The sequence below is a fragment of the Anoplopoma fimbria genome, chromosome 14 (genome assembly GCF_027596085.1).
Source record: "Anoplopoma fimbria isolate UVic2021 breed Golden Eagle Sablefish chromosome 14, Afim_UVic_2022, whole genome shotgun sequence".
In the NCBI taxonomy this organism is placed as follows: Eukaryota; Metazoa; Chordata; class Actinopteri; order Perciformes; family Anoplopomatidae; genus Anoplopoma; species Anoplopoma fimbria.
The window spans coordinates 12056511-12127361 of NC_072462.1; the positions used below are offsets into that span (position 1 = coordinate 12056511).

Below are 70851 nucleotides of genomic sequence, written 5' to 3' on the forward strand. Positions count from 1 at the left end.
TGTGCATGTTGGGATTTGCTCCAGCCCATGAAAATATCGAAACTGGATGGCTGAATGAAAAGTAATAATATAAGATGGTTAGCAGACTTTTAACAGAATTGGCTCGATTGGTGCTATTCGATCTTTCAAGACCAGCTGAGGGATAATTAGATGCAATGTCAAACACATTCGCTCAGCCCTGACTCATCACAGTAAATAGTCCTGAGGCAGATGGTGTACTGCCTGTGATTTAGTCTTGTTCTTGCACTGGCACTGAGAATCCTCATGATTGCATGGTGTTAGAAGGAAAAGACAGCCCGTGCAGTGATGTACAGAAGATGCACACAGGAAAAAGCTATTTTAATAAAAACACCTGCGTAGTGAATGTGATGGGTTAGGGGAATCATAATAAGTCATGTGGATCTTTGGGAAAAGGACAAATAGGCTGCACACTGAGACATAAGTAGCAAACTATTATAGGCTGTAATTGTGTGGAAATGAAAAACATTGTTCATCCAGTGTATCACATGATTCTACACGACACAACATGTGGATATAAAAAGTATGGGAACTGTATGTGTATGAGATGAAGATTAAGGTAAAGATCCAAGTCATAACTTGATAAATGTCACAACATCTGCAAATTGGGTAAAGAGAAAATTGGCATAAAATTGCACTGCCTTGCATGAGGTGCTGAAATTAAAATTAGAAGTTAAAATGAAAGAAATAATGGCCATGAAAGTACCACACAGCATCCCCTCAGCTCTGCAGTGTAGCATTCAAACATTTCACTTCCATTAGCTAAAACATTTTTATATAAAATAAAATACCAATCAAATACATTTTAGTGTGTTATACACATCTAGTTGTATATTTTAGACTTTTCATGAGGATTTATGGAGTTGCAATACTCTAAAACTTTAACACATCCACTTCCTTAAGGTGTTCATTAGAGCTTGGTAACCTTCCTGCTTCATTACAGCCAGTGGAAGTCAGGCTCAGCCAGATTCAGACACTTTGATGTGCTTTTCACACACATTCACACCTATGGGCAATTTCAGAGTCATCAATTAACCTAACCTGCATGTCTTTGGACTGTGGGAGGAAGCCGGAGAACCCGGAGAGAACCCACGCTGACACGGGGAGAACATGCAAACTCCACACAGAAGGTTGTCCAGCCCGGGAACTGAACCCGGGCCCCTCTTGCTGTGAGGCGACAGTGCTAACCACTACACCACCGTGCAGCCGGTTCATTATCCTCTGGAAGTCTACTGCATGGTAATGAAGAATGTATTGAATAAGTTGTATTGAATGAGTTGTAAAGTCTTGCCTCCGATAAGCATAAACTGCTCTCCGGTGTTTGACTTCAACCTTTGTAGGAGCTATTTATAGGATATTAGTATTTAGTTATTTTATGCATAAGTAATATTGTTGAATTATTCTAGATGTTTGCTTATTTAGGTTAGATTGTTTGATATATAAAGATAGCTTTTCTATTGATGGTCATTCGTTTAGTTTAATAATATTTTTGTTGTTTAGTATACTTCGTTTTTAGGGTTTGGTAATTCCTTTTGAATTGGGTAACACTGTGGGCACCTGCGGTTATATATAGGAGTAGGCAGGTATAGGACCAGCATGCACCGGTGGGCCTATGTTTTTTTTTACCAGCGACAGGATTTTTGTTCTTTTGTTTGTTTGCCTTCTTTGTTTGACCAAATAAATCATCAGAAACACAACATTCTGTATGGACAATAACCTCTTTTACCTGCGTAAACCACAAACCCATGCTGCGTCATGAACTGGAGTCTGACTACATGCTTACCATGCTGGCATCAATGATCTGTCCTTTCCCCGACTTTGTCCTCTCCAGCAGAGCGAGGACTATTCCCAGAGCACAGCTTAGACCGCCTCCTGCAAAGTCTGCTATCAGATTTAACGGAGCGTAGGGCTTCTCTCCACTCCGACCCAGCCGGGATAAGAGACCTGTGACAGTAATGAGGAGACGAAAGCTTACAAAGCTCTGTCTGCCATCCCAGTAGACCACAAAACACTAAAAAGTCTGTGCAATATAAATACACTGTGCAATAGTATAATTATTCTGTCTGCATATATAATATTTTTAGTTATTGTGGCTTTTTTAACTTTTTTAATATTCTTTCCTGTTTTATTACTTTTATTACTTATTTATAATACTTGTTTTCATCTGGTTGGAAAATGTGTTGGAAAATGAAATCAAGGGAAAGAATAACATGTGAATAATGTCTGTTGACTTAGTCATGTGTCTAACGTGATGTTGATGTCTCCCTGAGATATAAGGCTCGCAGAATCAGCAATCTATTTTAAATCACTTCTTAAAACCCATTTTTACAGAAAGGTTGTATGAGATATTGTCACTTTACTGCTTTGATTTAATTATTGATATATATTTGTTTTAATCACATTTTTATTTTATTTGATATATTTATTTATAAAAATAATGTATGTTATTTTTTTGTTCATTTTCTTAGTTTCATTTATTGCACCATTTTTTCAGGGTTAAACTCTTACCTTTGGTTGTCTTGCTTTGTTGGGCCTCACTGTTCTTCTTCACTTTGTTATTTTATTGCTTTGCTTTTGCTGCTTTGTCTGTCAAAGCATCTGTCTCAAGGTGCATCTGTCTCAAGGTGCATCTGTCTCAAGGTGCTATGTAAATAAAGTTTTTATTGTTATGTTTCGCTGTTGCCGACACTGTTGTATTGAGCCTTCCCACCATGCTGTACTGAAAGCAAATTGCACTGACCTGACATGGCTATGTAGTTGATGTCATGCCCTGCTGCGGTGGCGTGAGATCCACTCTGTCCGTACCCGGTCAAGCGAGCGTAGATCAGACGAGGATTCTCCTTTAAGAGCTCCTGTGGACCGAGGCCCAGCTTCTCCATCACACCTGTCCAGAAACAAAGAAAAAAAAAAAGAAGCATTATCTGTGTCTGCTCATGCTGCTTCTCATTCAGTGTGAACATTGTGTTGGTGGCGTCCTGGCGATAACACACTTGAGGCCCCCTTATGAGGGCTGAATATCAATAGCTGGTGTCTGACCTTTACGGTAGGGCTCAAGGACGACATCAGACTGGACACAGAGCTTCCTGAGCAAGGTCACCCCCTCTGACGTCTTCAGGTTGATGGCCATAGATCGTTTCCCCCGCCCTTGGGTGTCTAGAGACATGCCGGCCTTGGTCCGGTCCACCCGGATCACCTTGGCCCCGAAGTCTGCCAGGATCATGCCGCAGAACGGTGCTGGAGCTAGGCCCGCCAGCTCAATAACCCTCACTCCAGCCAGTGCCATGATGAAAGGACTACAAGGAAGATTATTAGCGAAGAAAATCAATGCAACACCAACAGATGTTGGATTATTTGTTTTGGATTATTTGTTTTGTCTGAACAACAGTCCAAATCCTAAAAGAAATTCAATTTACTATCAGCGGAGACTAAGAAAAACAGCTAATATTTACATTTCAGAGGCTCGACCAGTGAATTTGGGCAATTTTGCTTAAACAAATGTGTTTGTGTAATGTTTTTATGGTGCTTTTAAATTCTGAATATGGGGAAAGTACATTTTCATAATTGTTAAAACAGAAACTGGTGGCCTGCACAGAGTTACAACACCTCACCTGTCTGTATTAAACAGACCATTTGTCTTTTCTTTTTTTTTCATGGATGACCCATAAAGAACTTCTTTATGTGACAGCAAATTAGACCTGAACCAGTAAGTCGATCGACGGATCAATAATCTGCAACTATATCGATAATCGTTCAGGCCTTTTTATTCTAAACTATGCTTACAGCTTCTCAAACAAGGATTTAGTGATTTTCTTTGTAACTCATTGTAAACTGAATGTGGAACATGACATTTGAAGATTATATAAAGCAAAGCTGTGAATGCTATTTCCTAGAAGACATGATTAATCAATAATGAAATGAACGGATAACTGCAGCCCTACAGCAAACTGGTTTATAAGAAACGTAAATCAATTAGGCTTCTTTTTCTTTTTCTTTGGGAGGTTTAGACCAGTCTGCTCTAATACAGAAAACAAATGGTAACATATATATTACAGAGACCCCTGAGAGGTGTATTGGATTCACAGTACATGCATACCTGAATATCCTTCATGCTGTCAATGACATTTAGACTTTAGACTCATTTTTCAAGGTTCAAAGAGACATTCTTTGGACTTTGTGCAGCCCAGAACACCTGCAGTGTTCACTCAAGTGAGTCTATAATAAAAACATTTATAGAAAAAAGTGCCAGTCAAGTTTTTTTTACCATATACTTACAGTAAAGTACTTTGTACAAACCCTTATAACAATAACAACGGGTTACAATCACTTTGCAAATGTAACTTGAGAGCACAATCACAACTTCTGCAGATCAGCCTACCTTTGCTTCCAAGTCGGTTAAAGGTACCCGATCACATGCAACACAACAGTGGGCAGAATACGTTAATAAACCATATGTGGTATGTGGATAATACTGATAAAGCAGCAGCAGCTTCAGATTTCTACTTTTGCTGGGTTACAGGTCAAACGGGCATTTGGTTCAGCTGTCGGCGCACTCTGGTTTAATATCTAAGCGAACCCTGTTTACACATTGTTTCCTTTTCCTGGTGACGTCAGCGCGTACCTCTGCCCCCAGCGCGACGATGGCAGGAATTCTGGGAAATGAAGTTGAAGACAAGAAATGAAGAAAGACAAGATAAAAATAAAAAATGAAAATAAAAAAAACAAGTATTATAAATAAGCAATAAAAAACAGTAGAAAATCAACAATAACTGAAATATTATATTTACAGTGTATTGTATTGCACAGGTTTTTATTGTCATGTTTTTATTGTCATGTGTCATGTGGTCTGCTGGGAGCAGAGTTGGTTGTGTAGTCTGACAGCAGCAGGAAGGAAGGACCTGCGGTACCTCTCCTTCACACACCGGGGGTGAAGCAGCCGGTGGCTGAAGGAGCTGCACAGAGCTGCCAGGGTGTCCTGCATGGGGTGAGAGGTGTTGTTCATCAGGGATGACAGCTTGGCCATCATCCTCCTGTCTCCCACCACCTCCACCGTATCCAGTGGACACCCCAGCACACTGCTGGCCTTCCTGACAAGCTTGTTGAGTCTCTTCTTGTCGGCTGCTGAGATCAGGAGTGCTCCCTGCACTCCAAAGGACCTCAGTCTCCTCAGCAGATACAGTCTGCTCTGACCCTTTTTATACAGTGAATTTGTATGATTAGTCCAGTCCAGTTTATTGTTCAAGTGAACACCCAGGTACTTATAAGATTATACAATCTCAATGTCCTGTCCCTGGATGTTCACTGGTTCCGGAGGACAGTGTTTACCCCGGCGGAAGTCCACCACCAGCTCTTTGGTTTTACCAGAGTTGATCTGGAGGCGGTTCCGCCGGCACCATCCTATGAAGTCCTGGTTCAGTTCTCTGTATTCCCTCTCATCACCGGCGGAGATGAGGCCGACGATTGCAGAGTCGTCAGAGAACTTTTGCAGGTGGCAGGTAGCAGAGTTGTATGTGAAGTCTGATGTGTAGATGGAGAAGAGGAATAAATTATAATAACTTTAAGCAAGAAATACAACTTTTAAAAAGATAACCTGTATGAACAGGCAGCTCTAGCAGCTCTCGTTGTAAAGTAAACCACATACAAAGTACAAATATACAACAGCATGCGCCCCCGTACCCCACCCCCCACAGCCACCTCCATATTAAAACTGCAAATCTAGATCAGAGAGAAACAAAAACATTATGCATATTAGCCAAGAAGCTTGTGGGGTGCAGAGTCATTCCTCCATCAGAGGCATCTTCCAGCTATGAGTTATTCAGATGGCCCACGCACGCACACACAATTTTACGGGATCAGAAATTATCTTTGCTTAAACTCCAAATGGCATGAAACCAAAACCCTGCGATTCACTCTCTCACCCAATATTTTTCTAACCGACAAAGAACAACATTTAAATTCCATCCATGTTTTCCATGCACCAAAACCAACATCATTAACAAGAAATAGGAAGTGTCAAATCATTGATTTTTAAATGAAAGAAACGCTGTCTTCATAGATTTTGAGTTACTTTGTTCTGAAAATGAAAGGACCTTTATTTCACTGATAAGTGCAACAAAACATATTTTTTCAGGCAAATTTGCCTTTCTAAATGTGAAGTTTATCTGCCAGTAATATGGAATAAATCCAGAAGAAGGGTTTCTATTTGAACGTGTACATTCTCAGTACACTGTGAATAAAATAAGCAATCAAACAAAAATATTTTGAAGGAATATTTAAAAAACATTTATCCCAGGATTGGATTTATTGCTTTGAGCTCACAATGTCTGATATTTCCTATTATGTGGGGAAAGTCTTTCCTCCCAAGTATTCTGACCATGGCTCCATCAGGAAGCAATAGATGGAATTATTTTCAATGTATTTCCTTTTGGTGCTTCAGCAGATCAGAGATAAATGAGCTTGACACTCTGAGGGCAATTGCCTCTTAAAATGCTGTAACTGCTGCAGAAAATTACCATTACCTCTAAGAAGCCTGTGGGTGTTACAGAAAATGAAATGCTGTTCTCAATTAAATGCCTGCTCTCCAGTGTTGTTCCAAATCACTTTTTTCAAGCATAAAGATTCGGTTTTTTATGCAGTTTGATTCTTTCATTGTTCTGTGAGAGAAGGCTGCGTTTATGATTCATCTTTTTAATTGTTGTTTTCTCTTTTGCATTAATCAAGCCACTATTGTGCACTTCCTACATCAGACACATGACTTTTAACTCTTATCTTGGCTATATAAGGGAAGTTTGATTGATTGATTGATTGATCCTTTCACTGGCTGCTGCAATCTCATGGTGTCAGTGTTGTTCTGAAATATAGAAACTGCTGATGTCTTTGCTCATTAAACGCATGGCATGTTCATGTGTCTTTTTCCTGCACTGTTGAACTGATGATGAAAATAACTGATAAGTGTAATGTTGAACCTCACATCATCTCAGATAAAACTATAATTTATTTATAAAAGTGGCCTGGAGAAAAATCTTCTCACAATGAATCAATATCATAACTGGTCTGCAAAGACGTGTACAAAGAAGAGGCTTCTGTGTTGTTAAATTAAATAACACATTCAGCAACTATATCCTGCAGATATATTATCTCTCAGGAGTCATCAAACTGTGCAAAACCTGTCACTCAAGTAATGCCATCTGTAACATAACTAAAGTTTAACATGAACTAAGTTTCATATGGACAAAACAAGACCAGATTTGATTCCCATGCAGATGCCATCTTATACTGTAAATGTATACCTATTTATCCTTTTTAATGTTGCAAATATAGGAAGCTGATTATAAGGATACAACTTTTTATTTGGAGGTGCAGCCCTGATGCAGACAGAGCAAAATGATCCGCACAGTTCCTGATAAGTCAAGGTGTTGTTTTTGCTCTCGAATCAGCTTAAATCAAGGGAAACAACTAAAATTGGAATACTTGAAATTGCAATGCAATTATGCTGCTACAAAACCATTCCTCCTATGATTGTATGTTGTCGATGCTATTTGAAGCCCTAATATGCACAGCTTCAAACAAACACTATACAGTATATAGTGAGATTATTTATAACTGTTTCCATAGTCACAGAAGAACTTTTAAATGTTTGGAAGAGAAGTCCCTTAAGGTGCTCATCCGTCCAAACTGACGGTGTTATCAACAGTAACCGCACTAACACTAAAAGGCACATACGGCCAGCCCGTCTATGTCAACAAAACAAGGTGAAGTTCGGATTGCAACACACAAAGAGGGAAAGCAACTCTCTGCTCAGGTAGACATTACTCCATTATATTACACATTAAAAATAGTTATTTGCTGCTATATTAATGCTCTGAATTTAACATATATAGAAAATGTTATTGTACAGGTAGCATTATTCTAACTTTATCCATATTCACCTCACTTAATTATTGTATCTCAGCTTTAGATAGACATGATACATTTTTACTTTATTCTGGCCTAATTGCATTTAGGATTCAGTCACATTCTCATGTAACATTCAACACCTTTTTCTTGAGGATCAGGTTATTTATTAATAATGAGAGGATATCAGGGGGTTTCAACTGGAAAACCTGATTAACAATTTACACTCTTTCATTGTTTCTGTTATTATAAACCTGTGGGGTTAGGCTTCACTCAAAGGTATAATATGAGTCAATGTCTTTGAAAGGTCTTGTATCTTACAATGCTTCAACCTTAAACTTTATACAATAGTGAACCTAAAGGGCTGAAAAGAATAACTTGCATCCACCTTCCACAAAACAGTAGAAATGATTGACTATAGATGAGGAAGCAAAAGTAATTTATCCAATGCTGGGGGCCAGAAGTGTCCCTGAATCACAGGGGAGAACTTCCCCCTCAGGATCAAGGCTGGATTGTCAACGAGGCAAAGCGTGCAATTGTCCCGGGGTCGCAAAACCCATGGGATCCTGAAAGCTCTGGATATATTGCATGTTGTCTGTTTTGTGCTTATTAGATTGAAAATGTGTTGGTTATATACACGAAAACACAGCATAAACCACAATAAGCTCATGTTTTATTACCTGACCTGGAAACCCTGTCTCAAAGAGGGTCAAAATCTTTATTATTTCCGGTTCTTTTTTATTAAATGTTGCATATTTCAAATTGACCAAACAGCACATCAGGACCCAAGGAGTATTCCATATTAACTGTATACATTGCTTTCGAGCAGGTGAGTGTGAGGCAGCAGAGAAAGGACCAAAATGCAGTCAGAGTTTAATCCAGCCGTGTTAAAAAATTTACAGTTCTTGGAAATGTATGAAGGGTGGCGAGACTGTGTCCAAATATATTCTGTAAATGGCCAAAAGCAACAGTCCGCCATACATACCCACTTCAGTAATTGGCCAGATTTGCAGAAATGAAAGAGTAAGCAGGGTCCCTCAAGCTTCCTTTTTTACATTGGTTACACAACTACTTCCGTCACTTGAAGTGAGTACCTTCCATTGTCTGAAAATGTGCGCCTTCATCCCTGAATTTAAACAATCATCTCATCTCGCCACTATTGTAGTCTGCTTTTTATCCCTTCTTCAAATTTGGCTGGTCATAACAGCGATAATCACTTTTGACTTTCGACAATGAAGAGTTGATGAGCACATCAAAAACAAATCTTGTAGGCAAGTGCTGGACCAAAAGAAGACAGGGATATAAAAAAAAAGTCGCTCCCTGAGGTGAAACTTATTAGGACCGACAAGTGACGATTCAAGCTATTTCTTCAGACTCAAAGACATGCTTGTAAATTAAAGTGTAAAAGTAAATTTTACAGCACATTTACAGAATTCCTGAAATACGTGAAAGTGGTTGTATTTTCATTTTTACTACACCTTTAATTGAATCATTTGCTGCTATGTTTAATGTAAAATAAATGTCCAGCATTAATTAGAATGAACTCTTAATTGATTGATTGATTGATTGATTGAGTTTAACATGTAAAATATTTCCATCGCCTTTCAGAATTTCTTTTTTTTTTGTTGCATGGTTGAAAAAACTCATGATTGATTCATGATAACTTAATTGGTGTTGAAGTCAAATTACCATGATGTGTAGCTCAGTGTGTTGAGTCACATGAGAGAATAATTAACTAATCTGACGTCTTTATCATTTTGTTAAATGGAAAAAAAACTGTTAAATTGAGAAAAAGAACCAAAATCAATGCAGGAAAGCCACATTTTTTGAAAAAGAATATTGTCATATTGAGTGAGTTCAAAGTCCATTTGCCACAATTGGGTGCACGTAACAAGATCGTGTTAGAGCATTCATGGTGAAAGCAGCCTTGGATATGAAAAACTAACTGGCAGACAGTCTGGCTGGCTGAAAGTAATATCCCAAAGAAACCAATCGCAAACACACACACACAAACACACATACGGAGAGAGTGAGAAGCAAAGACTAATAGCTACAGTAGTTTGTTTCTCCTGCTGGGATGGAGTTTGGGCCCCTTCTAACAACAGCTCAAAAACAGCTCTGACACAATCGATTTTTCTCTGGCAGGTCCGGTGACAGCAGCAGGAGCAGCACAGGCTCACATGTTTAAAAGCTTGCTAGAATTGCACCAAAATCAGAGTGAATGTGTCTAAAAAAACGGCCTTGTCAACCACCATCCAGTCAGAGGCTGGAGGTTAGGTTCAGCTAATTGGATGGTTGGTGGACGAGAAGATACAGAGCGTTGCTGCCCTCTTTTGGCTGTATATACATAACAAACTGTTTACAATGAGTTGGAACAATCTTAAAATACTGCACAGATCAGTGTTTCTGGGAAAGATGTCGGAGCGACCACTAAAGCCTTACTGTGCTATAGTGACGTCTGTGTGCTTTTCCTGAAGAAAATTATCTCTACAATACCTTCAAACTTCAAATACCTACAAACTTCAAAGCTCACTGTGAAATGTGTCTGTGGTGTGACATTGAAAGAATTTTAGTGCTCAGAGAAGACTTTGATGAAATGTTCCCTGGAGTAAAAGAGGAACGAGGGGTGACTTCGGCAGAATTTATCAGGTAGCTAACCTTGAAAATAAGTAACAAGTCTCACATTCAAATCTATTCATTATGCATATCAGACTACGTGATTCAGTGTTTTTTGACTTACAAATCGACAGCTACACTTCCAAATAAATTTGAAATGCTTAAATGCAAGCTGCTGCTATCTGGTTATAATGCCGTTATTCTCCAAAGAAAGGGCCAGAGTCAGACCAACGTGTTGCATAGTATCTCCACTTTTTGACCATTAGTGGGCGTCACTTCATCAGTTTATGAGTCACCCCTGAGTGAATCTGTTACCGCAAATGAAAAGTTGTGTTTTAGTTAATTCTAGCCTGGTGTTTCTATGTTAAGAAAATATGTTAGTTCTATATTGAGGGGCCAATCTGTCTGTCTACCACCGTGTCAACGTTCCTAAAAATGGCCTGTTTAACCAACAATGTCTTTCTTTGAGCAAGTATATTTTGTTGCCACAGTGGACATATATTGCTTAAAAGTTAAAAGTGAGGATTGACAGATTGTAACGTTCAAAGGTTACTTAAGGGTGGATCTCATTTCTTTTTTTTTTTTTTTACTGTGTGCTATTTTTCAAAACCACCACAGTCCATTCTTCCTGAAGAAAAAGAAAAGAGCAAGCACTGATAGAGCAATGTAGACATGACTATAGCTTTCCAACACAAGACACAAGAGAGAGAAGGCTCCCGCTTAGTAAATAATAAATTAGTATTCTTTGATTTTGAAACAGTATCCTTTTGTTTTTGTTATTAAACCTTTCTGAGGCTATCGCCAAGATCTGCTCCCATGGTCCTGCAAATTTGGATAATGCATGCTTAGGCCACATGGTGATTTATTCATGCACACAAAGGAGATTGATGGAAAGCACATGACATTATGTAGTCTGCATGTCTGGTGTCTGGTGTGGTTCAGGTGTGTTTTTGAAACGTAGCATTGTGCGTCATTCAGTATTGTATTGATGATGTCTTAAAAGAGCGGGTCGATTGCTTGTCCTCCAGTGTTGCTGCCTACAGCTCTCTCAAAGAACCACTCATCCAAACAACTTCAAAGCTTGTAAAACTTGAAAAAAAACGTTCTTAGTTGATTCTAAAATGCAGCTTAATTAGTAAACATCACAGTGGCTGAAAATATATAAAGTATTTATAATTTCTATTTAATATAATTTATCAAAGTTAAACAAGAAAACATTAATCCAAACCAATTCACACTACCCTCAAAAAATGCTTACAATGTGGAAGAAAAACATTTCAAATATTTACATATTTTATATAATTAGCATCTAATATGGCTGAATTGAAATGCGTGCAAAGGTTGAGAGATCAGGTGATGAACAGGAGAATGGCTGCTATTTGGCCCCTTAAAGAGGTACTGCAGACTTACACGTGTTTTTTGAGCTTTAAACTAAATGTGATGAAGCACAGTAATGCTGGTGTTAATATTGGGTCTATATTTCTATATCTACTGTTTTAAATTAGCCCTGAACCTTGCAGGCCAATAATGGAATGGAAGAGTCCACGGGTTAAACTATGTCATGAAATGTATCTAAAATTAGACTGTTAATGCCCACTGAGCAACTCCCCCTCCCCTCTATCATTGGGAAGCATGGCTGCAAACAAGGGAGAATAAAATCACCTCAGGCCTGACTTTAATCTCTCTCAAAATTCAAACTTGCGAATTAAATTTAAAAAATTGTAAAACTTGGTACTGCTTTATTGTGCTACCTGCATTCAGATACCTATTCTTAAATACAATTTCAATAAAAAGAAAGGGAAAAGAGAAAAAGCATCTTCTCATTGGTATTTCCTGTCCAAAATATTTCTCCGTCAGCCAATGCAGCAGTTGAGTCGAGTGCATGCAACTATCAATTGATCAAGCTGATTGGGTCAGACTTTTTAAAGGACATATGAAGTGACATTAAAAACTTAATAAAAATGATAAATCTAATCTAATCTTAATGTCATTATTATAGGGTCTGGATTGTAAATGTTTCTATATTTTATACATTACAGGGCTGTGCAGACGGTGAAAAAATGTGCAAAGGTTTTATTCCATGTTGAACTTTACTCAGTGCAAAGAAAAACCCACTTCAAATATAGCTCATGATACATGTTATTAAAATATGTAGAACGGCAATATATGAGGAAATGAATGCCATTTGTAATACATTTGTAAGCGGTGGTCAGAGTTTCCAAATGTCCTGACTGTCGTGGCAGAATTTTTTTTGTCACACTGCCAAATATAATACTTTCTGCCACGCAGTCGACATATATCTTTATCTTTAGAAGTCACCTGCTTGGATACGTTAACCCCAAGTTGCTCCCGAAGGCTTGCCATCGGTGTTGCATGAATGTTAGTTAGAGTCTGATGGTGGCACCTTGCATGGTAGCCTGTCATCAGTGTGTGAATGGGTGAATGATATGTAATATACTACTGATTGTAAGTCGCTTTGGATAAAAGCGTCTGCTAAATGACTGTAATGTAATGTAATGTAAGAATAAATTAGAAATTTTGCAGATATATTCAGAGAATTTGATTAAAATTTTTGCTGCAGAATCACATTTCTAGAAAGACAACATTAAATTAAACAGAAGATGCGTAAACACACAATCCAACTTCATTTTTTGTTTCTGCTTAATTATGTTTTAAATTACACGAAATTGCGCTTGTTGCATTATGATGCAGGCAGTGAGACCTCAGGAAATTGTCTTTACCTTGAACAATTATATTTTAAAAACTGTCCATTATAAATAATATCAGCATGGTTAAGTAATATTATCATCAAGTCACGTCACAATATATCTAAAATACAATCACCAAACAAGCCGTACTTTACACAAAGCACTGTTCTTAATCTTGTTTTTGCTCTGAATGTTATCTTAAGTAGTTCTATTACATCAGCAGATGACAATACCTAAGTTATTGTTTGGAGCAAATAGAAAACAATTGGTCATACATAAGCAAAGAACATGACCGGGAAAATAGTTGATTGGAAATACAGACAGTGTGTAAAAATGTTGCCGGCTGTTTCCAATATCCTCTCAGGCCAAGTAGAGACAAAGGTCATCTAATATAATTCAGTCAATGAATATGGTGCAAAAAAAATATACTAATTCTCAGTATAAACACAGGAGAAACACATCAATAAAAAATCATTTTTAATATGTTTCCCCAATTTGTATCTTCAAGAACTGAATCTCCATCAAAGGGTCACATAGTAGGCACTGGTGTCAGTATCGACCTGATAAACAACCGTCTCCTTTGTTTGTGGTGGGTGCGGTGTTCTGTGGTCCCCTCCAATGTTTCCTCAAACTGTGTGGAAAAACAGTGGGAAGTGAGATAAACATGCCATGGCCAAGGACATGACACATCCTGTAGAGTGGATGATCAGTAGTCTTAAAGTTGAACTGAGCAGATGTCATGAACATTAACCTAATGCCATTTAGAATTTTAGGGTATGAGGCACAATTGCATGTGACGGCAAATAGCCCTGTGATGTTCATTGGGATTATTTTGCCTGTACAATCGATTGCTATTCGCTTTATGATGGTCACATTTCTTCATATATCAATCTGCTTGTCAGATTCTTGGACAGTACCTTGGAAATTCCACTTGAGAAGTTTGTTGTTTTAAAAACGAAACTGTTTGTGTTGGACCCCTGATAAAAATAAACCTGCTACTTCATGTCCTACTCCGCTCTCCCTCTCCTCTCCCCCCTTACTTCCCCCACCTACCCACATGGTTTCTACCCGTAGTCACCTCCGCTCCCTCTCTCCCGCTGATCTTTCCTCTTCCGTTACCTCTGCCCTCCCTGACCCTGAATCCTTCTCTCTCCTATCCCCCGATACTGCTACTGATCTTCTCCTCTCCACCCTTTCCTCCTCTTTGGACAACCTCTGTCCCTTCACCTCCAGGCCTGCACGCCCAACTCCTCCTGCCCCATGGCTGTCGGACTCAGTGCGTACTGATAGACGGAGCCTAAGAGCGGCTGAGCGTAAATGGAGAACAGGCAAACTCCCGGAGGACCTTCTTAACTTCCAATCTCTCCTTTCCACTTTTTCCTCCTCTCTAGCTACTGCTAAAGCGGCTTTTTTCCGCTCTAAAATCCTAACCTCTGCTTCCAATCCTAAAAAACTCTTTGAAACTTTCTCTTCACTCCTCCAACCCCCACCCCCTCCTCCTACTTCCTCCCTTCTCCCTGATGATTTCGCCAACTTCTTTGACAAGAAGGTAAACAATATCAGATCCTCCTTCTCCAGCTCTTCCCCCTCAGCTCCCCCTTCCCTCTCCACACCCCATCTTACCCTATTTTGCTCCCCTCTCCCCTAACGAGGTCCTCGACCTTGTTACATCTAACCGCCCCACCACGTGCTCCCTTGACCCGATCCCCTCCCCTCTTCTTCAGTCTATTGCGACTGAACTCCTTCCTTTCCTCACCCACCTCATCAACACATCTCTCGTCTCGGGATGCTTTCCCTCGGCTTTCAAGACTGCCAGAGTCACCCCCCTTCTGAAAAAACCATCACTTGACCCCTCTGATGTCAAGAACTTCAGACCGGTTTCTCTTCTACCCTTTCTATCCAAAACGATTGAACGCGCTGTCTCTAAACAACTGTCTTTCTACCTCCACCAGAACAACCTCTTGGACCCCCACCAGTCCGGGTTCAAGGTGGGTCACTCAACAGAGACAGCCCTCCTTGCGGTGACAGAGTCGCTTCACGCCGCAAGAGCGAACTCTCTCTCCTCTGTCCTGATTCTCCTGGACCTGTCAGCGGCGTTTGACACGGTGAACCACCAGATCCTCCTCTCCACCCTCGAGGGGATGGGCGTCTCAGGCTCTGCACTCTCCCTGTTTGCATCCTACCTGACAGGTCGATCCTACCAGGTGACATGGAGGGGGCCGTGTCGGAACCACGCATGCTGACTACGGGGGTTCCACAAGGTTCAGTTCTGGGCCCCCTTCTCTTCTCGCTCTACACAACATCTCTGGGTTCTGTTATTCGCTCGCATGACTTCTCTTATCATTGTTATGCCGATGACACCCAGCTGGTCTTGTCATTTCCTCCCGGTGACACCCAAGTGGAGGCACGCATTGCTGCGTGCTTGGCTGACATCTCGAAGTGGATGGCGACACACCACCTGAAGCTCAACCTGGACAAAACCGAGCTACTGTTCCTCCCGGGGAAGGGTTGCCCGCACCGAGACCTGTCCATCACCATTGATGATGCCGTGGTGACGCCAACTCAGACTGTGAGGAATCTGGGTGTGACCCTGGACGACCAACTGTCGTTCTCAGCAAACATTGCATCGGTCACACGCTCCTGCAGATTCCTCCTCTACAACATCAGGAGGATTCGCCCCTTCCTCACTGAGGAGACGGCGCAGGTGCTCATCCAGGCTCTGGTCATCTCCCGCCTGGACTACTGCAACTCACTACTTGCCGGAGCCCCGGCGTCGGCCATCAGACCTCTGGAGCTTGTCCAGAAAGCTGCATCACGTCTGGTGTTCAATCGCCCCAAGTTCTCCCACAAAACTTCCCTTCTCCGTTCTCTACACTGGCTCCCTGTAAGAGCTCGCATCCAGTTTAAGACTCTGGTGCTAGCCTACAGGGCAGTGAAAGGAACAGCTCCTTCCTATCTCCAGGCCTTGGTCAAGCCCTACACCCCCGCCCGACCACTTCGCTCTCCTGCCTCGGGGCGATTGGTTGCCCCGTCGCTCAGAGGTCCCTGCGGCCGATCCACCCGGTCACAGCTTTTTTCTGTCCTGGCCCCACAGTGGTGGAATGAACTCCCCACTGACGTCAGGACAGCAGAGTCGCTGCCCATCTTTCGGCGCAGGCTGAAAACTCACCTCTTCAAGAAGCACTACCCTGAGCCTTCCTCGTAGCACTTATTGCATTCGTATTAGTTTGCTGCACTTACTGTATTCGTATTAGTTTGCTGCACTTATTGTATTCGTATTAGTTTGTTGCACTTATTGCATTCGTATTAGTTTGCTGCACTTATTGTATTCGTATCAGTTCGCTGCACTTATTGTATTCGTATTCGTTTATTGCACTTATCCTATTCATATTAGTTTGTAGCACCTATTGTATTCGTATTAGTCTGTTGCAATTATTGTTTTCGTAGTAATTTGCTTCTGCACTATACTTTTGCTCTGGTTTATGCTTTTAGATGCTTGTTTAAGAAAGGAGATGCACTTATGACTTCTGGTTCTCTTGAATACCTATGTTGAATACACTTCCTGTAAGTCGCTTTGGATAAAAGCGTCTGCTAAATGACTGTAATGTAATGTAATGTAATGTAATGTAAACCAATGGCCGATATTGTCAACACAACAGTCAATTAAGGGATAAAGTAACAAGTTCCATGACGATTCAAGCTATTTCTTCAGACTCAAAGACATGCTTGTAAATTAAAGTGTAAAAGTAAATTTTACAGCACATTTACAGAATTCCTGAAATACATGAAAGTGGTTGTATTTTCATTTTTACTACACCTTTAATTGAATAATTTGCTGCTATGTTTAATGTAAAATAAATGTCCAGCATTAATTAGAATGAACTCTTAATTGATTGATTGATTGATTGATTGATTGATTGATTGATTGATTGATTGATTGATTGATTGATTGATTGATTGATTGATTGATTGATTGATTGATTGATTGATTGAGTTTAAGCCGTACTTTACACAAAGCACTGTTCTTAATCTTGTTTTTGCTCTGAATGTTATCTTAAGTAGTTCTATTACATCAGCAGATGACAACGGCGATATACCTAAGTTATTGTTTGGAGCAAATAGAAAACAATTGGTCATACATAAGAAAAGAACATGACCGGGAAAAATGTTGCCGGCTGTTTCCAATATCCTCTCAGGCCAAGTAGAGACAAAGGTCATCTAATATAATTCAGTCAATGAATATGGTGCAAAAAAATTATAATAATTCTCAGTATAAACACAGGAGAAACACATCAATAAAAAATCCTTTTTAATATGTTTCCCCAATTTATATCTTCAAGAACTGAACCTCCATCGACCTGATAAACAACCGTCTCCTTTGTTTGTGGTGGGTGTGGTGTTCTGTGATCCCCTCCAATGTTTCCTCAAACTGTGTGGAAAAACAGTGGGAAGTGAGATAAACATTGACACATCCTGTAGAGTGGATGATCAGTAGTCTTAAAGTTGAACTGAGCAGATGTCATGAACATTAACCTAATGCCATTTAGAATTTTAGGGTATGAGGCACAATTGCATGTGACGGCAAATAGCCCTATGATGTTCATTGGGATTATTTTGCCTGTACAATCGATTGCTATTCGCTTTATGATGGTCACATTTCTTCATATATCAATCTGCTTGTCAGATTCTTGGACAGTACCTTGGAAATTCCACTTGAGAAGTTTGTTGTTGTATTCAATTAAGGGATAAAGTAACAAGTTCCATGAAACGAAAATGGTTGCGTGCATATGATCCATAACTTGATACTCGCAGATGATGGATCATAAAGTTCAGCTGCACAGAACGGAGACATGCTGCAGGGTGTACTCGTACATTCTGGGGATATCTTATCTAGGGGTGTTGTAACTAGCAGCAGCAAAGCCTATGTGATGAACATATTTTCCCTTAACAGCAGTGCCCTGATCCTCAACTGTGCCATGGGATTTAATTAACAGGTTCAGCCCCTGTGAGAATGATGCCAAGTGTCTGTGTGTACACAACTAAACATGAACTTAGACACAATAAGCCATAATAAGCCAGAGATCACACAAAAACCTATGTGCACTTTGCATTCTGGAAAACTGAAGCAAGATCCTTGTGTTTTTTTGCATTAATCAGAAAGATTTCCTGATGATTAAAAATTCTTTGGGCTCTATTTTTGCAACTCTCCTGTGATAGTGCTCTCTTAGGTCGGATGATACCACAAGGACTTTGTTTTTCCGAGCATGTTAATATGATTAAAATAGATCTACTGTCAGAGATGTTCACTCATACTGTGTGGAAGCCACATATGTGATGGTTATTATGGGGGATAATCATCTTCTGCAGTTTTTTTCAGCCTGCCGTTAGCGTGCACTGATTATCTTCCCGTTCCCAAAAAATGAGCGCAGCAATGCCAAGATATCAACAACAAAGAAGAACGATATCCTACATGAGCAACGTAAGGTATGAGCTGGTTTATGGTGTCAAATGTATGGCTATGATGAAATTAATATAAGCGGTGGGCAAGATGACAGATAACACTTTGACATGCCTTTAATAAAAATATCCTATACAAAACATTTTCTGCATTTGATACCATCAGAGGATACAACAGCAAATGTTTTAGGAAAATCATTTAAGCAACAAGAAAAACTGTTAGAAATGACACTACCAATGCAAATGCAACTTTCTTAGCGAAGTAAGGTAAGTACATTCAGAGTTGTCAGAAAAACATTGTGATCAAGTTATCAATCGCCTTTAAAAGCCAAAGACAAAATATGGTTGAAACCAAGATTTGAAGAGGTAAAAACACTTGTTGTATACAGAACAAGTCAACTTTTTCCTTTTTCCATACATCTTTGAAGAAGGTGAAGTTTTGCACTAAATCCTTACTCTGCTTCTACATTAAACCAGGATTTTCAAATGTCAATAGAGGGCAAAAGCTACCGTGCAGGGGTAGATCATATCACCGTTTGGCTGCAGCAACAGAGGCTGTGATATTTCTTCTTGCTTTGCTACTGACAAAAACAAGAACCAAAGCCATAGGAAAATAGGGCCAGAGGAGTTCAGGGACATTAAGAAAGGATAATCCTTTGTTAGTTAGACAGCGGGTGAATTTGCAGGATTACAGCAGCAGAGTGGATAGTGCAAACGAACAAAGGAGAGACGTACGTAGAAAAACAAGTTCAAAACAAGTATTGTAAATGTGTAATCACGCAGTAAAGGTATATAAATAGGTAAAAAAAAAACAGCAAAAAATAAACTACGATATAGTCGGACTGAATAGTTGCTAATATTGCACATTGGACAGATAGAGTCTGCTCTGTCTCTTTTTGTATAGTGCATTTTATGTTGTCTTTTCAGTCCAGTTTTTTGTTCAGGTGAACACCCAGGTACTTGTAAGATTTCACCATCTCAATGTCCATTCCCTGGATGTTCACTGGTACCGGAGGAGAATGTTTACCCCGGCGTTAATCCACCACCAACTCTTTGGTTTTCCCTGAGTTGATCTGGAAGGCGTTTCTGCTGGCACAACCCATAAAGTCCTGGTTCAGTTCTCTGTATTCTCTGTCGACCCCCGACATCAGAGAACTTCTGCAGGTGGCAGATGGCAGAGTTGTGTGTCTGCAGTGTATAGGGTGAAAAGGAAGGCAGCCATATCAAACCGAAGATGTCTTCTCACTCAGACTAGTGAGAGGACATCTTCATTTAGATAGATTTGGCAGACCATCTAATGGGGTGGTGTTACTTCCAGTCAGAGATTTTCATTGTTGAATTATGTTTTTATTATTTTTTCTCCATTTCAACATGCTTCAGCACATATGGCAAACAGATAACACACTATGTCTAATCAGTAATGTTGTTAATTATTTGCAGATTTTTTTGTCCCTCTTAACTTTGAGACGAGTGCTGCATTGCATTGATTTTCACAAATTCTGTCGAACTTGAGAATTATTTGGATGCACATAACAAAAAAAAAGCTGTTCCCTTGCATCATTTACAAGTGAAAGTTTATGATAATGTTTCAGCATATGTGACTGGTTAACATTATCTCACTGTAATCAGACACCTTAAATCAAACTAAACAATTTATTTAACTAACTTCCATCGTTCTTCTCAAGGTAAACTGTATATGCATTAACTCTGTCATTGTATCCTCAAACAATGGCAATCCAATGGAGCAACATCCTATTGAACTTGAGTGCACTAGTTATTGCATTTTCCTGTTATGTTTAACAAGAGCTTGATGTTTATAGATAGCTTCTACGTATTGGCTACCGTAGCCTATACAATGCAAGCTACAGAGGGACAGCTTGAGACAATGGATACATTTCTTACAGCCTATTTATAAAGAAAAATGAGGACAGCAGATGAAAAGGATGATTCAGTTCTTCAATTGGGTTGTTCTTTGAAGTTAAAGTATATTATGTATTGTGTTGCATTTGCACCTGTTTACAAGGCCTATAAAGTCAATGAGTAAACGCTTCAAGGTGCCCTCAATTGGTCTTTTCGTACAGCTCAGTGGTAAAACAAACTGGGGTTGGCAGCCCTCAGGTTACTGTATGAATGTGGCACAGGGCAGTGGAAATGTGCTCAGGAAATGTTTCTCCCGGATCAATAGAGGCCACATCAAACATTGCCTTTGTGTAGAGTCTTCAGTGCAACAGTAGTGTCTATTTTCGCTGTATGCAAAGAAATATATGCAATACATGCAAAGAAAGGCTCAATGAGTATAACAATGCTTTTGTTTTATTGTGATCACTAAGTGTAGTGATTCTTACAAGTACAGAATATCATAAAAAAGGACGTTAAATAATTAGTTAAAATTTGATCAAAACTCACTTTTGAAACGGCTTTGGTCACTGTAATCGTTCTGAATCTGCAGCTCTCTAAGCTTTATGACGTCTTATAGCAGCTTTTTCAGCAGGCAGCTGTAAAGAACCAGATAATTCACTAAGTGGTTGGTTGGGACCAGAAACTGAACTAAAAGAGAGTTTATATTCGACTTACATTCATCAGGTGGCCACAAACAAGACTCTAAATGAATGATAATGTTTTTCTGTAACTGCCGGGTGTGTAAATAAGAAACTGCTCGCTAACAAGATCATCATATCTACTTAAAAATGTATGTTATTGCAGGTTTAAGGTAAAGCTAATATTGAAACTTCAGCAGCCTTATATAACCAAATCTAGGGGATATTTTCCAAAGTGTCAGTTCTTGTAGTATAAATCTCTAGATTTGTATACTGTATTTATATTTTTACACACAATGAGGACTGTGGATTTGAAAAAATGTGAACTTATTACTTATTATCACCGATTAATATTTTATTTGGAATTGCTTTAGGGAAGGCATCTCTTCACAGCCATTAAGATTATTAAAGAAACCCTTGTTTTAAGAGAAATTTGAAAAATGTGAACATGTCCTTTGACGGTTTCTCGACAGTGGGCAGATCCCAGTGTGTCAGAGTTGATGGCACCATGTCATGTCCTCTCACCTCTTTACATTCTGTACACCAACAAATGCAGAAGTTCCAAAGCGATGAGTCATAGTGATCATTTCATACACACATGACTGTGGTCCCAGTTTCATTGTTCATCAGTTCTGTCCAGTGATGTGATAACTTCCTCTTCAAACTTAAAGCAACCAATCAAAACTAAGTCCTGAGCTTATGAAAGTGCAAACCAAACTCACATTCAGGTATTTAGGCTAATATTTGGTTGGAAAACTCTTGACACATGACAAGAACAGGACTGCTGTATTAGACTTATTTACTCTTAGAAAGGTGTATCTAATTAACTGGCAACTGCCTACATATTGTATTTGAATTTATATGATCTATTTTTTTATGTTTTATGTTTTTTTGTATCATGTGTTCATCTCTATATGTGTTTTGTTTTGCTTTGCTGCAAGAAAAAAAACATCATTGAGGACAACAAAGTTAAAGTTAAAGGTGAACGATGTCTAAGACGTGTATAACAGAATAAACAGAACACTACCATTTGAAAACACGTCAGTATTAGTGTTTTATTACCCCTTTTCTTTGCATTATGTTGACTGGTTGAGAAAGTACTTAGATCCAAGTACCAATACAACAATGTAAAAATACTGTAAAAGGCATTCAAAATCTTACTTCAGTAAACGTGAAAGGGCGTATCACCAAAATGGGATTAACGTATCAAAGTAAAGTACTCATTCTGCCCATGTGAATAAAAAAAATAAAGCCTATTTTATTTTTGTATGAATGATAGGTACATCTACTTGAGTACTGTATACTTAGCCTTCAAAGGTGAGGTACTTTTTATTGTTAATATTTCCATTGTGTGCTTCTTTTCACCTCTACTTGACTATATTTCCGAGAGAAATATTGTTTTTTCACTTCACTACATTTATTCAAGAGTAAGAGATACTTTTCAAATGAAGATTTCAATTACAGAACATATGATGAGTAATTATGTAATTGATGGCTGTAATGGTTGGATGGTGGTTTTGGCATGAAGAAGCACCCAGAGGTGTTGACTTTGTATCACTATACATACTACATAGGTATAATAACACTGTAAAACTGAAATTTGAGTATTTCCATGTCTACTTTATACTCAACTCTCAGTTACAGTTTAGTATAATTGTGGTATTTAATAACATAACGGTGTTTTGGGCTCTGTGTGTACTGTTAAGAGCGCAAAACCGCAAACACGTGACTCAAGAAGTTATAGTTGAGCACCGCTGCAGGCGGGGGCGCGTTTACGGCGCACACTCATCTCGGGCACAAACTGCAACGACCAATCAGCGTCCTCCTCGCTCGGAGGGAGTGAAATACTTTTGCAGCACGCTACAAATACGGCGTGACAGATTTTTTCTTTTTCCAATTATTATTATTGAATGGCTGGCTGTTTCAGAGCACTTCGTGGTTGTTAAAAGTGAACCTCTTTATAAATAACTGCAAGTAAACAGAATACCCCTCAGCTTTTTGTGACTTGGAGACTCGCGAGGACGCACCACACATCTCCAGACCGTTACATAGTTGCCTGTCGGCTGTACTAAGTAACCCACTTTCTGCAAAGCAAAAGAGGGGGGGTGGGGAAGCAGCGGGGAGAGGCACCGTTTTGATCTCTTTAAAAAAAAACAAGCCTGTGCAGTCAGGAGAACTTTCTATAGTACCAGATATTAACGACTCTATCCATTCTTTAAAGAAAAGAGTTTTACGCGCAGCCCTCTTGTGTTTGCAAGCACCTGCCATCATGACACGAAGACCCTGCGCCATCTACGCGGTCGGGATCCTCTGCGCCTCCCTGCTGGTCGTCGGGGTTGGTTTGGTTGTGAGTCAAACTTTCCGCACGTTGATGCACAACCGCCTAAAAAAGGTAAAAAAAAAAAACAGAAAAACCCAAATGATTATTTAATGATTGCATGCATTTTTCCTTCCTTTAAATGCATTGGAAGTGTATAGAAATGTACCCTCTTCTGTTTGCAAACTCTAGGAGATTAAAGTGCATGACTTTGTTTGTATTTGGCACATTTAAAGTCAATAGATTACAGATTAATGAGATCACACAGGAGAACAGGTATATCATTTCATATTCATTGTGATTTAAAAATGTGCAAACTTTGAATATAATTTAGCAGCAGACTAAACTTTGGTGTGTAATCTGCTGATGTTTTTCTTTTTTATAACATCATGCATGAATCATGCGATGTCATGATTGCTTTTATCATTGGAGTTCAGTGTTATGTAGTTATGACTTACATTCGTGGAACTGTACAGTGATGGGCTGTTGCCTTCCAAGAAGGATGGCTCTAATGAGCAACTCAAACTCCTTGGAGGAGGATGGGTTATTATGGGTTGGCTAGCCTCCACTGTGTAATCAGCACTTTCTCTTCCCCGCAGTTAGACTGTTAAGTTCCTTTTCCACTAGCAACCACTGTGTTAAAGGATTTTTCCCCCCAGAAGATGTCCCACTCCTCCGTGTTTCTGCCTTCACTACTTAATAACAATGACATGAGATGGTTCAAAGGCAAATTCCACAGCTAAGAATAAGTAAGGGCTGTGTATCGCTTGTTCCTGTAAATGGTTGGTATTTTAAACACGTCACAAGAAAAAGCTGAGGAAGCTGCTGAGAGCAAAATCAGCACGTTAGAATACAGCCAAGCTGGGTTTATGCACATAGCACACTGGAGTGGTTTTCAGTCACAAAGCCTCACTGAGGGAGACTCCTAACATTCAAGTATTATCATTAGATATGAGAAGGACAACATGAGCTGAGTTCTGCAGATTATCATGCAAAATAAATGCATGAAGAACGTGCTGCTGTTAACAACTTTAAAGCATCTACTAGATAACAGTGCTGCAACTTTTTTATGGGCCAATTTATGGGCCAAAGGTGACGTCTAAAAGACTTGTTCTGTCTGACCTACTGCTCTAAAGATATTCATTTAACAATATTAAATACTCACATTGAAGAAAGTAATACCAGCAAGTTTTTGTCATTTTTGCTTGAAAAGTGACTCAAACAATGATTTGATTATCAAAACAGTTTAATAAATTGCTGTCAATCAACATTCATTTATCGATTTATCGTTTTAGCTCTGATTGAAAATTGATCAGTCATTGGTTGTATGTATTTCTGAATAAGGTAAATAGATTTCTTTTTTTATTATTGTTTTGCAGATGTGCAATGAAGTGAATAATTTGGTCCATAAAATCACAGTAAAATAGTCAGAAATGTGCATGACTGTTTCCCTATTTTTTATTTTTATTTTTACTTAGATATTCAAGTCTTTTAGTTTGAACATTCTTGCATGTTTAATACAGTGTTAAGGTAGTTTTCCAAATCAGCTTTTATTTTTTGTGAGATGTAGCTGTAGTCCATTGAGTATAACTCTTTGGAACATCAGGGGCTGAAGATAAAAAGTGTTTGGTACTTGTGTAGTCAAAATTGTTTACAGATGCTGAGGATAATGGAGAGGAAGAGTGTGAAGACATTAAAGGGAAGTTTTCTCAGGAGTGGACTTCAACTTTGGTCTGTGGGAGGAAGGGCGTCAGATGCCTCTTCATCATGATCTTTAAAACTGTTGGGAAATGGATATTTAACCTTCAGTAAACATTGGTATTCTCTTGCCATTCACAATCTGCAGATTAAAGAGTACTTAGCTGTTTGATCCTCAATCCCAGAGGAGGAGAAGTCAATGGACCACAAATACAAACATCTGTTGTAGTTCTGTTTGGTTGCATCAGTGTGCACATATTTGCTCAGTGCCAGTTTTCATACTATGGCTTTTCAGCTTAACTACAGTTCACGTTTGCTACTGGATGGATATAGCCTGTTAACGCTACCTGTACGCTGATTAACGTCCCGACCAAACTTTTCATCCTTGGAAACAACGTACAGGAGCGGATAGCCTGCAGGAACAGTTCCACTCTGCCATCGCAAATCTAATTGTATATGTTTGCCATACTAACATCATAACTTTGTGCAACATTATAACGTTGCCGCCAGCAATATACATACATAAAATCCATGCTCTACTTATAACCATGGGTTATGTCAAAACAAACGACTAATATGCCTATTAGGAAAACAGCTTAATCGGGTATCGGTGACAATTGGCCGATCTGGTTTTGGATACCAGTATTTTGATGAATTACAATTCAGTACATTTATATCAATGTATTTAATAGTTACATTTTGTTTTACAAAGAATGATCCCAGTCACATTGACACAGTGAAGTATACAGCCTATTGATTAAGGACTGGTTTTGGATCGGTACTCGGTATCGGACGATTATTTTACTCTAATAGAAGAGATCCCAAATACTCAACAACAGGGAGTTTATCATCAGCTGCAGATACGATTTTGCAGTGATGATTTATAATTTAGTAACAGATGTGTTTACTTTTTTAAATCAACGGATTATTTAATGTAATTTCACAATTTTAACACGTTGTGTTGACACGTCAAATAGTTTCGTTTTCCTCTAGCAAGAGTACAATAAAAAAATTAATTGACCACCTTTTTTTATTGGAGTAATTGTTAAAACAGACAATCACTGGGTTATTGTACTATTAAATAACGATCTTTATATGTTCAATATTTACATTTAAGGCTTGTCAGCTTGTGATAATATATACCATCTGCTTTACAAGTGTTTACGCAGAGTCAATTGCTCTTTATGTAGTGGGTTTATGAAGAAACTTTTATGGACCAACAGGAAAGCCAAAGTGCAACAGTTTTCACGGGTTTAACTGGACACAAAATTACTCTGTCTGTTTAAAAAGAAAACTGAACTAGGTTGTTTAATTGAGAATGGTGTAAATTCTGGTGTAAATTCTGCACATATGACTCAAAATTACGCTTGTCAAGAGTAAGTTTTAAGTATGTGTGTAAGGATCTATTAACCAAGTGATAGTACATGCTGGCTTTAGGCCCAGACTGACAACAGTTGACGTCACAAAGCCTCAGTTAACCAAACCATACAGTCAGGTGTGCAATTCTTGGCCATTGCTGCAGAGGCCACATTGATGATCCTGGAATGGTATTCACATGTTAAAGGCGTTGCAAACTAGACAGTCTTGAACCTTTTAATGATGAGCGCTGCTGCTCGTGTTTGCAAAAGTTTAGGTCTTATTAGCCGTCTTATTCATTGTCAGATAGTTTTATAAATGCAGAGAGAGTAAATCAGGATAGATTACCCAAGCTTTGATTTACCAAAGCAGTTTACGCCTCTAAAGAGTATCAAATACATGAACAAACAGCCATGTGAAAGATATATGTGTGGGTGTAACACATGCGTAGCGCTCCCATGCAGACACGCATGTTATCTACTGGCTTGACAGTATGATTTATTTTAGCTGTATGAAGTTACCCCTTGCCCCAGTTGCACCAGTGTGAAAGATCTCATTCCACGGATACCCTCTCAACAGCAGACTCTCTTTGTGTGCTAAGCCTCTTTCACACTGGAAGGTTTATTGGGAAACCAGCTGGGTTGGCAGTTCTTCAGCTTCCATGTGAGGCAAGCAATGAGGTGATGGTGAAAAATGGATCAACCCGGAATAAGAATTTGGTAATTTTACATAGACTAGAATAGACATAGCGCCTAGCAGCCCCTTGCTGGTAGTCTGCAAGGTTTTTCTTGAAAGTTTTAGCTCTGACAGAATTTTTTTTTACAATACAGAGTTTTTATGTATTCAAACCACCTGTAGAAGGTGAAATGTTCCACACAACAAACATACAAATGATTTGGAGTTCCACCAGCTGTCACTGATGTGATTGTGACATTTCTGTGGTTCGTGGCAGATCACAGCATTGGTCAAGGGAAATTATGACATGACTGCAAAACAAAGGTCATCAAAAGCATTTGTCATCATGCTCGAGGGTGTTCAATGCTCAAGTGTTACTAAAATTGATGACGGTCATGGCCAGCTGTTGTTAAGATATCTGGCTCCGGACCAAGGCGCCACATATAACACTACATTTTAAAGCTATGCTAGCTGCTCTTCAACGCTGTACTTAGGCACAGCAGTGCTTTGAGCCAAATACTACTGGCAGCATGCTGATATGATGAAAATGACTTTTAATGGTTATCATTTTTTACCATCTGAGTTCATCGTGTTTGCATCTTAACATTTGCTAAATAGCACTTAACACAAAGTACAACTGAGGCTGATAGGGTAATGAAGTTTTTATTTATAAACTTAAGTATTTGACTAACTGGAATTTTGACTAAATTGTGCTAGATGATGGGATCACAAAAGTCAACATCCTCTTGGCACCATGGATACTGTGCCAGATCTCAAAACAAATCCATCCAACCGTTGTAAAGACATTCCACTTAAAGTCAAAAGTGTCAAAGGATCACCTTTTCATAAGAATGTTTGTACCAAATCTCAACCCCTATTTACATTTTTCATAGCCATCTATCGGGCATAAATAAACATTCTTATATATACATAATAAAGGAAACATATCTTTGGATAATTAACTTTAAAATGAGTGTACTCTGACATCCAGTTGGTAGACACTGGCAGTTATGGTCAGTGTAAAAACTGAATGTGCCTTGCTGTAATATGACCTTGATGGGTTCAGTCACAGCATGGCTGCACTACAGTTCAGCTGGTAGAGCTTTTGTTAGGTGTAGTGAGACAAACCCATTTTGAGTATGCAAACCTTGGACACCACAGCTGGAGGATTTAACGAATAGCTTCTGGCTGTGCCTAGTGTTATTCACGTCTATGTATTTGCCTATCTCTACATCAAAGCACCAGCAGTATGTGTATTTGTGTATTCACCTGCCACATGTGTTTTCAAATAGGGAGCGGTGTAAAAGCAGCATTGGTAAGAACTGAGATGAGAAGTTCTCTCTGTTCCTGTTTTCCATGCTGCATTTCATGTAGCATGCTGGGAGGGTTACCATATTGATTGTTTGAAGCATGAAAGGAGGACAGAGAAAGACCATGCTCCCTTTCCTCAATCTAAGGTGACAGTTTTATTGTACTTGGCTACTCAGCTAAACTTTTGTCTCTGAACAAGTAGATGGGACCCCAAAGGAGATGGGGGGGCCCGTGCTCCACTGAAATTATGGAACTTGTTTGTGTGCCTTTGGGCTTATTTCATGACGAAGTTCTGCGTTTAGCTTGAACACAAAGCTGACACAATTAGGCCAAATTGAGATTTCTTCTTGATGTGTTGTCAAAAGAAATACTAATCCTCTTGCTCCCTTCCTTCTTTCTTAATTACTGGGTGTTTTCCAGTTCCTCAAAAGATTCCTACAGTGAAGCAGGATATCCTTGTCTTCAGATATCTGCTGTGAGAAAGTATCTATCATACTGTGAAAAGAACCAGGATAGAAAAGGTTTTTCATGTCCTGCACCTCCAAGGCCACATAGGGTCCAATCCCGAATAATGTAGCTCAGATCATTAAGGTCGCAGTCCTGCTCAACAATCAGGGCATCCAGCTCTCTGCCTCACATGATATGTCGGCGGGTCTCCCCGAGTGCCCGTTGTCATGGGCAACCGCTGACAATGGAGCCGAGGCAGCGTCTCCCTTAATACCATTCATGTGTGTTGTTGCCTGACGCTCAGACAGAAGCTGCCCCCCCCCCCCCCCCCCCCCACGACCCCCTGAGGATGTTTTTGTTTTTTCGGTTGTTTTTAACTACCGATTGAAAAGTAGAGAAAAAACTATGAATTCAAAACATGTGTTCGCTACTGCAAAAACTTTTGCGCAAATTGCATTGCATGCATCATCAGTTGAAAGCCATATGGAAAGAAAAAAAAAACCCTGTCAGAACATTTGCTTTTCACAACTGCTTTCATGTGAATGAATTATGTTGTACTCAAACTGAGATGTATGATTTATGTCTCAACAGGAGATTGTTTTGGTTGAGGGCAGCCGTGTCTTTGAGTCATGGAAAACCCCTCCCCCTCCAGTCTACATGGAGTATTTTTTCTTCAACGTGACCAATGTGGATGCATTCCTTAATGGGGCCAAGCCAGAGGTCAAGCAGGTCGGACCCTACACATACAGGTAGGCTGCAAGAACACATCAGTGCACACAGAAGCGCACAGGCCGCCACAACGAAAGTCAAACCTGTCTCACATAAAAACTTCAAATTATGATATATCGACAAATATGTTGTCTTTGTTGTGTGTCTTACACCTACGATCACACCAAATTCTGTTCTCAAATTCAACACTTTAAAGTTTCTCTATAGGTTTGCTTACTTTTCAAAATCCACTTGAGGTACCCTTCACATTAGCATAAATTAGATTAAACGTACAGCAGTTATTTAAAAAGAAAAAAAAAATTATTCACTTTTAAAACTAGGTCCTCTGTTACTTGCGTTATTTCCTTCTTCCAAAACACCAGGAGCATATGCAAGGAGAGAGACATTAAAACACAATTATGACTAGCCTGTTTACTGCATGCCAAATTAATCAAATCATACAAGGATACAAGGCCAAAATGTCTCCATTCTAATGAACCCACTGAAATCCTTAAATAAATATCAAGGTTCACTGCTGAATCACAAAAAAAACGGACACAGTGCACTTCAAGATAATCTACCCCTGCCACCTACGGTTATTCAAATTATACTTTTGAGGTTGCCTAATTTCAAACGGCTGTTGTGTTGAAAGGGAGAGGTTGTGGGAATTCATGTGTAATGTTAACAGAAATTCAACGCTTTTTGAGTTCTCGACTGGTCTTAGATGCTTATTTGTGATAGGAGTAATTCTAGAGAGCTTAATCAAAATAAAAATAAAATTGATAATCTTGTTTTTTTGTTGTGTTTCCACAGGGAATACAGGTATAAGGACAATGTGAGCATGGTAGAAAATGACAAGATGGTGTCTGCATACAACTACAGGAGCTTTGTGTTCCTGAGAGAGAAGTCTGTGGGTGACCCAGCTGTGGATAACATCACCACTGTCAACATCCCAGCCTGGGTGAGTCGTGAACTTAAGGTCTTAGGCGAGAAAATGAAAGTGGGGGAAAGTTGAGTATGTGTTCTGTAGCTGACTTCTGCACTTTGTTTATTGTTTCCTCAATTCCACCCTCAATGCGGACCACCACCCTCTACCTCATCCCTGCCCCACCTCATCCCTGCCCCACACCTCATATCCTGTCCCTAGGCTGTGATGAACAAGCTCAGAGGGAGCTTCTGGAAGGCCTCCGCTGTGGCCTTTATGATGAGCTCCTTGAGTTCCGGTCCCTTCACCACTCACACTGTGGATGAATTGCTGTGGGGCTACGAAGATCCCTTGCTGGCCCGCTTATCTGCCAGCAGTCCTGACATAGAGAAGGTCTTCGGTCTCATGTACAAGGCATGTACAGCTCTACAAATAATAAAAAGCTGATGAACCTCAGCTGGATTTTTAGCATGTTCTTCTGACAAAAGTTAATCTATTAATTTGTTTTTGATTAATTACATTTTCATGAAATCCACTCACTTTGAAAACAAATTTGAGTATTTTTGAAAACATGAACACATTTTTTATGACTTAAATCTTTGGATCTATTTAGAAAAATGGAACTCACAGCGGGGAATTTGTCTACCACACTGGGCAGCAGAACTACATGGATTATGGCCACGTCAAAACATGGAATGGCGAAAGGTAACACTGTTGCAGACTCCAACAGACACACACACCCTCTTTTTCTTCATCCATGTGATGAAACCTCATTTGGCCAACTTTGCGCTGAAAACGTTTCTGAAATCTACTGCTTTCTGCCAATAATGTGGGAGCGTTGTCTGTCTGTGTTTGCCTGGGCTGTTTCCCACAATACAGAGCACAGGGCAGGACTTCATGGTACTCTGAATGCTTGAATGCCTTTCTAGTGACCTTTCTTATCCCATTTTTTTGCTTTCGCTTCTTACTCCTGGGAAACTTCACTTTCCAACAGGGACTTTCAGATAAAAACCTGTTTGTTCATCAAAACATTTTGTAATGTGCTGTTATTAAGATGGAGATTACAATGGTGTTGATATTGAAAGTAGGCTTTTTTTTATGTGTTTGTATACATAAAATGAAATCAGGAGGAGGCACGCTGCCTAAAAACACATTTTTGGTCACTTTGCAGGCAGCACAAATTGCTATGTTCACTCAGTGCTTAAAATGATACCCCCCTGTATAAACTAAAATGGTGTGCTCATTTTTATGACATTATGTTGTTTTGCAGCGAGCTGACCTTCTGGAAGTCGAACCAAAGCAACAGCATCAATGGGTCAGATGGAAGTGCTTTCCATCCCCTGCTAGACAAGAATGAACGCATTTACATATTTACTTCAGACCTCTGCAGGTACAGTGCTTTCAGACCATCCAACAAGCTTAACTTAACTTAACAAAGCTGTATTCTCGCGATGTCATTCATTGAAACGAGCAAAGATTGCCACTGAAGACTATATGGATGGAAAATATGTTTTCGCTTGAGTTTGATGACAGATGGTTGATCCAAACACCTTCAAAGTATTTTTTTAAAGGGCCTTCCCTTTTCCAAACAGTTTCCAAAGACGGCTTCTCGGATGTTTCTGGTGTAACAAACCATTTGGCGCTTCTCGGTCATGTTACCGAGAAGCGGTTCTGAACAAACATAGTTGCATCTAAAAGAAGCAGCATGTAGGATTTAGTGGCATCTAGTGGTGATGTTGCAGAAAGCAACCAACTGAATACCCCTCAGCTCACCCCCCAATTTCCAAGCGTGTGGGAAAACTACAGTGACCTTCAGGTTACGTTGAAACATGAACCACCCTCTCAAGAGCCAGTGTTTGGTTTGTCCCTTCTAAGGCCATGTCCACATTAACCCGTTTTCACTCGTTTTCAAATGAAAACGGGGTTTTAAGATCTCCGTCCACACGTGCGTTTCAGCATCGTTTTCGAAATGATGTGCATCCAGACTTGCTCCCCTGAAAACGAATATCACGTGACTATTCACGTACAGTGGGCATGCGCATCCCGGTGTAAACAGGAAGTACATTGGTTGCTTGGTTACAGATAATACATTACACTACTCTTGATACTTGTCGTGCTTGATACTTAAGAACTTCCTCTAAAATCTTCCTCCTTAAACTCAAACAGACACATTTCGTGGAAGTTTTTAGAAGTTTTATTTTTCAAGCTTAGTTACAACACTGCAGGTCTAACTCTATCTCTCCCACACAGACATCACTTTAAATGAAGTCATTAAACGAAGTTTACTAGATTATGGGTCCATACATCTGGTCAACACTAGTGCGTCATTAGTCCGTTCTGTAGGGCTGATAAGACACGCCCCTCTAATCTCTCCATATCAGGTGATTCCAGCTGAAGCCGAAAGAGCTAACCCCCTCCGGGTTGCCATGGGTCACCTGTGCTCCCCTGGGTCCCAAGTCCCTACAAGTTTGAACGTCTATGTACAAACATTTGTAACAAATACCACATTATCCATGTTGAATTAACCTGGTAGGCGATCGGTATCAAGGCTGTTGTTGTTGTTGTTCTCTTACGGAAAGGGGTCACGTGGTAAGGCGGTGACGAATCAGGGAATGACACGTCATAACTGCTAAGAACCAATCAAATAGCGAACGCCGGTGCCTACGTCATCATTTTTGGACTTCTTCGTTTTCAGTCATCCACACTATCATGAACACGCGGCGTTTTCAAACTTATCCGTCCTCGGGAGCGTTTTCAAACTTATCCGTTTTCGGTGCCCTAAAACGCTGTGTAGTGTGGACGCTCGGTGCAAACGGAGAAAAAGATATGCGGATTCATTTGAAAATGGGTTAGTGTGGACGTGGCCTAAGCTACTGTATAAACATGAAGGTGCAACATGGGAAATGCCACGAGAAGTCAATTAAAATGCCTAACTTTAAAGCATAAATAGATGTGTTTACAGCTTGGACCAAAAAAAAACGATTTTGGTATCTGTAGCTAAATACCCCTTTCATCACAACTGTAGAGGGGTTGAATTTGAATTGGCTGACGTCCATATGTGATACGGTCCAGGAGCAAGGGTTTCATAACTGTCATTGAACAAAATGTCTCAGACCTTGGATCCCAACTCGTGCATTTTTATCATAACATCCTAATCACTTTCAAACAGCACTAAAACATGGCAGTTTTCAGGAAACACTTGTGGAAAGGCTTACATGGAGAAGAACATTGGTCTCGAGTGTAATGGGTTTGGAAGCTTGGTGAATGAGGAATGGGAAGGAAAATCGTGAGTGAGAATGAAACATCCTTAAAGCATTTTATGGTTGCTGACAAGTATTTAATTAGTGCTGTCTCAGCATTGGGAAATAACATTTTTCTTTCTGTTCTTGACCAGCTAGAACAAAGATAAGATAAGATAAGATAATCCTTTATTAGTCCTGCAGCGGGATTACAGCAGCATAGGGTAAAGTGCACACAAGAGACATAGTAAAAGAAAAACAAGATAAAATAAAAATGAAAATGAAATAAAAAAAACAAGTATTATCAGTAAGCAATAAAAAACAGTAGAAATCAACAATAACTGAAATATTATATTTACAGACAGAGAAAAAAACCAAAAAACTATTATAACTATAATTGCACAGTGTATTGTATTGCACAGGTTTTTATTATCATGTTTTTATTGTCATGTGTCATGTGGTCTGCTGGGAGCAGAGTTGGTTGTGTAGTCTGACAGCAGCAGGAAGGAAGGACCTGCGGTACCTCTCCTTCACACACCGGGGGTGAAGCAGCCGGTGGGTGAAGGAGCTGCACAGAGCTGCCAGGGTGTCCTGCATGGGGTGAGAGGTGTTGTTCATCAGGGATGACAGCTTGGCCATCATCCTCATGTCTCCCACCACCTCCACCGTATCCAGTGGACACCCCAGCACACTGCTGGCCTTCCTGACAAGCTTGTTGAGTCTCTTCTTGTCGGCTGCTGAGATGCTGCTGCTCCAGCAGACCACTGCATAAAAAATGGCTGATGCCACCACAGAGTTGAAAAAGTTAAATTAAACAAGTTTAATTAGGCTTTCCATGTAATATGTGGGTTGCACAGTGGTGTGGTGGTGTAGTGGTTAGCACTGTCGCCTCACAGCAAGAGGGGCCTTGGTTCAATCCCCGGGCTGGACAATCTTCTGTGTGGAGTTTGCATGTTGTCAGCGTGGGTTCTCTCCGGGTTCTCCGGCTTCCTTCCAAAGACATGCAGCAATTTTTCGTCTTACTTCTCAGGAATGTCTGCAAGACATGTTCACTACTTATTCTTGTCAAGAACATTAACATTTCTGGGGCAATTCAGAGTCAGGATGCTGTTGAAAGCTTGACGAATGTTGAAATGAGAATTGCCCCACAGACAATAACTTTGACCCAAAAAAACCATGTTGCTTTAGTCATCCTCCTCTTTTGTTGAGTGTTGAAATAGTCCGTTGGAGTGGCTCGGTTGTACCTTTGACTCAAATTGGATGTGTGTCAAAAAAAAACTCTGCCAAATGTTTTCAATTTCCCCTACTTACTCATTGCCTGGTGGCTTCATCATGGCTGTCTGTACTATTGTGAACAAAGGGAAGGCTCCCTCCCTGTTTCCTGTACATTTTACGGTAATTTGAGGAGGAAATGTTCCATAAGGGATATGTGTTAAATGGTTTAGCTCCAGTGTTTTTACCCTTTATCCCCTGTTAGTATAGATCAACACCACTTTGTCTGAAAACATGTGTTTTTGTAAATGACATCTGGGACTGATTGGAAGGTTAAAAGTGCTAGAATTCCCATCTGTGATCTGACGGGGTAATGACCCTTTGGTCCAGTAACTGACAGCTTAGCCACAAACATTTTTGATGAATTTCAAACAGGTCATTGTTCAAATACCAGCTTGCGTTTTGCAATACGTTAATCTTTCCTCCATCTATGATCCTCTTTTAAAACACTAATATTCACGAAACAAAAAAAGAAGTAAAATAAAACTGATTCAGCCCAACATAGCACCCTGGAAATGTAGAAAATATCAAATAAAATTGAAGCATTACACAGGTTGGAAAATGTAATATAAGTGAATAAGTTAATATAATTTAAAAAAACTATTGTGAGATTTCTTGAAAAGTGATTGACAGTTGTAACATGCAGATTTTATTTTTACTATTATACAAAAACACATTTTTACTAAAATACTTAGTACAATCCCTCCATCTCTCCTCTTTCCATTCCCTTTTAAGTTTTCACGCCTACAATAAAATCTCACATCATCTCATCAATTTTTGGCCCGCACACATTGAAGGGATTTAGATATAAAAGCCCCATGTGTTATCTACGCTTGTCTTAAAACTAATTCACACAGTAGCAGTCTCTCATGAGCAGCAGTACAAGGCAGAGGCTTTCACGTTCCCGTTCTAGTGAGGAAACATGTTAGGCTTTTTACTGGACTTCTCTCACAAAGGTCAAGGGAAAGGTCGATACAGTATTGTTGCACGATTGGTGGGCTGAGTAGCGAAAGGGCCCCATCCTCCCAGCCAGTTGGCAGACAGTGTATGGACTCCTTTGTTCTCCCTGAGAATTGTCGGGATTCCCTTGGAAGAGCAGAAATGCAGATATGTAGTACAAGGATGAACTGCTTGGAGAAATGCAATTCTCTTAGCAGCTGTAAAAACACAAGAAACATTCTATAATTAAAGAATATAATTAAACATTTAAGATTTTTCCACTCCTGGTACGAAAAGAAGGTTTTCACCACACTACAGCATCTACATGTTTAGAATGAGAGAAGAGCTCTCAACAAGAATACAGCAGAATGGTAAAGTCAATATATAACATCCAGCTTGATATTGAAAATTATTTTTAAATTATTATTATCTAAGAAGATAATTACTTAGAATATTTATTTGTATTTATTTATTCTGTGCAGTAATCAAACTTTTTAATGGATGAACGGCATTTGTTGACTTCCGACTTCAACCAAGCAGCACTCATTCGTGTTATTCTATAGTTTGTTTTCAAATACTATTTCTATACTGTTTTCATCGCTCATGTTCCCCTATCAGCCCCTGTGAAGAATTACTGTATTATTTAATATTCCATTTATGTTCATTTTACATGAATAGTGTTTCCTACAGTGGCACTTTTTAGTTTAACAGTAGTTTTTATCATGAAATTGACAGCTAACATTTTTCTAGCCTTAAGTGATTTTCAGGCTCTAAATGCGGTACAGCAAAACAAGTGATATTAAAAGTCTTAGCAATACGATTATAAAATGGTGGTAAACAGAGATGAAGAAATAAAATATATGATAATTAGGAAAACTGATTTTATTATATCATATCCTGCAATGTTCTTGCTTTACTCTCCAGGTCCATCCACATGGAGTTTGAAAAAGATGTTGAGGTGAAAGGAATCCCAGCGTACCGCTTCACACCACCACGCTCTGTTTTTGCCAGCAAAGAGGAGAACCCGGCCAACGCGGGTTTCTGCGTCAACCCAAAGGAGTGCCTGGGAACTGGCCTTCTTGATGTCAGTCCCTGTCGCAAAGGTAAATGTCAGATTGTGCAGCTTATTTTCTCACCTACACTTTGCACATGCATCTCCTTTTCGTTCTGCTTCTCTATTCTCTGTCCCTCCTGTTTCTTTACTTAGCTGTACATCCTACAAAAAGCCTCTGAACTTACACTCTGACCTAGGCCTTTATAGTTAACACATGCTTTTACTTTGAAAGGTAAGATCTTTGCTTTTTGTTGTCCTGTTCCTTATGCTTTCTTCTCATATCAGTCAAGTCCTTCATTCATTTTCCCTCCTACTCTCACGTGCACTAATACCCTCTAAATGACTCATGTGACAAGGCCCTCTCAACACCTCAGGCACCATCTGACCATGACTGGCCCAGTAGATGAGGGGTTGGTAAGCCCTGTCACCTGACTCTGGCCTTGAATATGACCGAGCGTAACCTCAGTGCCTGTGTTCACAGACCATTAAAAAAAAAGAAAAAGTAATATCATTCCCTGTGAAAGAACAATAAGAGTGTTTTAACAAAGTTTATATAATTTCTATTTATAACTTGCCATGTTTTTAGTTTTTAATGCATTTTTAATAGCTTTGAGGCATTCTTACTTTCTATTCATTTCAGTAACAACATGCAGATACTTGTAACTTTGGTCAGAGAGATATTTTTAAACAAAAGGGAACATCTTGTCTTGTTTTTCTTGTGTCAAAGCTACATTATTGCTGTGAGGTAATACATTTAAAAGCAAATTGATTTGATACAGAATGTGCACGCTGTTGACCAAGAAAAAACAGACACAATGTTATTTACTGTGAAGGATTAGTGTTGGCAAGACGATTCTATAACCTACAGAGATGTTCAGAAACTAAGGGCTGCCGTTCACAAACATTTTAAGCATGCACAATACCCAATTCAAAATAAATCTAAGCACTTTGAGGTCATGGCACAAATTTAGTTTAGCAAGCAACAGGCATTTAAAAGTGAGCGTAGAGGGTTAAGTTTTGAGTCAGGTGCTGAGGAATGAACACAATGATCAAGTGGCACTCATAAGTATACCAATACAAATATGTGTGTGTGTGTGTGTGTGTGTGGGCTGCAATGACCTTGTGGGTTGTCACGGGAACAGCTTCTCAGGTGACTGCAGGTCTCTGACGTTTTTGCCAAACGTATGTTGCCAAACACAAGTGCAGGAAAATTGTCACCTCTGCCCCAGTTCATCAGCCCCTCTAACTGGGCCACCGTTTGACTTTGTTGTTGCTGGCGAGACACAGACAGAATGACTTTGTCCAACGTTGCACAGGTGGAAAATAACCACGTATGGTCTACTTGACCGCACGTTGCCTTGTCTATGACCAAGGCCAGATTGTAGGAACCTGTGGTCTCCTGTTTACAACATGGGGAAGGAACTCAGCAGGAGTAACACAAGTCTTTATCTGGATATTACATACAGCCCTTAATTTGTTCTACAAGCTGTTGTTGTTCTATTTGTGTACCCATTGTTTATTCTTTTCTTCGGAAGATTGACCCAGAGTAACATTCAGCGTATCCTGCAACGGAGGTTAGATCATATCTCAGCACCTTCTCTTCAGGACTCTTCCCACATGTTTACAATGTTCTGATAAGATCACACATCAAACAGCAGGGAATTTAGTTTTTTCTATGCTGCTACTTTGATCATCCTCTCAACCTTTGTGTAAGGGAATCATTAGAGGCTTTTATGGTGCTCCATCATCTGATTGCAAGAGACACATTGTTTTGAACAATAAGAGCTCATTAAAGAAACAACATACTTGTTTTACAGGTTTCCTTTAACAGATGTTCTCATCTGATATTAGATGTCCTTGCTGCACAAATCAGCATATTGATTATAAAATAATGATATTCTCATTTAATTTGCTCCTTTAAGATACACTGTTTTAATGTTTTAAGGTCATTTTAATGACGCCTTTGTGTTATGTGATGAATACTATCATTAATTAATTGGCCAAATGAATGAGCAAAACTTTGTTATGGAGACATTTGGCAGCTCAAGACCCTATTGTCATAATTATGTTTAAATTATGTCTCATTTAACGCTAATTAGAGATGGGGCAACATTTTGTCACAGAAGATGAGGCACACAATTTGTCATTTTACACTTAATAGAGCGGCGAAAGGTGACTCATTTGTTTTAGACTAGAGAGACATACATCACTGATTGTTTGATTTGCTCAGATAAATGTTGTCTTCCCTTTATTGTCTCTCACCTTTATCCTCTGCTCTCCTCTCGTAGGTGCCCCAGTGGTCGCATCCTTCCCTCATTTTTACCTGGCAGACAATAAATACGTGGCTGCCGTTGAAGGGATGTCCCCGAAAAGAGAGCATCACCAAACGTACCTAGACCTTAACCCGGTAAGCACCCAGGCAACAGCTCATTAGCCTTGCATCCAGAAAGGAAATATGTAGGAGCAAAACATTTCATTCAACTATGTTCAAAGGGATGCCATCCCACATTAAGATGTACTGCTACACCACCTAGTGGCATATGTATAGAAGTACAGAAGAAGAACAACACCCCCTTACTACCGTAAAAAAGTTTCATGGATCTATGTTGGTAGTCTGTTTATGGTGATATAATGCTTTACTTTACATTATTGACACTATATATATATATATATATATATATTTTACTTGCAGACCACTGGAGTGATTGTACGTGCAAACAAGAGAGCACAGATAAACGTCTTGGTCAACAAAATCTCCGGATTCGCGTGAGTATCTGCATCCAAACACGGGCCACTGCTCTATAGAACCGATGTATGTGTGACTGTGTTGTATATAATGGCTTCACACTCTTTTCAATTTGTTTACAACAGGAAAACTAGAGGCTTCAATGATACAATCTTTCCCGTCATGTTCATCAATGAGGTAAGAAACAGTGAAGAAGTGCCGACACTTGCATTACGAGTCAGTGGATCATCATGGCGTATTATTATAAACAGAGTCATTTATGTTTTTCCTGTGTTTCTTGATTCCAAAATGAATATCTAGCATTAAAAAAAAGAAACCTCTTTGTTTTATTTAAAAGGAACCAAATAAAAACAAAACACGAATCAGGGCTAAACCACTATAGAGAATAATACACTAGATGCAAAACCATTCACTAGTAATACATAAATAATGTTCCCTCATCTTTCATGTTGTCTTTTAATACGCAGAGTGTGGTGATAGACGATGCTTCTGCTGCGAGAGTACACAAGCTGCTGCTGATTGTCACTGTAGTGTCCAACTTCCCGCTCATGATTGTGGGACTGGGTGGCATTATGCTCGTAGTCTTGATCGTCCTTTTGGTCCGAGCCCGCGAACAGAAGGTATGACAACTCTTTTTACCTGTTTGTATTCTAACGGCTTTCAATTTGCTTGCTTTGTCCCAATAAGTAATTGTGTTTTTTGTTTTTTTTTGCGTAATTCATTTAGTTGCTTAACCACACACTAATTGCACTGTGCATGTGTTAATCACTGTGTGTCTCTGTGCAGAACGAAGTTAAGCGCACTGTGTTTACCAAGCCTCTCTATGCTGTAAGTCTTTATGGTCCTTCTGCTGCTTTGTTTGATATTCTATGTATGTTGTGTTTGCTTTATTCTATCTTCTTACTATATTAGTACTTATTGTCCATATGCATCTATAATATCATATAAGATGACTTCCAGACTTCCTGAAATATACCTGGTGCAGTACAGTAAACATATTTTCTGGTTTTAACACATTCTTTTAATTTATTAATATTAAATGTCTATTTAAGTAATGTAAAATGACACTGACAATGAGAGATGACATGTTCAAGAACACCAAACCTCTTTGATAACAGGTTCACGTGTACAAAGTAAAATGAGACTACTTTTTAAATATGTTTTTTTTTTATCCTCAATCTCCCTTTAGACCTCCAACGAAGAGGACGCTTCCTACTCTCCAGTTAGTGACAAGGAAAAGGAGGATCCTCAAAATGGGACCTATATCGGTTTGACACCGAAAGAGGACCCACAAACCTGAGGAAGGAGGGGATGCTTAGAAGGGGGACTTTGAACACCGACAACCCTCAGAACTTCAAATAGGGATTTGGGTTTTCAGGAGAGGGATGAGAAATAATATTTTTTTCTTTTATGAATGGAAATCTTTGGGGTTGTGGGGGTTGAGGAATTGAGGAGGGGAACACGATTTTAGTTTCAAACATACTGAACTGTATGTGATCAATTTTAGCCATGGAGAACTACCTAAAGTCCAGTATACAGTATTTGCTGTATTCCCCAGAAAAAAATTGACATTCGTTTGACATGCTGTGTGTCAGGGCTACTTTTTTGCTGTTTGGTGAAATCAGTTTCTTAAAGCTGACGTCCTCTAATAAGTTGAGATGGAGACTTCACTTTGTGGTGGTCTTCATCAAACAAAACACACCTTTTAAACGTCAGGTGTGGAATACATTTGATTTTAGTGCTGTGGCCTGTCTTCATTCTCTCATGCCAGGGTTATGAAGTCCATTAACTGTGAGTTTTTAGATATTATATGCCACTCTCAGGTTGCCTCTGCTTAAATACTATCTAATTAACAACGAGGAGCGAAGCAAAACATACCGCAAGCCTTCTCTTTGTGAAGACATTTAAATCCATTCAGTATTACTATTTGTCATTTGCATTTCATCCTACACTTAATGTTATCCCTTTCTTGGCTCTTTTTCTACTCGTGCACTGTATTTAGAGGGGATATCTGTGGACATCGCTAGCACAGCACCATGGAGACCTTCAGAGTATATTTTTGTATATATACAGTGCGAGGTGTGTTGAGCTGTTTACATTCCTCTCAGTGTATGATGGGAATGCATAGCAGACAAAACACTGAATATTTTGGACATTTTAATTTTTGTAAAATAAGAAGTCCTTCTCCTTTGTTGTAAATGTTAATATAGAAATGTTTGAATGCAAAGTTAGAGCTTCACACTTGTCTTCCAGTGCCATAATGAGCGATGCCTTTATGATCCATCTAAAGCCGAGTATGACAGGATTTTTTATGGTTGAAACAATAATTCATACAGTCCTGAATTTGTATGTTGACAGTGTTTTGCCCTGTATAACTGCTTACATTAACTAACCACCATATCAAAAAGTAATTCAGCTTATTATCATTTCAAAATGGCGCTTTTTTGATGCTATTGTTGAAGGCCTTAATAACATTGTTGGTGCTGAATATGACACCTAACAATGTTTGTGTAGGACTTCATGTCAGGTGTCCAGCCATACAGCCAACAAATCATGAAGGTTCAATATGAAGAAATTGCCTTTAAAAGAATCAATGTTACTGCAATTTTTTTGTCTTTTATAGCTCTCCCATATGTTGTGAAAATAACGCCTTGTCACACCAACAAATCTGCTCTCATATGCATATATTCTTCTTTTAAATACCAAACAAAACAGCATGAAACTGCTTTTTTTTTTTTTTTTTTTTGTCTTGCCGGCAGGGTCAAACTTTCTCACTCAAGCCTGGTGAAATTACCTGATTTCAGGTGCCATCTAATGTAATATAGTGAATGCTGCAGAATAACTTTGAACTGTGTTGAGCCCAGCTTTTATTACTGATCTTATTCGTAGTTGTAAAATGTTAAGGCTGAATGAGTATCGTCACACCACCTTATCGTTACGTGCACTGTTATGATCAGCAATACATATATCAGAGTTTAATTTAGAGATTTCTGCTTCCTCATTTGACTTTACTTTGATGTATGCTTTAATGAGTCATGCACAATAAGAAAACCTAATTAAAATAGAAGAAATTAACGTAGAGTGCATAATGCAGTTTCATCCTAAATTAGTGAGATGGTGAATGAATGGATAGAGATGCAAAACAATACAGTATTACACAAAACTAGAATTGTGGTTAAAGAAGGATAAATTATTTTGTTACGTTGGTGAAAACAAAACACAGGAGGCACTATATGGACTGTACACAGGGTTACCTTGTGCCATATATGATAACAGATTGTACTTTCTGAAATGATCGTTACTGCAACAACCGCTTATAATTCTAATTGTCAATTGTTTTGAAACACTGACTGTTAATACTGTTTTTACTCTGTCCACAGAAATAAAAGTAGTTTCAGTAAATGTGTCTCTTCATCATGAATTCCTGTTTGGTGTTTGGTTCGATAGAATGTTTTAATTTATGTTGTTTGACATGTAAAACATTTTTACTCAGATGTACCAACAGTATAAACATCTGAGTGGAGGAACTAAAGCATGCTCTGAACCGTGCACTCCCTATAAACAGTCATGCTGTGATGCCACAGAAGACTAAGTCTGGATGTATTGATTTTTAAAGTTTGAAGAATAAACACACATATGTCTCCAGCTTTGCCATAGGCCTACATTTAATCTTTACATACAAGTAAAATGTGGTCTGTATGTTCAGGCTCTGTTCTTGGTTTTAAAGTTAAATTGTAATCGTACTGGCATTTGTGAGCTTGCATTGTAAGAATTACAGGATAAAATTCAAAAAAAGGGGAAAAACACTATCTAAAACTCCAGTATATAGAGCTAAATCGGATTTTTACATATATTAATGTCATCAACAAAGCACTTAGTTGTGAGGCCACAGCAAAATCAATTATTTGTCTGTTTCCTTATATACTCATAAATTGCTTCTATTATATATATATATATATATATATATATATATATATATATATATGAATTATATAGTGCTATTTAGCTTTCACCCTCACACGACCCACCACTGAAGCTGCTTTTACAAATGCTATTTTTGCATGTGATCTTATCTGTATTCTCTAGAGTAGCCATCTCTCATGCAGCCTCCAGGTGGCGGTAATGCGCCGTTGTGTTGGATGATCACTGCCGCGCCTCAGGAAAGAGAAGAAGAAGAAGGAGAAGAAGAAGAAGAAGAAGAAGAAGAAGAACTGCCTGAAAACAGTCAACATGGCGTTCAGTTTTGGCGGTGCCACGAGTAACCCAGCGGCAAGTAAGGACCTTTAAACTTATCTTTGGAGTATTTGAATGAGGCTAGAAATGTGCCACTTATATATTGTCACAATAATGTTACTTTTTGTGTGTATACATTAGCAATGAATGCTATAGCCTTTAGCTAGCGTTGACGTTAGCTGTTGTGGCTAATGATCAACATGAGTCTTTACGGTCCTGCAGCTTGTTGAATACACAGTACATGTACGTTAACGTGGCTGTCAGAGCACCCAAACACTCACAGCACTCTCTTATGTCCATGTGAAGGCACATCCGGGTTTTCTTTCGGTTCATTTGGTGCCAAACCTACAGCATCAACAGCAGCATTTGGCTTTGGCCCCGCAGCCACCACCACCACCGCCGCCGCAGCCGGATTCGGCAGTAAGTCCAGAGATGTGACCCTCACTAAAGGGGGGAGATGCCCAGAGATGCAACCACTGCTGTGTGCTCCACGTGGGACTGTCTCACCCACCTAAATAGGAAAATGAATTGTGTTTAATTTGGCTGATGTTCCTCCACATCTGTCATAAAGACTGGCCTGGGTTTAGGGCTAAATTTAGGCTCAGGTTAAGATACACATAAACACACAATGATGGGTAAGCATCAGAGGTACAGTACCAGTCAAAAGTTTGGACACAACTTCTCATTCAATGGTTTTCCTTTATTTTTATTTTTTTCTACATTGTACATTACATTACAGTCATTTAGCAGACGCTTTTATCCAAAGCGACTTACAGTCAGTAGTATATTACATATCATTCACCCATTCACACACTGATGACAGGCTACCATGCAAGGTGCCACCATCAGACTCTAACTAACACTCATGCAACATCCAGTCCACACCGATGGCAAGCCTTCGGGAGCAACTTGGGGTTAAGTGTCTTGCCCAAGGACACATCGACTGCCGAAGCCTGGTATCGAACCACCGACCCTCTGACCCTCTCCACTACACCACAGCTGTAGATTAATATTGAAGACATCCAAACTATGAAGGAACACATATGGAATTATGTGGTAAACAAACAAATGCTCAACAAACCAGAATATGTTTTATATTTTAGATTCTTCAAAGTAGTTTAATGAGAACTGTCCAAATGTTTGACTGGTACTGTATACTATAACAATACAGGACTTGAGAGACTACTGATGTACGTGTACTAATATGTGTCAAGTTATCTTGCACAGTGTTGGTTTGGCATCATTATGATCATTTTAGTCTGATAACATATAAAAGGTTACAACAGTGGAGTAGCAATGGAATACATTTTTATTCAGCAAGATAATTACACTAAATTTGGCACCACTTTAAATCGTAACCAACCTGTTTTTGTAGTAAGACAATTGCATTTTATTGTAAGCCAATTAGTGTTTAAAAAACAGATGTGTGTATGCTTTCTAAAATCATTGTTGTGTGTCCCTTGTGTTTTGATAGGACATTTGTACATGGTTTGTGTAAAATGAGAATAGATTTTGTTGGTGACTTTTTGGGCACCGCAAGGAGTGAATGAAATCAAAGAAAATGAGCCTGTCTTGTCTAATACTTGTATATATTCTTGGACATTATTGTTAGTCACAGTAAATCAGAAAGGCAATCAGAATGAGCCCCTGGATATATAATCAGATAAAGAGTAACTTTATTACAGTAATCATTTAAACTGTTTGAAGAGGAACTGCTTTCTGCATTTTGAATTAGTTTTTTTCTTTTACTCACAAAGAAAAGGTTTATCATATAGTTTGTGACTATTTTAAGGTATCCTTGTTGTTGTATCTAAATCTAGGTGCCAGTTTAACTGACTGCCTTTTTTTATGTCTGCTTTTTTGTTGTAGCTCTCACTGCCCCTGGTTTTGGGGCAGCCACCACCACTGCTGCCGCACCAGCCACAGGATTTAGTTTTGGCTCCACCAACACTGGTAAGATACATATTTTATGGTCAAAACAAAGTTTGTTTGTCTTGTTAAAATGTACCTTAAAAGAGACAAGTAATAATCCCATACAAGGCCTGACCTTTTGTCATTTAACTCCTCCGTGTCATTCTCTCTTTCTTGCTGCCTGCCTCTGCTGGCTGCAGGATTTGGGGGGCTGGGAGCTGGAAACACCACGGCTGGTGGGTTTAGTTTTGGGGGGTTTGGTTTAAATGCCAACCCAGCAGCAGTCAGCTTTAATGTGGGGTGCTTTGGTACAGCAACCACCACTGGCACTGTTTTCAATTTTGGTAATAGCCTGGCTAGCACAGGTAGATGACCTTTGTGATTGATTGATTAATCAGTACAGTCTGTGTCTGTAAACACACGTTTTCATCCATTTTCACATCTATGTGGTGCAGTGATTTTTTTTTTTCTGTTGTCTGACATGTTGCTTTTTCTCATAATGTGTCATGCATTGTTGTTTCCATTTGCATGAGGAAACAAAATGTTGAATTATGCACTCATCTCATTTGATTCCTGTAGAAAGCAGTACATTTTCACCTTCTCTGTTGGAGAGAAGAGCAATGCTAGATTGAAATAAAAATACGTTTTCCTTTTTATAACCTGAAAAGCTCAGTCATAATTTTTCTTTCCTGCATTAATCTTTCTTTCACCCCTTTTTCTTTCACCTCCTTTATTTCATTTGGCATGATTTGCTTTATTTTCTCAGGCACGTTTGGTGGCTTTGGGACAGCTACAACAACTGCTGCTGCACCAGGGTCCACGTTTAGCTTTGCTGCTCCCGCCAACACCACAGGTCAGCAGTGTTGCTCTTAACAAAAATCGTGAACTCTCCTTCTTTTGGTGCCAATTATGTGTATGTGCAGGACATTGAATATGCATGCACACATTTGTTTTTTTTTAAAAATGAGGATATCCATCAGGTTTGCCCAACTGAGGCAACAGTCATCGAAGGCAGGTTTTGTTAGCTGTACTTGCATTATGATAATAATAAAAAAGTTTGAATAGAAAAAAAAGTGTAATTTGCTAAATTAAAAAACAAATATCTTGAGTCTTCTGTGATGCAGCTTTTTTATGAACTGTTCAATACCATCATTGTTCTGTGAACACAGCTCAGGATCCTTTTGTTTGTTTCACTCTGTTTATTGTTGTTATTTATTTTTTCTCTGTGTCGGCTCAATCTTCTGTTCTAAGGTGGACTGTTTGGTAACACGCAGAACAAAGGGTTCGGGTTCTCATCGGGGCTTGGGGCTGGCACGGCTGCTGGGGCAGGAGGATTTGGAACTGGATTAGGAACAAGTGGCCTTGGTGGGTTTGGAGGCTTTAATATCCAGCCATCTCAGCAGCAGCCAGGTGAGACCCTGTATTTCCATATGACAGTTTGTGTTTCCATGTGAAGATTTGAAAATCATGACCCAAACAAGGCGGCCATTGCAGAATATTAAAGCTGATATTCGGAATTATGTTTTAAATTGCTATAGAATTTTAGTAGAACTGAATGTTAGTCAGCCTGTCCTAGATGCTGAGTGCCAGTAAAGTATTCATTTGAAACACAATGTTTGTATTTCCTCATATCAGAATCACACTTAAGTCCAGCGATATCATAGGAGTATGAATTTATTCCAGGGTTTTTTTTGCACAGCAGGCTGACGCACATCCTCAACAACTACTAGACGGACTGTGCTGTACACCTCTTATCACTGCAGAGGGCGACAACAAGCAGAAAGTTTTAGATTTCAGCATTATCATCAGTCCAACAGTGTGCAGCTGAAGCAGAAATATAAGACTGTGCAATAAGAGATTATAAACTTGGAAGACTAGTTTATGACTTTCCTCATATGATGAAATAATATAGTCATTAGGTCAGTCGTTTTCCCTCAGTAACATAAAGAGAAAGACGATCTGACGTGTCATTTTTCTTTTTCCTTTCACCTCCTAGGAAGCTTGTTTGGCCAGCAGGCCCAGCAACAGGCTCAGCCCACCCAGCTCTACCAGCAGGTCACTGCTCTGTCAGCTCCCACCTTGTTAGGAGATGAGCGTGACTCCATCTTAGCCAAATGGAACCAGTTGCAGGCTTACTGGGGCACTGGCAAGGGCTACTACAGCAACAACAACCAACCTGTTGACTTCGGCCAGGAGAACCCGTTCTGCAGGTTCAAGGTAATGTCGGATAGTTCAATAGAGTGCTTGGAAGTGCAGATAGGTTCCTTTTGAATTTGAATATCAAATGGTAGTTCTTTGTGGGGTTTTTTTTTGGTTCCTAGGCGGTGGGCTACAGCTGCGTCCCAGTGAGTAAGGACGAGGATGGTTTAGTGGCCTTGCTTTTTAATAGAAAAGAAGCTGATGTGCGAGCTCTGCAGCAGCAACTGGTGGAGTCCCTCCACAAAGTCCTGGGAAGCAACCAGACTCTCACTGTCAATGTGGACGGTGTCAAAGCCCTGTCCAATGACCAGTAAGTCAGTCAATACTGCTTCATCCATGGTCCCCTGTATTACTTTCAGAAGATATTTTTAGCTTGAAGAAATCAGAATAGATATTAAGTTTATTATAAACAAAGTTGGGAACTTGTTCCTGTCTTCTCCGTCTCAGGACAGAGGTGATCGTTTACGTGGTGGAGCGTTCTCCTAATGGCACCTCCAAGCGGATACCTGCCACCACGCTATTCAGTTACCTGGAGCAGGCCAATGTCAAGGTCCAGCTCACGCAGATTGGAGTGGCCATGACTGTGGCACGCACAGAGCTGTCACCAGCACAGCTCAAACACCTGCTGCAGAATGCACCTGCAGGTAAACACGTGCAGGAATGTTTGTGTCATCCTCTCGCTGAATTAAACAGATTGGTTTTGGTGTGTGTTCTACTTCTGAGGGTGTTGTCTCTTCTTCATCAGGAGTGGACCCCATCATTTGGGAGCAGGCTAAGGTGGACAATCCTGACTCAGAAAAGTAAGTTGGTTAAGAACATCTTCCAGACTTTCTACACTCTACCAATTACAGTGCTGTGAAAAAGTATTTGCCCCCTTCCTGATTTTTTTTTTTTATTTGTTTGCATATTTGTCACACTTAAATGTTTCAGATCATCAAACAAATTTTAATATTAGACAAAGATAACCCGAGTAAATACAAAATGCCATTTTTTTAAATGATGATTTCATTTATTAAGGGAAAAAAACTATCCAAACCTACCTGGCCCTATGTGAAAAAGTAATTGCCCCCTAAACCTAATAACTGGTTGCGCCACCCTTGGCGGCAACAACTGCAATCAAGCGTTGTTGAGTCTTTCACATCGCTGTGGAGGAATTTCGGCCCACTCGTCTTTGCAGAATTGCTTTAATTCAGCCACATTGGATGGTTTTCGAGCATAAACGGCTTGTTTAAGGTCCTGCCACAGCATCTCAATGAAATCATGAGATGCTTTTACTGGCTTATTGTTGCATTCAACAAATAACTACCTCTTAATTAATGTGGTAACGCAGGCTGTCATTAAACTGTTTTGCTTAATGTTTTTCTCCAGATTAATACCCGTGCCCATGGTGGGTTTTAAGGAGCTTTTTCGGAGGCTGCAAATCCAGGAGCAGATGACCAAACAGCACCAGACCAGAGTGGATGTAAGTGAAAAAAAGAACAGTCTGTTACCGCCAGTCTTGGTTCTCTAAAAAAACATTTGCACCGTGCCTTCTGATTATCAACAAAGGAATTTTGAAACAGATTTTGTGGTGTCAAGGACAGAGAACACAGATGTCTTATTCATGCTAGCTGCCAACAGGTTGTTTACAGCTGAAATCACTATTACAAATACAGCTGCAAGTGTCAATGTCAGGATTTAGGGATGTTTATGAAATATATTTGGTTTGTATATACATGTGTTTACCTTACAGTAAGTAATGATAAACATTGTTCTCTCTTTTATGTTTGAGGATATTAACACCCTTCTAAATTGGGTCTATAAAAAGCAGTTGGCTAATATTACCATAAAATGCAACACCAAACGTGCGTGAAATGATACAATCAATGTTTTATCTTAGTATGTTGTTGAGCAAAATATCAAAAAGCCAACACTTTTTAAGATAGGGCATCGGGGCAGGGATTCCTTTCTGCTTGATAGGTCTAAAAATATAACTTGAAATCAGTGGAGAAATGCTTAATATGTTAACAATTTCCCCTCCCTCCTCTTCTCACCCGGGTACACACACACACTTGTTCACATGCAGATTATATCCAGTGACATCAGTGACCTCCAGAAGAACCAGGCGACCACAGTGGCCAAGATTGCCCAGTACAAGAGGAAGCTGATGGATCTCTCTCACAGGGTGCTGCAGGTAGCTGCCTCACCGTTCTGTCTTTGATCAGTGATATAGTGTTGCAGGTTGAAACGACCCGTAATGAATACCATCTCCTCATTTCATAGAGTTTGAATGAATGCCCTGGCACTGTCTGGGTCTTCCCTGCTTTATCGTTTCTACTCCAGTCTTTCTCATATTTATCTCCTCCTTCTACATTCCCTATTTTCCTGGCAGGTGCTAATCAAACAGGAGATTCAGAGAAAAAGTGGTTACGCTATCCAAGTGGATGAGGAGCACCTCAGGGTGCAGCTGGACACCATTCACTCTGAGCTGAATGCCCCCACACAGTTCAAAGTAAGTGTGTGTCTAAACTGTAGCAGTTACAAATACAATCTGACAGAGCTCATTTATTCATTCATATAATAGACTCTACATCAGGGTTACAGGGACTTTTTCAATTCTTTTTCAATTTCTCCAAGACCAGTTGGTTGTTTACTAATAGGTTTTTCAGAAAAGAAAAACTGTGCTACAGTATTTATGGTATTTTGGGTATTACTTGGAATCCTATATGGTGACATTGCACTCCTTATTAAGTTAAAGGTTTCTTGTTAACAATCCAAAGTTTATGTAAGTTAAGTGTTACTCCCAAAATAACCTGGTTTGCCTTTCTTAATAGTTTTAATGGCTACATGCATGTCTGCAAGCAAACTTCAATTGCCGTGTTTTTGGCGCATTACCGCCACTGAAGATCGGTTGATTAATGTGACACCATTGGCAGCAATGTGTATTGCATCAGCCATTTAATAAACTCATAGAAAAACGGCTCCACGCTTAAGCATCATTGCGTTCTGACTGTATTTGGGTATAAACACAGTTTGTGTTTTTGGCTGCTGTTGGAGTAAAGATCAAACCACCAGTTGAGACAAAGTCATTATCTGACAGTATTTGTTTTGTTTTTCTTCCAGGGTCGTTTGAATGAATTAATGTCCCAGATCCGGATGCAAAATCACTTTGGAGCTGTGAGATCAGAAGAGCGCTACAGTGTTGATGCCGACCTTCTGAGGGAAATCAAACAAGTTAGTCTGCACATTCACACTTGGTTTAACTATTCAAGATGATACAAAGTGATGTGGAAATGGCAGTATAAATGTTGAAGGACGTTCATTTACACGCAAAATCGCCCTTTTCCCAATTGATAGATAAGGCCTATTGTGAATTAGTTCTCAATGGTTTGACATTTTTTTAAAAGTGTGTCCCTAGAAAAAAAGTTTGGGAATAAATAACTGCTCTAGACAACGACAAGTCATTGAAAATATTTGGAAAGTATTTGTGCAATATCTGAAACCCTTTTCTTATTTGTCGCTTTCAGCACTTGAAACAGCAGCAGGACGGTTTAAGTCATTTGATCAGCGTCATCAAAGACGACTTGGAAGACATCAAACTCATAGAGCACGGGCTGAGTGACAGTGGACACAGAGGAGGCCTCCTGAGCTGATCGACCCCACCAACACACATACATATATAATGCTCTGACTCCCAATATCAATCCTCCGAAAAGTGGCCGGCCCGTCACCTAGAAGAGTCAACTTGTCCTTTTATGTCATGGTATAGGATGCATATAAAGCAATCTTTGCCTTTTTTAGGTTTGATCAAAGGAGGGCATCTGAATATCGAGTCTCTTGAGCAACATTCAAGGACTGAGCCCCACTACCAACAAAATGACGACGGCTTAATCTGTGCTTTCCGGACTGTTATTAAGAGCTTAATGGAAAGACTCAACATCGTCTAATAATAGCCGGCTCCCTCTTTGTTAAAGCAGATTATGGAATTGAGACTATGATTGTGGCTGGCATGTAAACAAATCGTAGGATTGAGTGTGTGCCGTGTTTTGAATACATTGTAAATACATCTTTGTATTTCTTTTTTTATGCTATTGTCAGAATGTTAATAAATTTCATTTAAATTGAAAACAAGTTGGACTACATTACTTTTATTTAAACATACTGTAAAGGCAGTCTCATTTTTGTGTTTGCTCTTGTGTTTTTCTGTCTGAGCAATTTCTTGCCCTTCTATCTGCATCCTGTTTTTGATCTGAAGAGGTTATATACAGATACATTGTTTTGGTACCAATATAGGACATCTCACCTGCGTCACCTGTGTTTACCTTAAGACAATTCCTTTCCAACATCTCATCAAAGTAGGGCTTGAGTTGATAGGATTCATGTCCTGGATTTGGATTGATTGACAGTTGAACTGATTATGCAGCTTCCCAAAAGGTTCTATCCCCTCGTGCAGTAGAGTCACCGATATCCCAAGGGTCTAAATAACACACAGTTTTTCAGAGCACAGGTGGAAGAAAAGAACACTGGAAGTAGTGACTGATTTTTTTTTTTTTTTTTGTATGCTGCCACCCAAAACCCCAGCAGATAAAATTATTGTTGTAGTATAAGAAAAAGTACTTTATGTAGACCACAACATTTAAAATATCTACAGTAATGGTTGAATACCTTATAACTCTTTACTTAATTTTCTATCGGAGCATTTTACAATGTTAGGAGCCCTTGAGAAGCAGAAATCACAGTAATGGATTGATAAAATGCTGAAAAGGTGCATTTTTAAGAAGAAGTAGCTTATGCTTTTGATTCAGCTCTTTTATTGCTAAAGTTTTAAACCCCTACATCCATGTTGATGCAGGAATATTTGGAATTTTACTCTTCAGATAGTGCTGCATTCTCATTGATCAAATTCAACCAAGCTCCATGATTTCTAGAATCAGCAGAATCCCTGTGAACAAAAGTTTTTATACAACTTATTTCATTTATGTAGTACTTCTCCCCAAGATCTGTTTCATATTGTCAACAATGCGCTCAACAAGAAAGGCAAAAACAACTTCATATGTGTTTGATGTTTTTTATGCATAACTAAGCAGGTTGATCATTAAGTTATACATATAAATCCTTAAGATACATCAACATCTTAAATTAACGTGAATAAAAAAGGTTAAAAAAAAGGGCAGATGACGTAAGAGGTAGAAAAGATCTAGCTTGATCTGCACAGGTAAAACGGATGAGATTCAACTAAACTTTTTCTCACAGATATGTATCCATTTAAAAAGTCTATCCCAAACTGCTCTGGTTGTTCTCTATGCAGCAGATCAGCAAGTACAGCTACAGCTCCTGGTCCAGGCTTTCAGGTATGTGCAGAGATGTCTACCAGCCGGAAAGCCTCCATGAACTCATTGATATCGATGCTCCCGTCCTTGTTGAAGTCGATGCTCTGGGCCAGGTCTGCGATGGCCTTGTCACTGATCTCTGTCTTAAGATGAGAACTCAGGAGTTTCCAGGTCTGACGAAACTCCTCGAAAGAGATCAAACCTAGACAGAAACGGAGGAAGGAGGATGTTGTACACTTCCCAAATTTGTAGCAGAGAACATCTGTACTGTGCGTGCTGTACATTTTGTCACTCTCAGATGAAAGTACAAATAGGTGTATTACAAATATATTCCAATTTTTGTTGTAGAGATTTGGGTCTACAACCATGCAAGAGGCTCCCTGAGGCTGTTGTGATTTGAGCTAAGGTCGATATGCTAACATGTTTACCATGTTTACCATCTTAGTTTGACATGTTCATGTCAATCCATTGAGTAGATGTGGAAATAATTCACTAAATAAACTTTGGCCTGCTGGTGGCACTAGATGGAAAGTAAGGGGATGACCAAAGTCAGTAGGGTTTCATCCTCTGGGGAACACGAATGTCTGCACAAAATTTCCTTGCGACCCATTATTGTTGTTGAGATATTTTAGTCACCAGCATGACTGAGCAGGAGAGAAAGATATTGATCTGGTGTCTAGAATCCAGGTGAAAGCTTCCCACTGACCTGAGTTATCTGTGTCTATGATTCGGAAGATGGTTTCCAGGTTGGAGTGGTTTTTGTACATAGTCTCCAGGATGCTGTTATCTGAGATCTGAACGAGACGAATCAATCAAGCTTTTGTGACTCTGTGTGTGTCAGCAATGGAAAAACATGGTGAGAAAATCGACATAAGACACATAGTCTCACAAGGCTTACCTCCAGTTTGGGCTCAGTGATGGAGAGCTCCCTTATCCACTGCTGGTAGTCGACCATTCCATGCTGGGTGCTGCTGACAAGCTGAGGGCGCAGCACCCTCCAGGGTAGACCCAGGTTTAGTACTCTCTCTGTGGCGCTGGCCCAGTGCCTCAGAGAGATCATCCCTGAGACAAAGACAGAAATACACAGTCTGATACACTGAAACAAAACGCTTTTTCCTTTGTGTAACTGAGTGTAATAAAAAAATCATCACTGCTGCTCAGCACCTTTGTTGTTAGGATCAAACTCCTGGAAGGCACTGATGAGATCTGACTTATGCACGAACAGTTGTTTCCTCAGAGCTTGCAGAGCTGATCTCTCTGTCCACCCGACACTGAGGGAGAACAGGTAGAGAAAAGTATTTTTACTTCTGCTCTATAAATCTTTGAATCACTGGGAAACTAACTGATCATAATGTGTGTGTTTACCCACATTTTGCCAAGAAAATCTGTGTTTAATTGTTCTTGTTTTTCAAAATAGTTTTCTATTGTGTTAAATTCTGTGCAGGCTCGTATTTGTACCTTTGTCTCAGGGTGAGCTCTCTGCATGTCCTGCTGGCCTGATACTGAACAAAGTGGGGAACCAGATCGGGTCCCATTCTGATGTAGGCTCCTCTGTTACTGCCCACCTCGTAGTAGTTAGACGCTGAGAATATAGTCAGCACCTGAACGCAACAGAAGACGGTATGTTTGCCAAGACTCATTGATTTCGAATTGCTGTCTGATTAAATGCTTAAATGAAACGGCTACTTATGTTACGTCATTTTGCAGATTTCTGCTCTTGTTTTCCTGTTTTTCATCTCCTGTCATACTTGACAATATCATTCAAAAGTTTCCTAAATTGTTTCCACAATCAGTATTCCACTTTAAACTCTTGGTCATGTGCCACCTTGTGCTCACCCTGCGGTTGTGGCAGAACTCATAGCCGTCCTGTTTGCACTCGTGGGAGCGGATGAGGAGCTGGAGGTTGTGTCTTCCCAGAACCTCCTCAGTGACATCTGGGCCCCAGTAGCAGCCTCCGCCTCGCACCTCATTGGGAACGCAGCCATTTTGGGGCATTGGGTCACTCCACAACAAATCCACTATCTGGGTGGCCAAATCAATCATAGTGAAATAGTTAGGAAAGTCAGGAAATATGAAAACGTGTGCATTACGGGGCATTTTTTGCATGTACATACTCAATGTTCAACATCCTTTCTATCACTTACTTGTTGCCACTCATCAACATCTGTGTCCGTTGTTTCTCCAGACTCCGGGTCTGAGTCAGACCCAGACTTCTTCAGTTTACCGTAGGTCTGGTCGAATCCAGCCAGCCTGCGCCTCCTTTTCAGCTCCTCTTCCACCGACCAGTTGGGTTGACTGCTCACGGGCGCGTTGTGGAGCGAACGGCGTGGGAGTTCGTGCCTGTGAACTGTCGCCGAGCTGTGGTTAGTCAGAGAACACACTCGACGCCGGCCCTCCACTGGTTCACTGTCCTCCCTGTTCCTGTTGTTCATTGTTTGAGTCTTACTGCCATTGACTGCTTGGTGGGTCACCTTTGGAGGCCTGAGAGCCGACACATACTGCAAACATTCATAAATACACAGATTAAATACAATTATTTTGATGATCATGATGATATTTCTGGATTTGCAGCCTGTAAAAAGCCCTTAATACACTGATTTTATTGACGCTGAATGCTTCTCTTACTTTGTGTCTGTCCACTCTGGCTATCAGGTTGAGGTCTGTGGTGTCAGAGATCCCACCATGCACTATCAGCACCTTGTTATCAATCACTGTGGCCAGAGGCAGCCAGCTGAAAATCTTCTGGAGGAGCTTTAGGATCGTCTTGCCATGCACCTGCAGACCAAGTCATGTTTACAGTTGGCTTATCTAATCCGTTTGGGCAATTTTCAGAAACACTAGACATGGTCGGTCCACAACTTTGATCCAGACTGAAATATCTCAACGACTAATGAATGGACTGCCATGGAATTTTTTCTGGAAGACTTTCCTGTTTCCCAGATGAAGAATCCTACTAACTCTGGTGATCCCCCTGCTTCTCGCACTCAGACTTAAGCCCATCTGTTTTTCCTTCAAAAAACGTCTGGTTCCTTGTATGTGTGAACATACTTGGCCAAAAGCACTGATTCTTATTCTTATTTCCACATACTTAGTACCACAACCTCTATCCTGGGAGTCAGGCATGGTGTATCAAAGCTGCTGCTGGCAGACAAACTGTTTTTAGTAAAACAAGTCATTTTCCAGGCCACAAGTCATCCACATCACATCAACTGAAAAAGCTACAATCTGATGTTAATTTTTACAGGCTTGAATGAGGTGAAAATACAAGTGCACGTCGTTTTACTTGACTATTTCCATGTTATGCCACTTTATACTTTTAATTCACTGCATTTCAGAGGAAAATATGGTATTTGTTTTACTCCATTACATTTATTTGACAGCGATAGTTACTAGTAACATCGCAAATTATGATGTTCATGCAAAACATATAATGAGCTTTTCCAATATGATGTGTTAAAACAATTAAGTAGCACCTCAACCAGCTACAACATTAAAATGTCACATGCATCAGTAAAGAGGATACAATCATTTTTAAAATGTAACAGTAAAACACAAACAGAATCCATTAGCATTACTTTTAATACCTTTAGTACACTTTGATGATACTACTAATGTACTTTTTTAAGTTATATACTGAATGAATAACTTGTAATGTATTATTTAATATATTGTGGTGCAGCTACTTTTTCTCAAGTAAAGGATCAGAATACTTCTTCCATCACTGAGTGTAAACTTGGCTTAGAGCTTTATAATAATAAGGTTAAAGAAAAATACACAAAAGAACCCACCCTGTATTTTCCCAAAACTTCTTTAGTGAAACCATATCTGGAAAAAACACACAAGGAACGACTAGATTAGTGTACACATCAGCTGTAGGTGGAATATAATCAGAATGCAAATTGCATAAAGCCATATACAGTATGAGCATATTGTGAGAAACAACAAAAACATAAATCATAAGTAAACAGCTAGTAGAAGCCACTAAATTGTGTTTAAGACTAGTTTACCTCAGGTTAACAATGTGGTCCTCATGGTTCCCTCTGTTAAGATGGACATCGTTGGGATAGACCAGCAGGAACCCAAAAAGGATGAGCAGGATTTCTAAGGAGTTTTTACCACGATCCACAAAGTCTCCATTGAAGACATACGGCTTCTCGGAGGATGGCAAACCATTCTGGACAGATTAAGTTGTTAATTAAAATGAACATACATGTATGACAATATGATGACTTTTATGTTATGAATACCTTATAGAATATCAACAGCAGGTCCTCAAGTTGCCCATGTAAATCTCCTGGGAAGGGATACATAATGTATTAATGTTGTGTGCACCCTGAATGTTACAAGGGAAATAAAGAAGTATGTGAGATAGACACTATCCAGGAAAGGCCTGCTGTTACATACCGCATATGGTAATCGGCTTTGTATGGCAGGCAGAGATGTGACTGATGTTTTGAAGAATTTTTAAAAGTCTCCAAGTTTCTCCAAGAAGCTGCAGAACATATCGAGCATGAAGCTGCTACTGGGGAAAAAGCAAGTATGAATTATCTGACTGCTGAGGAAAAAGGCAACCATGAGGTACTTCTGTCTGCTTTGAGTATCTGCCTGTGTTCTTACTTGTTTGTGCTTGAAGGCCTCAACCAGCTTCGACACCCCACAGAAGGTCACAGGGAAGGTCAGATGGGGGCCGGTGTAGCTATCGCTTACCTCAATGCTCTTGTAGCAAAAATATCGCTCCCACTCTGTGTCACGGCAGATTTCATTCTTGCGAAAGATGTGAGATATTAGGTTTCCTGCGTTAAAGTAAGAGAGGGGAAGTGAGGGAAGTGGATCAATGTGGTAAGGGAAAAGCCAAAGCACGTTTTTCAACAGAGAGCAGGCCGGTTAAGCTCAGTTTAGCTCACTGTCAGTAATCTAATGAAACCTACAGGTCAGTAAATTAAACAGGAGTTGAGAGTCGGTCTTACTTTCACTGCTGGCTGGAGTGAAGTGGTCCATCAAGAAGCCAAAAAAATTGTAGAGCTGCAGGAAAGAAAAATAGATTTTGAGAATTCATAATTAAAGGGCGGTGTCAAAGAAAAGATGATGACTTAGAATATGCCAGCAGCTCTCTGCTTTGAGCTAAATGTGATCATGTTGATGTTTAGCAAATATAACTTGTATCATGTTCACTATAATTTTTTTAAGTTTTATGAAGACAACATTTTCTCAAAAGCATGAAACACAAAGTACAGCTGAGGCTGATGAGAATATAATACATTTTACTGATATTTGGTAATAAACCCAAGGTTTGGACGACCAGAATAATAACAATTCATCCTCTGGGTGCCATGAATGTATGTTTCAAACATCACAGCATCCATATCGTAGTGATTGAGACTTTTCAATGAAATCCCCAAATATCAACCAAGGACATATTTAGGAAAAGTCACAGGATTACCAAAATCATTAAGATTCATACCATAGAGATCATGACTATCTGAACAAAATTTCATGGCAATCCATCTGGTAGCTGTCAAAATATTTCACTGTGAATCAAAAATGTCAGCCTCATGGTGAAGCTGGAGGAAAAGTCAAGGGATCACCAAAGTCAGTAGGGTTCATCCTCTGGGGACCATGCATATATGTTCTTAACTTTATGGCAATACATCCAATAGTTGTTGGAATATTTATCACTGACCGGAAGACTGACATTGACAATAGTTGTGTCATTGATTCAAAACTGTGCAAGCTCACCTTGATCTGGTCCTGCTCTCCTGCATATTCAATAGACTGAAAGATATTCCACGTGCACCTGCGTCTCATCTCCAGCCGTGCGACATACTGACGGTACCAACGCTGGATCAACAGAGCCGCTCTGATTGCTGAAGATTAGCAGAGCAGAAGGAGGCACTCGGCCATAACCATAATGAGGTAACTTTTTCACTACAAATACATTGATTCACTATGTCAGATCTAGAATGGATGACTTACCAGTGGCAGCTTCACAGAGTGCATAGATAATGAGTAGAGAAAGTTAGCTAACACTGCTAATCAAGACTTTTTAAACAGATACTATAAAGTATGAAGATGTGTTGGAATAAACTACATATTTACCCGGAACTGAGATAGTCACTGAAAATTAAAAATAGCAATGAGACTGACATTAAATGTTTGCCAAAAAAAAGAAATTTATTTGTAAAACATTGACTATCAACAAGAATGATTTAGATAAAGGCCACACCTCTTTCACATTTCTTCAGCTGTAGTTCAGATTTTCCCATGCCACATCCCATGACCCTTTGCTGTTTTCACTGTCAAGACAAAGATACTTTCATGAGAGAGTCTGAGATATATAACCTTGTGTTTTGCAACCTGTGAATAATGCAATAATATATTACTATGAACAGTTTAACATATTTTCTATTATTTTACATATTTGAAAATACATACACATATACATTTTTGGTAATAAATCAACAGCATAAACAAATTTACGAATAATTCGGTTGAAATAATTCTCATTATTTATATTTAGTGGATGTTGTACAACATAATTGTGAATACATGGATAGATTACCCACTTAAGCATTTTATATTATGTCTAAAGGGCCTATTAAATTATGTAGTTGAGCTGCTGCAACACCCGAATTTCCCCCATGGGGATCAATAAAGGAATATAATAATAATAATTAAAAGTAGGTGTTACCAAACCTATGAAAAACAAAACCATCTACAACCAAATAAAAAAACAAAACTGGATTTGCCCAAATGAATCTTACCTGGCCTCGTTCCCTGTCTTTCATCACTTCCACTCACTTCTTCTGCGCCTTTGAAGAAACCTTGCACTTTATTTCTACAAGCTGGCCAGCAGCACTGTTACAATTTGGAAAAAAATCAGAAATTAAGCATGCGTTATCACTTAGACTTCTTCATTTCCCAGGCACAGGTCCCAGTGGCTGTAATGTTTTATTTGGATGTCCCCTCTGTACAGCTGCACATTCTCATCCATCACAAACACACACTAGCCAAAAGGCTTGTGAGCAGCGGAGCCAAGTTACTTGGACAAGCCCCATGATCACTTTAACAAAACAAGATCCAAGTGGATTAGGATTAAACCTTACTACGGCTGGCATCTACGCTGAATAAACGGATGAAGGCTCTGATAAAGGGCAGCATCGGTTTTGAAAGGAGGTTGTGTTGCACTCGGCTCAAGACCTGTGTCATCGTTGTGACTCATATGACAACAACATCATCATTATTATCTCCATTAACAGTTAATTGACCACCGGCTAGTCTGGACCTGTCTATTCTCTGTAAACACAGACGTATTTCTTAATCATCTAACACGTTAAGTAGTTAATTATATTATTACAGAAATACAGATAGGGGAAACATCATAAGTCATCTGCTGCATGAACACTTCATCCTATTTTGGGAAGATCGGGATCTTCTGATAATGTATAAATCAAAACATCGATCATCACCAACACCCTCGTATTTGTGTTGCCTCAGAGCAACAATTTGCCATATGAGTACCAAAATAATTCTGATATTTGTAGAACAAGTATTAGTTTAAGACAAGCAGTATATGCAATGTCTACACAGATCATAAATATTGTCCCCGTCTTTATGTAATAACTCAGTATTATTTTGGGCAATGACAGCTGTGGACACAGGCATTAGGTTTTCCGGTGTAGGGTTATAGGGTCACAGCTATGCAGAGAGCTAAATACATTCAAATTAAGGTGGAAGACTGTGGATTGTCTATGGGGATTTTACTGGAAACATTGAGAACAGTATTGGAAAGCAAATATAACAAATATATACAAATCAGAAAATGATTACACTCCTTAAAAAAGAGTAAGGCTGAGGGTGTTGTAAAATCAGTTGACCACTGGTTTGCAGTTACAGTATGTGTTTTATCTATGTGCGGTCATGCATTTGGAAATATATCTCTATCGTAATATTTCCCACAAGTGAATTCCTGTTAATGTTGCTTCTCTATCTTGCTACATTAAAACCTGTTACATTTTTAAACACGCCTTTTGTGTGTTGAAACACCTTACAGGAATATCCTTTGTGTTGTTTGCTTGTGGAACATCTGCATCTTGCATCCTCCACAATCCTTCATCTGTTTTATAAAGGCTCTTTGTGATCCCAGCCAGGAGCAGCTGCCGGTGGAGTGACTCCCAGCAGCACCACAACATGGAAGTGGTGGGAGACGTCTGATACTCAAGGACTCCGCTCCATTCATGCATGGTTATAGGATGTCAAGAGCTGCAGTATCCCACAGTTTATGTGTGTGTGTGTTTGTGTGTGTACATACATACTGTACTGTGGGTAACCACCTTTATATATACTCAAACACACAACTGTGTACATGGGTATTTTTCTCACATACACCCATAGATAATATACACACCATTTTTATCTGTAGTCAATGTCCAACTTCTCTTAGAGTTTGACACTATTTTTGTAGTGTCAAAATGGACAATGGAGGAAAAGTATATATCAGCTAATGCTTATTATCAGAATTATTTTATTCTTGCTTTTGTTCTTTGATGGGATTTGTTTACAGTTTGTGGCTAGTTGGGTATATGTTTGTGCATGTCATACCAATCAGCACTGACATTCTGCTGTATTTTGTGGTTTGTCATTTATGAAAGTTTTCCAGCACTCCGAAGTTGATTCCTGAAGATAATTTAAAAAGTGGGATCTTCACTGTGTTGTTGAGGCCTGTAGAACATTTTTGGGTATGATGCCCAGATAGGTTGTTACCAAGCACACAAAGTGCTTTAGGGTTCAGAAAGATTTGACAGTGAAGGAAGACGTATTCAGAAGAGGTCATAACAACGTTATCGTTTTCAGATTTTTCTCCCCATAAGAGTTATCCCTTCGAACAAATAATTCTACACGATCAGCTCTTCGGCTCAGGTATTGGCCGATTAATCGTCGTCCAAACTATCGTTATGATATTATATTTAAGATCCACTAGCAGTCGACCCCTAGTATTCATATCATGCCGTGAACCAGTTTTGGCCTCAGCGAGGAGTCGATAACATGTTAACAAAAATAAATACTCTTCTATTCTTCCCATGCTTATCTGGATTTGCTGATAAAACGCAAAAGAAAAGTCTTAGCTACTGTAGCAGGTGCTTTGGTGGCTCCTGCACTCTCTGAATGTGGATTACGGTATTAGCAACAGCGTGCCAGTGGATCACTCATTACAAACTCATGCTGTGCAGCCAAATATTGCGTAATTAAAGCTAGGGTGGGTATTAATTAATTAATTTCTTTACTGTAATATTTGGCAAAACTGTCCTAATAGCCAGTCAGCTATATGTAGGTGAAGTGCTCTGAGAATATCTGCTCATAACTTTGCTCTCCCCTGCCTCTGTGGGCCGCACCCAAAAATTGCCACCGCTCATGTACACTTTGACCAATCAGAGCGAGGCTCCGATTCTCCGTTCTTATTGGCTGTGGGACTGTCCGGTCACCTTGGCAACGACGTTGGTGCGTCCCTGCGTGTTTCATCTTCCTATCAATGTAACTGAATTCACATGAACGCGCATAACTGACGTTCGGTGGGAGGAGCTACAGCAGGTAGCGTGGCAGGGAGAGGCCAGAGAGCACGCGACGGAATCTCAACGGCTGTTTTCGCCCACCCTAGCTTTAAGTGTCCAAAAATAACCAATAGAATCAGAATGAGGTATTTTCATTTGATGGTACAGTGCAGCACACAAGCTGTTTAGCTCCCAGAAGAGCGAGAACAAGCTGATGCAGAATATATACAGAGTTTCAAGAAGAAACACCTCAAAACATAATGTTGACAATGTTGACAGAACTGAACATTATGAACTACGCATAGATAGATGTTATTGCAGGGCTGTTGGATTTCATTTGAGTGTATAGATATACTTAATAAAGTGGTCACTAAGCGTATATGATACTGGTATTGTGAAATAATATAACTTGAATACCAGTTAAGCTACTTATGTGTCGTCAGAAGGGGAAATTGTATAATAGGAAGGAAGGAATTCGGTAACAATTTGTGACAAGTGTGGTTGGCATGAATTGAGGCACACATTGGGTTGTCTTTGGATTTCTTGTTAGGTGAGTCCTGATTTTCACCATGTCGTAATGCTTCTCATCCCTGAAGATTTCTGCCTTTCATGCCCAACCAAAAAGTGGTAGTTTAAACAGATACTGATAACTTCACGTGCAGAATTAAATTTGCAGCTCGTGTTTTATGGTTAGGTGGCTTATTATTGAAAACATATTAACAAAAATAAATACTCTTCTATTCTTCCCATGCTTATCTGGATTTGCTGATAAAACGCAAAAGAAAAGTCTTAGCTACTGTAGCAGGTGCTTTGGTGGCTCCTGCACTCTCTGGATGTGGATTATTATTAGTATTATTAGCAGCAGCGTGCCAGTGGATCACCACTCATTACTTGAATACCAATTAAGATACTTATGTGTCGTCAGAAGGGGAAACTGTATAAAGGAATTCACTAACGATTTGTGACAAGTTGGCTGGAATTGACGCACATGTTGGGTTGTCTTTGGATTTCTTGTTGTAACAAATCAACAAGTTTAAAACGGAAAGCATATGCTAAAGTGGTATGCCTATGAACAAATGTTGCGCTCTCACCTTTCATTCCTGTCTGTTTGTGTAGAGTCTATTAGTCTCTCTTTCTTTCTCTCCTGGATCATCCTCCCTGCGATCTTTCACACACAAAATGGGACAAGACAACAGTGTTAGATATCCCAAGGTCAAGCTGTGTTACAAGAAGATAAAAACCCAGGTTCCCAGGACCTGACAAACACTACCTAGAAGAGCATCTCTGTCTGGTCACTCCTATCTCCTCCTCCAACGAGAAGCACAGAACTAATCACAGCCCGAGACCGCCGCAAGTCTGGCTCAGAAAGCAGTTGATCTATAGATTGACCGTCCAGCTCGCTCACCATGTCCTTTACCCTCGTTGTCACGACGATGCTTCTGAGCTCTTCAGTGGTGAATACATTTGTCTTGCAGTCATCCAAGGAAGAACCTACAGCCTCTGCTAACTCTCCTGTTTCCAATCCCAGGTCAGTATCAAACTTTATTTACCATTTTTCTGCTTTTGTTCGCAGTGACATGTCTTCGTATGGAGGGAACAAATCTAAAACTGTTGTCCTCAAAAGCGCCCAAAGAAATATGCAACATGTCACAGAGGTTATTATATTTTAAAATAGCCTCAGCATCAGATCACATTTCACAAGATGTTTTTGTGCTTAGACCTTTTTTAATTTGGGTTACAGATATATTTTAGGTTATGGGTAGGATTCAGTGTCACTGTGACCATTTGGTTTTTTAAGAATGTTGTGCAGAGATGTAACACACTGTTTAAGTTTCAGCAGTGCTATCAATTACTCTTCAACACAGCATTTCTTTCACTTGGTTTAGCCAAATGCCTGGAATGCTCTTCAGCTGTTCATTTAGTGCATTTAGAGAGCATGTCTTGCATTTGAGGCTACTAAATAAATGCTTGATTGGAGTGTAAACAAAATATTTGTGAAGTGTCCTGGATTTCTTTTATTTCTATGTTTTTCCGTATAATATATTTTTTAAAGTATGCAGTATGTAGATAATCTGAGTGACATATGGTGTTCAGGTGCCAGGGGGGGTCCCTGCAGTTCACACGGAAGAGCCTCCTCGGGGCTCTAAACTTGCAGACTGAGCCACAGCTGCGTGCTGGTGGGCTTGATGGTATCAGAGAGCACTGGAGGACCACCTTCAGCACCATCACTCACAGAGCCATGGACACAGCAGGTAAGTGGAAGCCAAAATTGAAAGAAACTACTGTAGAGCCCACATCTAGCCAGTTTAATCCATAGTGGCTGGGAGTCAAATCCAGCAAAACGTGTCTTTTTTTCCATGTCATTCCAGTTCCAGCGGCCTCTGGCTACTCTGTGTCACCTAATGTTGGAAACAGTACGGGCCTGAGGTGCTGTTCTATGGCCACTGAGATCAGCATGACAGGTATGCAACAATGTGTGTGCATGCATATTGCCATGAAGAATTTCAGTTATGCATGTACTGTAATATTCATTCTTGTGTTTGCAAGATCTGGGATGGGACAACTGGATTATCCATCCTGCCAGCCTAACCATTGTTCAGTGTGCACTCTGCAACCCCAAAGTGAACACTGGGCAATGCCCATCACCCCATGCCAATGTCCAGGATGCTGAATCACAGGTATAATTATTTAAGACTTTTAAATATTGTAATGATTGCCTCCAAACTCCTACATTTACATACATTGATACTTTGATTGTACTTTCCTCCATGTCCTACAACGTAAGTACAGTAGTTTAATCTATGTAATTAGTTACTTTCCACCAATGTGCCTGAGTTTCAGTCTCTTGGAACTACGAACAGAATATAGTTTTGAGCTTGTGCGTGTTTGGGAGGCGAAACCGCTGCCAATAGAAACGATTTCTGCTTCTGCCAACACAAATGTACCAAATACAAGCTAAGACACTCCCCAAAGTTGGTCAATCAGAAATGAATGCAGTCACAGATATGTGTGCGAGTTTTAACCTAACATTTTGGCAGGCCACATTTGTTTATTTTGTTAATCTCATTGGCATTTGCTAACATTGTTTCTGTTATTTATCTACACTTTTTCTTCGATAACTTGGTGTGAACATTAATTGACATCCACTAAAGCATGTATCAAATGCATTGCATTTTCTATTTTCCCATCAATATAAATGTATATGTTACATTAGGAAAAGAAAAACAAAACAATTCAAGTCATTCTTTTGTTCAAACTGTATTACCACGCCTTACTCCTCCTCTCTTTGTTCCTCTTCAGGTGCCATGTTGTGAGCCCATCTCCCAGGAAATGGTTCCCGTCCTCTACATGGATGAATTCAGCAACCTTGTAATTTCCTCCGTGCATCTGACCCGCAGCTGCGGTTGTGATCGTGGCAACCTCCAGCCACCCAGCAGAGAGTAAACTTTGTTTTATACTCCTGAGTATGTGAGCCACCTGGCAAACACATAGAATACAGGAAATGTGGATAATACATTATATGCAGGCCTATCTTCTCCCAGTATACTTATCTTAGATCCTTACAGTGTGCATTCAACACGGGGCGTGGGAACCAAAGCAAAGTCTCGCTAAGAACTCAGTTTGCGTTCCTGTTTCTCCATTCTGACGTGCCAGCACAGATCTGTTTAGCCGGCCAAACATAAAACTGATCAATTATAATTTTATTGGTATAACTGATGAGGATATCTAAATGATATGTTATTCATTGACAATTAAAATCTATATTTGCATGCTATTGCGTTTAATTAACAGTGAACCAACAATTAGATTTGGGTGGATTGTATACATTTATTTCTGTAGATAAATAGTAAAATAAAATATTTCTCTTGCACCAAGAGCTGGAAGTGAAGTGCAGCTACCACTCAGGTAGTAAGTGGTGTTTTATCTTTAAATAAATCTCATGAGTTCACGGCGCTATTTGAAGCCTCCAATCGTTACGGCGTGTTCCTTTTAAAAAAATGTGTGACTGTGCAGAGCCAAATCCTTTCACGAGCCAGATGTCTCCACACCATATGTGAGACAACAATTTCCTCTTATGGCCAAGAAGTGAATTACATCCCGAAAGGCCAACTGAGGATAACTATTTTATCAAATATAAAATAGTTATCCTTATTGTGTAAATTAGTCATTGTGTTATCTAGCTAAACTCATTGCACCTAAAACATCGTATCAATTTCTCCTGACTATCAACAACATCTGTGCTGTGCTGTGCTTTTCCATGAACTGCCGCTGGCCATGCTCCATTTTCATGTTTTAACTGGTAGAAAAGATGAAGACGACAGTGCTGCCAAGCAAACCTCAAAAAAATGTAACTGTAAGAAAAAAAAAATCATGGTACTTTCTCTTTATACACTTAAAATAACACATTTAAATGTTTTGCTGTGATGTGTTACTTTGGCCAGAAAAGTAATTTAATTTAAGGCCTGGCTGACAATATACTAACATTGATTTACGTTATATGTGCTTTTATATTCATTTTTAACAGCAAAGTTATTATTTGTTATTCTTTTTTCCTTATAGGTCCCTTTGACCATTTCTTATGATAGTTTAAGTTTGTCATTTTGTTATATCACTTTACAAAGTTACCTCACCATTCACTTTTTCCAGTATTTTTCACAACTACTACTTATCAGAGTGATGTATCACCTAAACTCAATCAATATATTACATAGATCAAATGTTTTATTGTGCTTATGACATTGCTAATCATTTGTATACATTTCCCGATTTCTCGCTCACAAATTATTTGAATAAAGATGATTCAAATGAACAGGTTTTGGGTCTCAGTTTGTTTTTCCTGGCAACGTTTATGATGTGCTGTGATTGTTATATATTTTTTCTGAAAGCTCTTTCTTATGCCAGCCTTTCAGGTCCCATGCCTGCCTAGTCTAGTCTAGTGTAGAGGGAGGACAAATTGCAGAGGAAGAAATTTTGGCTCTGCATTCCAGGAAATTGGACACTGGTCAGGGAAAGAGCAAGATATTGCGCACTTCTGAGTAGTCTTCAACGTTTTCCATGCTGTGCGTGTGTTTGTTCTTAGGGCTGTTATAAATCTTTTTCTTTGCTGCAGGGAGAACCTTAACTTCTGATTGTCAAATTGTGTGAGCAAGACATTGATCCTGGACTACAGTTAAGCAACTACTCTACAAGAGGACGGAAAGATCTGGGCCAATTGCTCAAAATTGCCAGCAATTGGATGTTTTACTGATACTGGACATAATGTCAAGCTATTTCAATGTGTTGGTGTTTTTTGGCATACTGTACCACCTTCTGCTGGCTGTACGGGCAGTTGAATGTTCAGAGAAGGAAACGTTGCTGATACCGATGTCTGACAAGGTTACTGTGACTAACCTAACGAACTGTTTGATGGAGTGCACTGGGATGACTTACATCAGGAAACTGCAACTTCAGGACAATCGTAATATACGGCTTCAAGATTCCAAGGAAGGTAAGGAGCCTTTTTTAACTCTAGGATGGTTCACTCATTGTTTAAAACGATATACTTGAACTGAATGTTAATAAATGATCAGTGACAGTCTTATGTCCTCCAATACTGTTACATGTTGCACATAAAATCTGCCATGTATAGGCCCCTTATAAAATAATTTATCTTCTTAGGAGACCTCGGGGAATACTGTTGGTCTACAGAGCTCAAGTGCACCATTGGAGAGAGTTTTCAGCTTGCGTACGTGGTGTTGCCTGTGGATGTCACTGCAGTTGGACATGAGCAGATAGAAGTCAAAGCCGCTGTCCCCACTGCCCCCACTGCCCCCACTGCCCCCACACTGCTCGCACACAACAACCCCACCACAGTCGCAGATAACTGTGGCCTCAGATACGACGTCACTCCACACTTCAGCACGGAGAGGGCGGGGACGACGTTCTGCGTACAGGTTGTCGCCCAGGATGATGTCCTGGGGGACAGGGTTCTTAGATGTCCCCCCTTTCTGGTCACCTTCTGGCAGAGAAAAAGGGATCAGTCCAACCAACAAGGCCAATGAAATCTAAGTGATGAAAGAAATACTCAGATCTTTTACTTAAATCAAAGTATTAATCCCATTGTGATGCATATCCAGTTACAAGTAAAATTCCTGCAGAAGTTACGTAAGTAAAATAATCAGGAACATTTCAAAATATTAAAGGCAGGGTTGGTAATCTGGAGAAACATCATATAATTACTCCTGCATTCATGTGTTAGCAGCATTTCACTGTTGTATTTGTTTGGTTTCTAACAATTTTATAAAAGTCTGTAACTATTGATTTTTTTATATTCTCTATTAACAGATTGATTGTTTGGTTTTTAAAACTATAGGAATTGTTAGAAATGTTGTCAAAAGTTCTCAGTGGCCAAAACTGGAACCTTCAATAGTCCGAACCTTAAAGTGGAGTAATAGGCACAATATTTCCCTCTGAATTTTAGTGGAGTAGAAGTAAAAAGTACAAAATGGAAATACTCAAGTAAAGTATAAGTACCTCAAATATGTGCTGAAGTACAGTAGTCACAGTAAATGTATTTAGTATACATTCCATTGTATAATCCCTAAGCATTACTGATCAGTATATTGCTTGTTTAAAATGACAGGTTGTTACTATACTTAAAACCTAATTTGTATGAGTGAATCTCGTTTGTAATATAACCATAATCTGTAAAAGTATTTCTAGCAACTGTCATCTAGAGTGGAACTTTCCTCTTTAAGGTCTTCTGTATGATGTATTCCTATTGGCAAAATACATTTTCATTGACTATATTCACTTGTTGCAATCATTGATAATATTATATATCTGTGTTGATATTGATTCTCCATGGATATTGATACTCTCTATGGATTTTTCAATGATTCACATAGCAATTTAAGTGCTTGCAGGATATTGTGAAAATGATACAGTATGTGTACACTCTCATTGTCAACATTAGGTATCTCATGATACAGTTTTCAGTTTTATAAAGATTTGTTTAGAATCAGAATATATGATCTGTCCTTAGGTTTGATTTATGTGACTTTTAACATTTTGTTTCTCGTTTAAATTGAAAAGGTATTATAGCATTTGATTATATAACCAGATGCTGGTCGCTTGGTGTGTATGAATTAAGCTTTGTTAAGCACTAAGAGACGTTTATTGTAAATCTGAATTACCTTTATTGGCCAAGTATGCGTACAAACGAGGAATTTAACTTAGCCGTTTTGTGCATCTCTGTCAATCTGCACAGAAATAGAAATAACAGCTTTAATAGGGACTAGGACATCAAAGCTGGTTAGATATATACTGCATATACATTGTGTAGGATTTATATTGACAGTACAGGTGATATGATGTGTGACTGATGTTGAGTGTTCATCAGAGTGATGGTCAAATCTGCAAGTCATCATCTGTGCTCTGCTGGATTCAAAGACAAACGAGAGATTTAAAAGTTCTCTGTTCAATGAAGGGTGTAAATATGTGATGTTAAAGGCTGTAAGTGTTAATTGCATTATTAAATCTTTTTTTTTTGCTTTTTCATTCACATGTTTATTGTGTTTATGTTTTTGACTTTTGAGAAACATTCAATGATATTATTGTGACCTTAAGTAGAACAGGGACCTACTATTGCAAGTATACACTTATACATACAAACAGTAAACGAATGCTGGGACTTTTGGAGATATAATACTACTAGTCTATACAGTACCATATGGGCGATGTGCATCCTGTATGTGATTTT

General features: G+C 39.4%; 5 protein-coding genes across 7 annotated transcripts in view; 3 read left to right on the plus strand and 2 right to left on the minus strand.

Annotated features, from left to right (window-relative positions):
* The window catches only part of amacr (alpha-methylacyl-CoA racemase), a 9552-nt gene extending 4967 nt beyond the window's left edge, over positions 1–4585 (minus strand). Inside the window, exons 1-4 of the mRNA XM_054612349.1 lie at positions 4394–4585; positions 3055–3311; positions 2759–2902; positions 1802–1962 (exon numbers count right to left, since the gene is read on the minus strand). Of these exons, the coding sequence (XP_054468324.1) occupies positions 1802–1962; positions 2759–2902; positions 3055–3301 (552 nt within the window). The 5' untranslated portion in view covers positions 3302–3311; positions 4394–4585. The remainder of the gene's footprint in view (positions 1–1801; positions 1963–2758; positions 2903–3054; positions 3312–4393) is intronic.
* Positions 4586–23071: 18486 nt separating this feature from the next.
* LOC129102360 (lysosome membrane protein 2-like) lies at positions 23072–43315 on the plus strand. 2 transcript variants are annotated; one of them, XM_054612475.1, is made up of 13 exons: positions 23072–23618; positions 29622–29779; positions 30552–30699; positions 30886–31077; positions 31277–31368; positions 31934–32053; positions 37038–37216; positions 39456–39574; positions 39860–39933; positions 40039–40090; positions 40381–40533; positions 40700–40741; positions 41103–43315. In XM_054612475.1, exons 1-13 carry the CDS (start codon positions 23496–23498, stop codon positions 41211–41213), a joined length of 1563 nt encoding a protein of 520 aa, XP_054468450.1. In that variant the 5' UTR covers positions 23072–23495; the 3' UTR covers positions 41214–43315. The 2 variants fall into 2 exon arrangements, with proteins under 2 accessions (XP_054468450.1, XP_054468451.1); XM_054612476.1 differs by lacking the exon at positions 40700–40741.
* A 761-nt stretch (positions 43316–44076) lies between these two features.
* Positions 44077–52354, plus strand: nup54 (nucleoporin 54). Of its 2 annotated transcripts, XM_054612477.1 has the most exons (14): positions 44077–44186; positions 44453–44566; positions 46016–46099; positions 46824–46910; positions 47309–47467; positions 48054–48274; positions 48379–48566; positions 48704–48900; positions 49002–49056; positions 49625–49718; positions 50322–50429; positions 50628–50747; positions 51359–51469; positions 51763–52354. In XM_054612477.1, exons 1-14 carry the CDS (start codon positions 44144–44146, stop codon positions 51886–51888), a joined length of 1707 nt encoding a protein of 568 aa, XP_054468452.1. In that variant the 5' UTR covers positions 44077–44143; the 3' UTR covers positions 51889–52354. The 2 variants fall into 2 exon arrangements, with proteins under 2 accessions (XP_054468452.1, XP_054468453.1); XM_054612478.1 differs by lacking the exon at positions 44453–44566 and having other exon boundaries at positions 44082–44186.
* A 1228-nt stretch (positions 52355–53582) lies between these two features.
* On the minus strand, positions 53583–59840 carry LOC129102793 (serine/threonine-protein phosphatase with EF-hands 2-like). The gene is made up of 16 exons (XM_054613062.1): positions 59789–59840; positions 59302–59429; positions 58533–58587; positions 58183–58358; positions 57970–58084; positions 57813–57859; positions 57573–57739; positions 57354–57390; positions 56191–56340; positions 55710–56063; positions 55402–55587; positions 55024–55166; positions 54730–54836; positions 54464–54627; positions 54272–54359; positions 53583–53767 (listed from the first exon to the last, which is right to left on the minus strand). The coding sequence occupies exons 1-16, from the start codon at positions 59838–59840 to the stop codon at positions 53583–53585; spliced, it is 2154 nt and encodes a 717-aa protein (XP_054469037.1).
* Positions 59841–64299: 4459 nt separating this feature from the next.
* Positions 64300–67920, plus strand: gsdf (gonadal somatic cell derived factor). Its single transcript, XM_054612479.1, has 5 exons — positions 64300–64638; positions 65205–65362; positions 65480–65572; positions 65658–65788; positions 66411–67920. The coding sequence occupies exons 1-5, from the start codon at positions 64517–64519 to the stop codon at positions 66552–66554; spliced, it is 648 nt and encodes a 215-aa protein (XP_054468454.1). The 5' UTR covers positions 64300–64516; the 3' UTR covers positions 66555–67920.
* Positions 67921–70851: the final 2931 nt, after the last annotated feature.

What these genes read in the sequence shown, in the direction of transcription:
- LOC129102360 (XM_054612475.1), top strand. Translation starts at nt 23,496, where the DNA reads ATGACACGAAGACCCTGCGCCATCTACGCGGTCGGGATCCTCTGCGCC. An exon ending in GTCGGACCCTACACATACAG is followed by an intron (nt 29,780 to 30,551) that starts GTAGGCTGCAAG and finishes GTGTTTCCACAG; the next exon opens with GGAATACAGGTATAAGGACA. An exon ending in CCGTCATGTTCATCAATGAG is followed by an intron (nt 40,091 to 40,380) that starts GTAAGAAACAGT and finishes TTTAATACGCAG; the next exon opens with AGTGTGGTGATAGACGATGC.
- nup54 (XM_054612477.1), top strand. Translation starts at nt 44,144, where the DNA reads ATGGCGTTCAGTTTTGGCGGTGCCACGAGTAACCCAGCGGCAA. An exon ending in ATGCCCCCACACAGTTCAAA is followed by an intron (nt 50,748 to 51,358) that starts GTAAGTGTGTGT and finishes TTTTTCTTCCAG; the next exon opens with GGTCGTTTGAATGAATTAAT. An exon ending in TTCTGAGGGAAATCAAACAA is followed by an intron (nt 51,470 to 51,762) that starts GTTAGTCTGCAC and finishes TGTCGCTTTCAG; the next exon opens with CACTTGAAACAGCAGCAGGA.
- LOC129102793 (XM_054613062.1), bottom strand. Translation starts at nt 59,840, where the DNA reads ATGGGATGTGGCATGGGAAAATCTGAACTACAGCTGAAGAAATGTGAA. An exon ending in GACCACATTGTTAACCTGAG is followed by an intron (nt 57,391 to 57,572) that starts GTAAACTAGTCT and finishes TGTTTTTTCCAG; the next exon opens with ATATGGTTTCACTAAAGAAG. An exon ending in GAGCTCACCCTGAGACAAAG is followed by an intron (nt 54,837 to 55,023) that starts GTACAAATACGA and finishes GTTCTCCCTCAG; the next exon opens with TGTCGGGTGGACAGAGAGAT.
- gsdf (XM_054612479.1), top strand. Translation starts at nt 64,517, where the DNA reads ATGTCCTTTACCCTCGTTGTCACGACGATGCTTCTGAGCTCTTCAGTG. An exon ending in CACTGAGATCAGCATGACAG is followed by an intron (nt 65,573 to 65,657) that starts GTATGCAACAAT and finishes TGTGTTTGCAAG; the next exon opens with ATCTGGGATGGGACAACTGG. An exon ending in TCCAGGATGCTGAATCACAG is followed by an intron (nt 65,789 to 66,410) that starts GTATAATTATTT and finishes GTTCCTCTTCAG; the next exon opens with GTGCCATGTTGTGAGCCCAT.